The following is a 72,089-nucleotide window of genomic DNA, read 5'->3' on the forward strand; positions in this document are numbered from 1 at the left end:
CTATGTGTACTAACTATTCTTTATAGCAGTTGGCAGAGAATCATATCCGAGAGGTTGTTCGGTTGCATGGTGTCCCAATCTCTATCATTTCAGATAGAGGTACTCAATTTACTTCACAGTTTTGGAGAGCCGTGCAGAGGGAGTTGGGTACTCAGGTAGAGTTGAGCACAACTTTTCACCCTCAGACGGACAAGCAGTCCGAGTGCACTATTCAGATATTGGAGGACATGTTGCGCGCTTGTGTCACTGATTTTGGAGAGTCATGGGATTAGTTTCTACCGCTTGCAGAGTTTTCTTATAACAACAGTTACTAGTCGAGTATTCAGATGGCTCCATATGAGGCTTTGTATGGGAGACAGTGTAGATCTCTAGTCGGTTGGCTTGAGCCGGGTGAGGATAGGCTTTTGGGTACAAACTTAGTGCAGGATGCTTTAGATAAAGTGAAGGTGATTCAGGAGAGGTTTCGTACAGCACAGTCGAGACAAAAGAGCTATGTTGACAGGAAGGTTCGTGATGTGTCCTACATGGTTGGGGAGAAGGTTCTGTTGAAGGTTTTACTCATGAAGGGTGTTATGAGATTTGGGAAGAAGGGCAAATTGAGTCCTCGGTTCATTGGGCTTTTGAGGTTCTTCGGAAGATTGGGGAGGTAGCTTATGAACTTGCTTTGCCACCCAGCTTATCGAGTGTGCATTTGGTATTTCATGTTTCTATGCTCCAAAAGTATATTGACGATCTGTTTCATGTTTTTGATATCAACACGGTTCAGTTGGATGGTGATTTGACTTATGATGTGGAGCCAATGGCTATTTTTGAGCATCAGGTTCGCAAGTTGAGGTCAAAGGATATAGCTTCAGTGAAAGTACAGTGGAGAGGTCGGCCCATGGAGGAGGCTACCTAGGAGACCGAGCGGGAGATGCGGAGCAAATATCCTCACCTATTTGAGGCTTCAGGTATGTTTCTTAACCCGTTCGAGGATGAACATTTGTTTAAGAGGGGGAGAATGTAACAACTCGGCCGGTCGTTTCATGAGTTACCACTCCGTTTCCTCCATTTTTTCTTCTTATTGTCTTGTTCAGCTGTATTATATATTATCGGATAGATTGGTTCGAGCTCGGAAAGGTTTTGGTAAGGTTTGAGATACTTAGTCTCTTTTGAGTAAGCTTAAGTTGAAAAGGTCAACCGGATGTTGACTTATGTGAAAAAGGGCTCGGATGAGAATTCTGATGGTTCGGATAGCTTCATGAGATGATTTGGGACTTAGGGGCGTGATCGGAATGGGGTTTTGAGGTCCAGAGTAGATTTAGGCTTGAATTGACGAAATTGGAATTTTGGCACTTTCCGGTTGATAGGTGAGATTTGATATAGGGGTCAGAATGGAATTCCAGAAGTTGTAGTAGGTCCATTGTATCATTTGGGATGTGTATGCAAAATTTCAGGTCATTCGGACGTGGTTTGACAGACTTTTTGATTAAAAGTGGAATACGGAAGATTTTTGGAACTTTAGGCTTGAATCCGATGTTATTTGGTTGATTTGATGTTGTTGGAGGTGTTTTAAAGTTTGGTATAAGTTTGGATAGTGGTATATGACTTGTTCATTCTTTTGGTTGAGGTCCCGGGGGCCTCAGGGTGATTTCGGGAGGTTAACGGGTGAATTTGACTGGGGTTTGGCAGCTGAAGTTTTCTATAGCTATCATAACCGCACCTGCAGCTTGGGGACTGCAGGTGCGGGACCATAGAAGCGCAAGGCTACCCACAGATGCGGAAATTGGCATGAGGGGCTGAAGCGCAGGTGCGGATGGGTGGTCGCACCTGCGAGACAGCAGGTGCAGAATGTGAGGCGTAGATGTGAAAGGTAGGTTTTAAGTGAAAGTCGCAGATGTGGTACCGCAGTTCGGTGTAGGGACCGCAGGTGCGAAAATCCTGGGTCAGAAAGTATAAAAATATTTTCCTTTTAGGGCTTGGTTAATTGGAGAGCTTTGAGTGGTGATTTGAGGGTCCATTTGAGGTCCGATTTAGGTACTTTTGGTGTGAATGAACTCGTGGCGGAATTAGGATTCTATTGATGTAAAATTTGTCAAATTCCGAGACATGGGCTCAGGGGTCGGGTTTGGTCAATTTCCGATTTTGTGTTGTAATTTGGTATGGGTTTCACTTCTTTAGCGTACATTGATGGTTATGAATTCATTTTGGTTAGATTTGAGGCATTCGAGGGCCAATTCGAGAGGAAAAGGCATCGCAGGCTAGAGTTTTGGCTTAGCTTGAGGTAATTAACACTTCCAACCTTGGTTCTGCGGGTTTGAAACCCCGAACGATGTGTTCTATGATTATTATGAAGGTGATGCTATGTCAAGTGACGGGCGTGTGGGCATGCACCATGAGAAATGCGACTTGGATCATTCCATGGCACCGCTTAGCTACTCTTTTATGCTGATATTTGTGTTGTAGTCATGTGATTAAGTTGATAAGCTGCAAATCATGTTAATTATCATGTTAAGGCTTCACACCAACACTATTGAGACCCGAGAGGTCATTTCTTGCTATCATGTCATTAGATTCATGTATATTCTATACCCAGTCATGTTCATGCACATTATATCATGCCTCAATCTCGATTATTTCTATTGGACATATCATATCATTGTTCGGGCTTGTATTATGACATCTTAGCCCATGGGTGTGAGACTGGAGAGTATTGACTGAGTGACACCGAGAGCCGAATATTGATTGACAGTATGGGATTGAGCTGCATGCCACAGCAATGATATTGATCATGCCTTTGCTGGCATTGATATAGCGCTTGGGCTCAGCGAAGTCCCTCCGGAGTCTTTACACCCCCAGTGAGCACAGTAAATGATTATATTGAGGGATGGATCTTCCCTGGACATGGATCTTGTCCGAAGTGCTATACCTGGAGATGGATCTTCTCCGAGAGGCTGGATCGGACTGTGTCCTCGGTACTGAATGACTATGGTCAGTGATATATATTCCGGGATGGATCTTCCCTGGGTCGGATGACCATATACAGTACCGAGAGGTTGAGCACTTATGAGTGGAGGTTGTGGAACATTGATCATGCTAGTTGTGCATTGGAACATATATGAAATCTCTGAGTGCTGAACTCTTTACTGATCAGTTGCATCTATTACTGTTGAGCTTTACTTGAACTGTAAGCATGTCTACATTTATGTTCTGTTAATTGTTAATTGCATGTTGAGGTTTGGTCTGTCATTACCTGTCAGTCCACAGGTTGGATTTGTTACTTACTAAGTTGGTGTACTCACGTTACCCCCTGCACCTTGTGTGCAGATCCAGGTGTATCTGGTCATGGTAGCTGTTGTTGATCTTCCTTGCGCGGACTTCCACCGGAGATTTCGAGGCAGCTGTTTGGCGACCACAGTTCTGCCTTGTCCTTCCCTATCTTCCTCTAGCTTTACTTGTTGAATGTATTCACACTATTCTAGATTTGTATTTCAGACAGTTGTATTAGTTTGCTCATGACTAGTGACACCCGAGGTCAGGGTTGTATTTCTTTCTCCTGTTTTAATACTTCTATCTTTTACTATTGGATTTCTGTTTAAAAATTGATGTTTTTTTCTAAGTTAATAATTTGGGTAAATGGAAAATTGGAATAAGTGGCTAGCCTAGTTCTACGATAGGCGCCATCACGACCGGGTCAGATTTTTGGTCGTGACAAGTGCCCTGTTGTGGCTTAATCCTTCTGGCTGCAGTTCGTCTTCGTGAAAGGTGATCTTATGGCTTTCCAGTACTTTCCCTACCATGTTAGACATCTTATGTTGTTAGGAACATAAGCTTCATTCAGCACCTTCATTTGAGCATTCCTATGTGCCTCAGAATTTTGCAGCAGCGATAGGATGGATATCTGGGCGGGGGTCTCGTTCAGATGATCAACAACAGAGTATTCTCTTGCCTATACTTTCCTCTAGAGATTATCTGGACCAGTTTCAATGACGGGTTGTTTGGTAGAAGCTTCCTTGCTTGTTCCTTCTAAATTTTCGAGTGTATAGATCCTTCCAGCTCTGGTCATCCCTTGTGCAGCACCAGATTCTTCCATCTTTGACTTTTCTTTTCTCTCAGCTTCGGCAACATAATCTCAAGGTATGGCATTGGAATTGAAAGGTGGTGTGGGTTCCACCGTCACAATGAAAGGGTGGATATTTTTACTTCAAATGGAGTTGGTGTAGTCGCAGGTGCTGTTACTTCAATTTTAAATGGGACTACTGTGGCTACTTCAACTTACACCGGCAATTGTATTTGTACCACAATAGGAGTGAGTGTGATTGCAGGTTTAGGGTCATCACCTTCCCGAATTATCCCAATCAACCCTTCAGGATCCCATTCTTCATCAGTTTCTATCACATTTACTCATTTACCCTTATGATCTGGGAGGGGATTGTTGCGTACATTTGGCTCGGCTTCCTTTGCTTGTATGACTTTGGTATCAATCAGGGTTTGAATCTTGTCTTTCAGAGTGCGGCACTCATCAATAGTAAGCCCCTTCATACCAGAATGGTACGCATAGGTTTTGCTTGGGTTGACCCACTGGGAGGAGTTTTCCATTGCAACAGCACGAATGGGGGTGACATATCTGGCAGACTTCAATCTTTCATATAGTTGGTCAATGGGTTCAGCAATAGGGGTGTATTATCTGGGCGGCCTGCGATCGAAATTGGGTCTGGGTTTTTGATAGTTTTGACGGGTTGGAAGTGAATGGTAATAGGCTGGCTGGGTGTTATAAGTGTGTTAGGCGGTAGTGGGTTGAGAATATCTGGGAGGTGAGGGTTGATATGTAGGCGGAGGTGTTTGGTATGTGAGTGGAGATTTTTAACCTTGGGCTACCATTATTGCCACTACTTCTTTCTTCTTTGGTATACCCCCTTACTGCAATGCATTATTCGTGGCCTGCAATGCCTCAAAATTGGTCACTATCCTACTCTTGATCTCTTCTTCAATCCTTTCTCAGAGTTAGATTATGTCGGAGAACTTTTGATTTTCGATGACCATTAACCTTTCATAGTATTGGGGATCCTGGGCCCTATCGAAGAATTTGTGCATCTGCGCTTCTTCTAGTGTCGGCCTGACTTTTGCAGCTTCTGACCTCCATCGATTAGCATACTCGTGGAAGGTCTCCATTGGTTTCTTCTTTAGATTCTGTATGTAGACGACATCCGGTGCATTCTCTTTGTTAAACCTGAATCGATCCATGAAGTTTGATGCCATGCTTACCTAATTAACCCACTTCTTGGGATTCTGACTGATATACCAAGATAGGGAATCTCCAGTGAGACTCCTCATGAATAGCTTCATGTGAATTCTTTCATCTTTCCTGACTCCTACGAGCTTATCACAATATGTCCTCAAATGTACCTTTGGGTCACCCGCTCCGTCAAACATCTCGAACTTAGGAGGTTTGTAACCCTCCGGCAGTTCCACATCTGGCTGAATGCATAGATCCTCGTAATTCAAACCTTTAATTCCTTTGCCTCCTTCAATACCCAGAACTCGGCTTGTGAGCTTCTTGAGCTCTTCGGCCATTCTTAATGAGCAGGTCCTACTCGGTAAATTTTGGAGCGTATGAGGTTGGTTGAGTAGAGTGAGGTGAGGTTTCCATGTATATAGGATTATTTTGGTGGGTTCCAGGGGTTGGAGTGTATTGGTGATCGTTAGTTGAGTTTTGCAAATCAGGGATAGGTTGCGGGATATTCTGAGGAGTATGGTAAGTGGTTTATGGGTATTGAGTAGGAAGATTTTGGTGCTGAGGGGGAGTGGGTATTGGTGGAGGATTAGGATTTTGGGGAGGAATTGCGTATTGATAGGGTATGGGAGGATTTTGTGGATGTTAGCTTGGTGTGTTTTGAGGAGGTGCCGGGTTTTTAGCATTTTGTTGGTTAACGTCTGGGACGTTTAGGGTGAGGGAGAGGCTTGCCAATTTGGGGACCTGCTCAAGTTCCCCTTGCAACTCTAGTATTTTTTGTTCCAACCATAGGACAAAATCATTCTGGGCCAGAGTATTCCGACCATATGAAGTTTCAACATTTTCCATGTGCGCAACATTTTCTTTCCGGATACCACTCATATCATCAATCTTAGTTTTTCCTTTGCTTTTCAGATTACTTGGAGGTGGAGGTGGTGGAGGGCCTCTAGATCTGGTGTTATATGCTAACGATGCCAGTATGTGCGAACCAACCTTAAGGGATGGGAATAATCAAAATAAAGAAAAAAACAAAAGGTAGACAAGTCAGTAAGGATTCTAAAAAACATTTACAAGATTTAAACACATACTGCGGAAACATAAATTCGTGTCCTAATTTGGGAAACCTCGTCGTGCCCGAGGTAGGCCTAGATTCAAGTAGATTTAGAGAGATTTAATGTTGATAAATGCCTCATTTCATTAATGTAATAAATAAGACGAACCTAAAAACGATGATAAATAAATGAGTTACTAATGGCATCTTCCTTATTACATTTGAATTCCAAAATGACTCAAAACAGATAAACCTAATTTACTTGGTCCCGGAGGGACCTTGCCCATATTTGGCCCTCTTGGCTCCATCAATCAGATTCCCCAGGTAGTGCATGTCCAGCAGCAGGTATGCCCTTGCTAGATGTCCTCCTTCGTTGCCTTCTGCATTCTGACAATCTACGGCCCTTTTCCTCATCTTTCCTTCTAGTTCCATCAGACCGTGCTCTAAGTACTCCAACCTTTCTGCCGACCTTGTAGCCATTTCTTTCCACTCGTTGATTGATTCCATGAAGAACTTTTGTTGCTCCAGATGTTTGGCTTCAGATTCAAGGACCCTCTTGTGTAGCCTCTCGTACTTCACTTATGCTTCAGCAACTTCATCTATGACCCTATTTCCTTGACCAACCCTTGGCTCGAATATTCCTGCTATGTTATATTCTAACCATGATGAGTAGAAGTACACATGACCGGCGTGATATCGATCTGGTTCGATGATATCATTTTCCACGATAATCTTCAAGTTTCATGTGTTGGGCCTCACATTTGTATGGAATGGCATCACCCTGAAAATCGGATCTGTAATGACTCATTTTGGAGACTCGTGGTATGACTTGTTTTCTACTGACTTGTCTTATGACATTGATAGGAACATAAGGATATATCCCCCTTAACCCAATCAACACCAAATGCGGAACATCCCTGGATCTGATGATGAATTCATCAGTAGGGAACCACTCGAACATCTAGTGAACCTGGTCCTCAGTCAAATTGTTGAAAAACTATGCCCATTCTGTAGCGTTCTCCGGCTGTGCAAATCTGTCTGGGATAAAGGTCATTCTTTTAGGATGGTGAAAAGCGATGTGATCGATCCATGGTCTTCGTGGAAACTCTTGACTGACCCCTCTGAAGATGTTCTAACAACCAAATATGTAGTAGCAAGTTACAACCCTCAAAGTGTTTGAACCCCTTTTTGCAACGATCTAGAGCTCGGTATATGTCTGCTACAATCATCGGGACAATAGTATAGGTTTGTCCCTCAATTCCCTCCATTAAAGCGCTGGTTACCATGGCCAACCTAGTGTGAATTCTGTCCCCTTGGCTTGGGAACACTATCATACCCAGAAAGCAGACGATGAATACAAAAACCCTGCGATGAGTCCAACCTAGGAAAGTGATAGAGAATTCGTCATGAAATATACGGTAAGATTTGTTGTGTCTGTATCGTTCATAGAGGAAGTCAAAGGGTATGTAAGACTTCTTCAAGCACTCATAGTCCTCATTCTTTATCAGGCCCCTCATTTTCAGAAACCCCCTAGTATTGCGATTTTCTGGTACTAGTAAACTGGGACTATCCAACGGTAATCTAGCGAATCCTCCTATTTCCTCCAAGAGGGGAGTCATTTCTATGTCACCAAAATGGAATACAGCTCTTTCTTCATCCCAGAATATAGTAGCAGCTTCGATCCGTATGTTGTTTGGTTGGATGTCCAACAAGGAAGGCAGATTTCCAATAACCCTTTTCACGTGATTTCTATCGCTTGGCAGAAGCCTATCCCACTAGTCTAATGCCAAACCTAGGGACTTCGTGCCTCATTTTCTGCAAAATAAACAGAGTTAGACCCTTGCCCCCTTTGGATTCGACTACTTACACATTAACAATTAACATGTCGGCATTTGTCTCTCTAAAAATGCACATATCGTGATTGCGTCCATTGGGATTATGGAAATCCTGGTGGACTTTGGACAAGGCTTTCTTAGAGGGTTATTATACGGACAACATATTAACTCCATCTAGGTTTGACCGTGATGCATGTACAGTTCTTTATCAGAGCAAGGTTTCTATAGAAGTCTAGACTGGTACTCAAGCGGACAACTTGAGGGAAAAAGGCACGGAACCATCGACTGCACCATTAATCAACTAGTTTTACCTCAAATAAGCCTTTCCAAATTCAAAGGGTAATTTTAGGAAGAGCGCGAACACTCATCAAGTGTCGTTATGATATTAGTACGCACGAATGGAGTATGATGTTGAGCATGGAGTTATGAAAAAAAAGAAAATAACACATTGTCAAATATTTGCATAATGATAAAATGCGGTATTTAATAATTGTAAAAACATTTAAGAAAAGAAAAACAAGGAGACAAGTCAGTTTCCATAGTAAAAGTGATAAAGCAGGGGAGGGAAATCATAAATGAATAAGGATAGGCAAATAAATCCACATAGAATTGGAAGGGCGTGTGCAAGTATTAACGAAATAATAAAGACATGCTTAAGGACTAATTCACATACAAGTTCGTTATGGTAAGAGCCTAAAGGTATCCCCAGCAGAGTCGTCATGCTGTTGCGCCCCCTTTTTCTCGCGAAATCGGGTTTCGACATTGTTTGGGACAAATCCTTTCTGTCAGGGTAAGGAATTGGATTTGAAATAATCCCACCTAACAGATTAAGGTGCGTTAGGGCACCTAGAGCAATTAACTCATATAACCAGTTTACATCACCAAAAATTGGGTAAGGGCTCGAAATTACCTTGAGGGGACGGTGTTAGGCACCTCTCGAGGTCCACAACGGTGGGTCCCGGCCGAACTTAAATTAAGCGAATTAGTCTTAAAAGGGAAGAAAACAATTACAACATTCAACTTGTTTTTACGCAGGAGTATAGGGGGACGTCCTATATTTTTTAGCCTATAGGATCCTTCCATGCAATGCTTTGCAACTCCTTCAAGTCGGGGTTTTACTCATAGTATTATTGCATGGGCTATCATTTCTTTTACTACCCATTTACTATCTTCAATTTGTTACTTAAGCACACTAATTGATTCTAAATCGTACTCTATGCGTGTACTACTCGTCCCTTATTTATGGTCCTGGAGGTATTTATGACTTCTATTTAGGGTGGTTCTAGACTGACCTACGTTGCTTAAAATGAGAAAAGCTAGGCGACAAACAAAATTCAGATAGGACTTCATATAAAGAACAAATAGGGGCTCACATTGACCTCCCCAAGTAGACAACAAATGCACGCAATTAAATCAGCAAACATTGTGAATTTAGGATCCTATAGGCAGGATATCTAGATGAGCAGAAACAGAATGTAAGACATCAGTTTTATTAAGGCGGGCATCGGAACCTATCAATTTGCCTACTGATTTTATTAAGCCTTGAATTTGGGCACTTTCAAGTAGTAAGATATCATAGTTTTAGACCCAAGAATCATTTATAACCCTACAGATTTGCCTAAGTGATTAACAGAATCTTATAGGCATGATATCTACAACTGTTAATTATAGACCTATAACATGGTTTCTAAGCGAATTACTGATCTTAACTCGTAAAGACAGGTTTTATCTCTTTAGATCCTATAGGCATGCTTTCTAAGTTGTAGAATTAATTTAACTCCAATATACATGATTTCTATGTGTTGACTTGATTTAAACTCCTATAAACATGATCTCTAAGTTTACAAATTGATTTCACCCTACAGACATGATATCTAATAGTTTGAATCCTATAGACATGATTTCTAGGTTTTGAAATTGATTCATTTTATTCTTATAGGCATGGTATCTAAGTTGAAACTGATTTTTTATTTCCTATAGGCATGGTATCTATTAATCATACGTGGGCAGAATTGTAAAACAATTGCCTGGAAAGTTTATTAATCATACAAATAAGATCCTATGTACATGATTACTAATGCAAGTAGAGATTGGAAATATATGTAGATCCTATGAACATGGATTTCTAATGCAGAATTAACAAAAGACATACACGCAATGTCTCTAGTATGCCAAAAATGTGAAAATGCCGAGTCACAAACAGTCAGAAAATATCCTATAGGCAGGATCTCTAAACAAGTAGTAACATTCACATAATCAACCCAATAAACCTATAGGCAGGATTTCTACCCGAGTTTTAAACAAAGATATAGCAAAACCCCCCAGCTTTTACTAATAAACCCCAAATATGTTCATTACAAAGATTATTATATTATTACAGCCCATAATGAATAAATTACATAACAGTATCCATTACACTATAGGGAGCCTTAGCAGGCCCAATATAAACCTAGGAACTAGGCCTTCAAACATAGAAATTTTGAAGCATAAAGAAGGATCAATCCATGGCACATAGGTTTAGGTTCCTAGTGTGTCAAAGTTCCCAAGGGCCTTAAGGACCCCAGGCAATGCTCACACCAGGGCCACACTTTAAAAAAACAATTCATAAAACATTGGAAGACTAGCCCCAATGTGTTAGAGTTCAGAGGAGTCTCAAGGACCCTAGGTAGTGCTCACACTGGGGTGGTAGGAACCTAAACAACTAAGAGTAGAAGTTTGAAAACCAACATATAAAGGGTAAAGGGACAGTTTTGGAAAATAGCTAATTTTCAGAAGGGTAAAGGTAAGGGGAACAGATTTAGAAACTAGTGCATACAGAATAGTAACGGAACTGCACTAAAGAATAAACAAAACTCATGTTCAGCATATAATTCAAACAAGTTGATATTTGTTCAGACTAGATATTAATGCCAGCATTTAAGGTAATCACAAAAAGCAAGGACACTTGAACTAACAGGCAGAATTAGCCATATATTAATTACATACTTGCAGTATCCAGCCATGTTCAGAACAAGAACATACAACTAATCTAGACAGGGCTTCACATTATTGGAGATAACTTAGTTTAGCATTATCATTAAGGAATCATATAGTCATATAGCAAACAGAATCATATTGAGGTTTTGAAATAAAGTAGCCAAGTAAGCACATAGAATAGAATAGGATAACAGGAGTTAAAGCATGCTAGTTGAGAAGAAAGCAAACAGGAATGTAATAGCAATTTGAATCCACAGAATCTAGCCTTGGCTTTCAGCCGGCCAAATAGTGCAGAAATCAGAACAATAGAAAGAGAGCTTAAGTTTTTGAGAACAGAGAGTTTGAATGTTATAAGGTGATTCAGTGAAGAAGTTGTAAAGCGGGTAAGTGTCTCAATGTCTGAGTGTCTAAAATCAGGACAAGGGAAGGGCTTTTATAGCATACAATAGAGTAAAACAAATAAGGTGTAAAATCAATTACACACAAATAAGGTATGCAAATCAGTTAATCTATCAATTATGGTCAGCATGAATCAATTAAGAGGACAAAATCAAATAAGTACCACTTAATTTAAGAAAGTCTCACACGGAATCAATCAATGTCTAAGAATGAGGTTAAATAAAGTAATAACTAATTCTGAAATCAATTAGGAGTCAGTAATACAAAATCAGCCAGTAGTATGGGTACACAAATAAGGTAAGAACAAGTAAGAATTTAATAAGGAAATACGAGTACTAAATTCAAACCCTAATTTAGATAAATAAATCAATTAATACTTAATTGACAGAGTTGAAGGTAAACGGGCAAAATAGTATAATAAATAGTCGAATAATTGAAACCCTAAGACATATCAAAGACAAAGAGATGAAACTCAAGTACAAATCAGTTGAAAAAGTAGAGAAGAAAACCAAAGTTGAAAACATTTAAACGTTTAAACATTTTTTTGCAAAAAAGCCCATTAGAAATCAAAACCCTAGCTTTTTAGGGCAAAATAAAATCGGTTAACAATAATAGTAAAATAGAAAATCTTAAGGAAAAAATACCAAACAAACTCAAAATCACTTTAGATCTAAAGAGATCTAAACAGATTCAACCAGAAATAACTCGGTTCATGAAAATAGATAGAAGCGAATCAAATCTGATTTGAACCAGAGATTTGGAACCATAAAAATACCAAAACATTCGTGCTTACATATTTTGGATTGAACATAGACGGAATAGTCTAGAAAAGAGAGAGCCGAACCGATGTAGTTCGATTTTGGCAAGATTTGCTTGCCATGTTAGGCAAGCAACTAAATAGGGTCATAGATGAGTAGCCAATGATGAAGAGAGACCAATAAGGTAAGAGAGTCAATGGTTGATTCCATATCTGGTTGGAATCGAAGGGTTTTGAGAGGGTGAGGAGAGGAGATGAGAGAATGCAAAGGCGGCGGGTTTTGGGCGAATGAATTAGGGTTAGGGGCGTTTGGTATATTAAAAAGGATTGGGCGATTGTGGACCATTGATTTCGGAGATCAACGGTCTTGATTCAAGGGTTCTGGGTCGGGTTTTAAATGGAATAGGTCTAGGTTAGTGGGTATTTGGGCTGGTGTATATAATTGGGCTAGGTCCAAAAATTAATTAAGAAGGGCTAGATTTTAAATACTCAATTAAATCAGTAAAAATAATTATTAAAATAAAAAAAATATCATTTATGAATGAAAATAATTTAAAACAATTACTTAACAATATAAAAATATAAAAAGTTATTTTATGTATATATAATATAATTATGCATATATATGGGCTACTATAGCAAAATGTGCAATTCTAGCCTTAAAATACAAATATAATTATAAAAAATGCAATAAAAATATTTAAGCACTATATGGGCTTAAATAATAAATTTAGATGATTAAATCATCATAAAATGATATGAGGGATAATTATTGGATATTTGTATAATAAAAATGCAGAAATAACTTGATATAAAGCTTTAAAAATTATAGAAAATTTATAAAAATACTTGTGCATGTTTGTAAATGCATGTGTACTATTTTTTAAATATATATATATACATATTAAAAATATATGAGAGAAAAATTGGGTATCAACAGCTATCGCACATTGTGGCATAATGGTAGGATACTTGTCTATGCGTCGAAGCAGTGAATAACTCGGAAGGATGTTTACTCAGTGAAAGATTCAAAGATTCAATATTTTATTTCCGACGGAGGAAAGCAACCGGGACTATGAGGTTTAAGGTTGGGTTGATGGAGTAACGATACTTGGTATTTTTGAGCGTGGTGGATTCTTCATTTGTGATATGGCGTCATCGTCCTTGATTGATATATAATGTGTTAAGTTCGCTGGTGTTATGGTTTTCTTCAATTTGCCATTGGGGCAGAGTATTATGAATAGTGCCGGAGAAGCGACTATCAGAGATCGCGATGTGCGGTGGTTCCGGTGTGAATCAGTGTTTCTGGTGTTGATGACTCGAGAAAGATAACCTTTGAAGGGGTTTAAAGTTAGTAGCGATCTATTGGTTCAAGTGATACAGAAATAGATTTTCCCTTAAGGAAACAACTAGGCATTGAAGGATGAGGAAGTACATGTGGGGGGTGCCTTGCGGTGGTTAAATTTTCTATAAAGTCAAGAGTGAGTTTGACCAAAGTGAGAGAGTGGTAGAGTAGCATATGGGTTTGTGGCAGGATAACTACACCCCTTTGAGGAAAGTTTGGAGTGATTTGGGAATTTTAGTGGACGATGATAGGGTCTACAGGCTTAATTTGAATTATTGGCTACTATACGGCGGGAGATTGGATGCAACGAAAATGATTTGCTTGATATGAGGAAGGATGCCATATAACTTTGAATTTGAAGATATTGTCGTGTATTTAGTTGATGTCCATGAGGAATGAACGGACTTGTGCAGCTAGCGAATGAGCATGGGCTCAGGATGGGTTACTGATTTCGTAGTAATTATGCATTGCAGCGTTGTTAGGAGCTGTCGGCATGTAATTTCCACATGTGGGCTATCTCCTGTGAGAAGGTCAGCGGTCGCATGGTTGGCAAAACTTCTACGAAGAATTCTATTGATTATCCAGTAAGAGGTTGAAAATGTGAATATTGCTAGAGATACAGAGTGTTCAAGAAATGCTAACGGAAGGATTTCGAAGAATTTGGCGATTTGATTGCGCAAGGTTATGTCAATAGATAAAGAATTTAGGTGGATTCCAGAGTTATGTAATAGGTGGCTCCCAGCTAAGTGGGAGAATCCCACCGCCTGCGATTGGGTTGCATGGTCACCTACTTGTGAGGTTTCTGGCTATCGGCATAATGACAAGTTATTTCAGCTAAGGGAAAAGAATATAGGTGGTAATTCAAGCAAATGATTTGAGAGATATGTGCCATAAATGGCTTTATCGATTCTTGTTCAGGCTTTGGGAAGACTCAGGATTTGTGTTTCGTACAGAGGTGGTTTACAAGGGAGTGATTCAATCGGGTGCTCCATGGATATGGGTGTTCATGTGCCAGCGGAGCCTTGGAGTTGATTATATTCGGGACCAAGCCTGAGTGCGTGACTCTCAACAACGGTCTTAGTGAATTCAAAGATTAAAATGTGGTGCTTAAGGATTTCAAGCCCACGGTGTGGTTAAGAACCAAGCTTTTGCAGTAGATCATGCTTGGAGGCTCCGAATGTTCTATGATATTTTTGGCTTGCAGTGTAGCAATTGGGTGAATGAGAGAAACAGACTTCGGATTCGTAGAGGAAGTTATCAAAATAGACATACCAGCTGAGGATGCAAATATGCGCACAATGAAGGTATGAGATGATTCATAGGGTTTTAGACAGCATGGTCTCGTGATACAAGGCCACTCGGGATAAGTGCGGATTGAGTTCGTTATGGGTTGAATGGAGTCATTATTATCTCTAAGGCAAGATGAGGATGGATTAGAAGAAGTTAGATTGGTTAGCCATAATGGAATTGGCATATTGGTGGTAGTGATTAGCTTCTTCAGCGTGAATAAGTTATGCATGTGATTGGTGACGGTACGTGCAAGGTTTGACGGCTGCTGTAATTGATTTTATTTGGGAGTATTCGAGTATTATAGCTTGTTATGTGTGGATGGATCTCGGAAGGTTTATGGTGGCTTAGACCACTACTTGAGGATTTGCATGATCTACGGTTATGAGAATTCACTCGCGTGTTACCTATGGTTCTCCTGGAATGAGTTAAGTAAAAGGTTTCTGTATGATGAAGTATTTACCTTATTAGTGGTTTCGGAGTTATGATGAAATTTTTGTACACTTGCGCATTGGCATGATTAAGTGTAGTGAGTAGAATGGGATTTGGAAGTTGAGGATCAAGGTTACGGTTTGGTGTTGATAAGAACATTGAGCTTGGATGAGCGAGAAAGGACTCAGATGGTTAGAGTCAGCTGGCATTGTTTTGGCATCACCTGAGATTAGTGTCTGGTGTGAAAGAGGCTTTGCAACCTGGTTATAGATTCTTGATTTGCTTTACAGCATTAGTGCGGCCGGTGGTATGGATGTGCAGACTTGTTATCTGGTACGGAGGGTCGTATGAGCGCACCTTACGGGAAGATCGTATAAGTTTGACATGTAGTCACTTGATTGATTGAAGATTTAAACCAAGTGTGAAGGTTGTGGTAATATCACTAATGTGATAATTTATGTGTGTAGGGCACTCAGTTTATTGGGTTGTAGACTGTGGAGGTTACTCCGGTTATGATGGTTATTCTTGTGAGTTATAGGAAAAAGGGGTTATTTTCCTAGTGCGGTGCGATCAGAATTGGCTTGAGGTCTGTGGATGGATTTAAATATGAAGGTGGGCTCTATATCAGGCCGGATGTGTTCATTTCAGCATAGCGCTCCTTTTGAAGGAGTATTCGGATGTTGGATGTTATTTCGCCATCGGCTATTTCATGTAATGCTATATTCTGTCGTGTGCGTTGTGAAACAACTTGATAAATTTCTTATGTGTTGAGGTTCTGCATAGCGATGGTGTTATGTGAGAAGGATGGCTCTTGTGATTCAGATTATATATCGTACCTCAGTTGTGCTTGAGTTTTTTTAGCTTATGACGCTATCTGTCTCCCCAGGGATAGTATTATGCACTTAGCGTGCTTGCAACCGATATTCAGTATGTAGTAGTAATGAGCAATTTAGCTCGGTGTGTATCTCCTTATGTGAGCTCTATGTATGGATCGGGTGGCAGCTGCCACGGGTATGTTGTTTGGATTGGGTTGCACGCCACAACAGTATGATGATGAGTACAGTTTTATATATTCTAATTTTTGTGTGTTTTGTTTACCATTTTATGAGGAAAGTTCATATTAGTTGCGTGAGTTGAGTAGTCCCTTCCAGAGTTCGTTTCCCTTATGTATCATGTTCGAGTTTGTAGCCTATTGGCGCATTGTGGCATCATATGAGACTTTTGGTCATGTCTGGAGTGGCTTATTGCCTGAGCAATTCGTACTAGGTGAGACAAGATTATTGGATCTAGGATCAGTGCGATCGGATTATATGAAGTATATCAAAGAGCAAATACCATTATTTGGTTCAGAATGAGGTGATGGTTCTTGTCAGGAGTATAGACTCAATGATATGTTGACTCGGCAGTTGGTAATGAATTTCTACACATCTCTTCCATCGTGGAGGTATTGCAAAAGTTGGGACAAGATTTATATATGTCATGATGTGCATTGTGAGCATCAGATTGGGGAAATGTCGGTTATTATGGTCCGTGAATGATGTGGTTCATGGTGAGAATTCAGCAAAGGTATGCAAACACATTTTGGTATATCGTGTAGTGATTGATACAGTATTCGTAGGTTGGAAGTAGGCCTGGCAGAGAATTTTGGGTGTTGGAACTAGGTTCTAAGCTTATTTGTTTGAATACAAGAGAATATCTTCAGATTTGATCGAGTTAATGTGCTCAACTGAGCTGTGGTAGCACAGGTAGGTGCTCAAGGTGTTAAACAGTGATTTCGGACAACTCCAGTGCAGTTCTCAGCACGTTCGAGGACGAACGTATGTTTAAGTGGGAGAGAATGTAATGACCCGATAGGTCATTTTGAGCTCTAGCACGTCGTTCGGCAGTTTAAGGCCATGAGTAGCCTCACTTCAAGTATTATGACTTGTACGCGTGGTCGAAATTGAATTCCGGGAAGTTCGGAGTTGATTTGGAAAGAAAATTCTCATTTCGGAAGCTTTAAGTTGGAAGAATTGACTAAGGTTTGATTTTTGATTAAACGACCTCAGAATCGGGACTTGAAGATTTCAACAGGTTCGTATGATGATTTTGGACTTGGACGTATGTCCGAATTGGGTTTTGGATGACCCGGAAGCGTTTCAGCACCTATTGTGGAAGTTAATATTTTGGAAGAATATAAGTTTAGCTTGAAGTACATTTCGGTATTATCGATGTCCATTTGGGATTCCGAGTCTGGGAATAGCTCCGTATGGTGATTCCGGTATTGGGAGCGCGATCGGATGTGGAATTGGAGGTTCGTAGGTCAGTTTGGAATCATTTGGCGGAAGTTAGAAATTTGAAGGGTTTTGAGGAATTTGATCGGAAGTGGACTTTTTGATATCGGGGTCGAATTTTGATGAAGTTGGAGTAGGTCCATAATGTCAAATATTATTTGTGTGCAAAATTTGAGGGCAATCGGATATGATTTGATAGGTTTCGGCATCGAATGAAGAAGTTCGAAGTTCTAAAGTTCATCAAGTTTGAAATAGAGTGTGATTCGTGATTTTAGCATTGTTTGATATGATTTGAGGACTCGAGTAGGTCTGCATTATGGTTTGCGACTGGCTGGTATGATTGGTCGGGGTCCCGGGGGCCTCGGGTGGATTCCGGATAGTTAACAGATCAATTTTGGAATTTAAAGAAGAAATGAAGCAACTGCCTTCTGGTGTAACTGCACCTGCGAGGCTTGGGCCGTAGGTGCAGAGCCGCAGAAGCGGAAATACACTGGGCTAGGCTGGGACTGCATGCAGTCATTTTGCCGCAGAAGCGGGACCGCACCTGCGGAAGGAGAAGCGCAGAAGCAGAGTGAGGGACTGGTGAAAGACCACAGAAGCGATATAGGGGCCCGCACTTGCGGGACTGCAGAAGCGGTCAAATGACCGCACGTGCGAAAAGGCTGGAGGCAGTGTGTTCTTTTAAAAACGAGGGTTTGGCTCATTTTCACCATATTTCCTCCATGGGAGCTGATTTGGAGCAACTTGGGAGTACCATTTTCATCACCAAGCATGGGGTAGGTGATTCATACTAGTTTTGAGTTAAATACATTAATATATACGGATTTGAGCATGAAAATTAGTGGAAAATTGTGGGGTTTGGTAGGAAACCTAAGATTTGGTATTTTTGGATTTTTACCATGAATTTGGGCATGAAATTGAGAATAAATGATATATTTGAGTTCGTGAGGTTATGGGTAAACTTTATCTTCGAAAAATTTCAGAATCCGGGCACATGGGCCTGAGGGCGATTTTGTTAACTTTTCGATCGGGGTTATAAATTGTTATAAATTGGATTAATATGAGTAATTGAGCATATATTAATAGGTTTGCGTAATTATTGGCTAGCTTTGAAGCGTTATGCATCGATTTGAGTCTTCGGAAGGGTGTGGAATGCCAGTTATGGAACTTCAAAGCGAGGTGAATCTCTTTTCTAACCTTGTAAGAGGGAATTAACTCCATAGGTGAAATAATTAAATATTTGCTCCTATTTGTGAGGGCTACGTACGCACGAGGTGACGAGAGTCCGTGCGCAACTACTATTATGCTTAAGTTCGGGTAGTCTAGGACCCAAAAGCATGCTTTACTTGTAATATTTAAAATCTTATTGTCAATTTAAAATATTTAAAACATATCGAACTTTGTAAATAAATTTCTAAGAGGCTAGACATTGTTTTCTTGACTTTTAAAAGAGAAATTATTTTTTCTTGGATAATTGCTCCTTGATGAATTCTTGATTGACTATTTGAATATGTTTATCTTTTGAGGAACGGGTCGAACACCTCGGTAAATTAAATAGATGCACCTATGGTTCGTGCCATTCGACCCTCTAGCAATCCACAGTTTAAATCTTTGTTGGATCGGGTCATACGACCTCGGCATGATTTGCGCATGCTTGTATTGCTTGACTTGCAAATTTATAAATGATGATATTGCCTCCCTGGCTTGAGATAAATGAATAAATGATGAAAATAAATTTGGAAACTCCCTATTAATAAAAGAATTGTTTACTTGCTTCATGCTATTGAGTTACAACCATTTATATAAAATCCTCGATTTACTATATTATTGGTATATTATTATTGGATCACTTCTTCGAGATTAGATGGGATACTTACTGGGTACACGTTGTTTCGTACTCATGCTACACTTGCTATGTAGTTTTTTTTTTTGCACAGGCACATGTATGTCTAGTGGCCTAGTTTGGCGCATCGGCATGGTTGATACGGGGACTTAGGTGAGCTGCACTTCTCGAGATGACCCGCAGCCAGCAGAGTCTCCTTTAGAGTATTGTATTGTATTTTCTCTACTGTCCAACTTATATTCCGGACGGTTATTGTATTACATAGTTTCCTAGAAATTGCTCATGCACTTGTGACACCGGGTTCTGGGATGATTATGGGATTATTCAATACTAAGTTTGTTAAAGATATCATTATTTATTCAGTGAATTTCATTATTTATTGTTTAACGTATAAAAGAAATAATTTCAATAAATACTAAAATGAGAATTTAATTAACTTTTTGGTGTTGGCTTGCCTGACAGTGATGTCCGGCGCCATCACAACCCTTAGTGGATTTTGGATCGTGACAATATTAGGCACAAATTTCTGAACTTGATCTTTATATGTCAAGTCTATTGGAAATTAAAAAGAAAGAAGAAAGAAGATCATATCATTTTGGTTTAATATGCATATGCCGATGATATATTGTTCTTCCGCAACGATATAGGCTTTTGCACGAAACAAAAGATTTCTATTAATGAATTATGAGATGAAAGATAATATGGGGACGTGACTTTTGTATTAGGAATTCAAGTACATTATAGTTAATGTATTCTAGAGTATATCACAAAAGACTCGATAAAAAATGTACTGAAGATATTTGCCATGTGCATGACTAAAAATCGGGTGATAACCTTATTGCTAAAGCAAATAAGCTCATTCAAAAAAAGAGCTCAAGAATGATTTTGAGACTAAGAAAATGTACAAGTCTCCCTATGCTTCGCCGCTAGGAAGTCTATGTATGCTTGGATAGGGCGGCTCCACAAAATTGGTGGCCTCAAACAAAACTTATTAAGGGGCTTTTTTGCAATAAAAAAAAAAAAGAAAGAGGCATCCTTTCACATATGTAATTTTATTTAAAGTAAATTTTCTAGATTTTTGAAGGTGCAAAGTTGTTAATAAGTTTTTACAATCGATTCTCTTCATATATTTTTTTCACTTGACAATTTATTTAATTCACCTAATTTTGCTTAAGGCATCTTTTAAATCGCTCCTTTTTGAGATTGTATTGAAGTTCAGTTTTTCTCCTCTCTTTTGTGTGTGTGTGTTTTGAGTAATTTGCTTTATAGTTTTTAGTTGACATGTTTGAATTCTAATATTTGATAAAAAGTAATATACGCCTATAAATTTACCAGACGTAAAATTTAATTACAAGATAATAGAAAATTTAGAATAATATAACTTGATTCTAAAAGTTGATAACTTGATATCTCTACAGAGATTTCACTGCTGCTTCAATTTGCTTGTTGCAATGCTTGAAAACTTTAAGAAAAAGAAAAAAAATGCACAATTTAATTTATCCAATGCCCTCACCTTATTTTTGAGAGAATAAATAGTTTAAAGGAATGCAAAAAGAAAAGTAGACAGTATAAGTTTTATTACTTATGAGAAAGGAGAAGAAAAAGAATATTGATTATTAGAATGAAAATTTTTTACGGTCACCATCAATCACATGGCTAAACGGTTCTCTTTCATTTTTTAATAAAAAATTTATACTGTACTATACAATAGTCAATAGTAATATTTTGTTAAGAAAAATTAACTATAAAAACTATATTATTAATTTAAAAAAATGGGGCCTCAAAAGATTGGGGCCTAAAGCCTTTGCTTTAGTGGCTTGACCCTCCAGCCGGCCTGGCTTGGATTCGTACGTATCAAGATATTGCATACATTATTGGGGATTGTTAGGATGATAGGTAGATAATTGAGCAACCGTAGTCAAGAAGAAAGGTTAAGCCGATCAATAATGTCAATTGAAAGGCACAAAATAAGTGTTTTGGAAATACAATATAAGAACCATTGTTATTACAGAGTGATTATTTTACTCCAAATCTTAATAGACTTGTACATATACCAAAGTGCAGCTTCACAGGACTATCCAGCTCAAATGGTCAATCAAGTGATCAAGTCTTGAATTATAGTTGTAGTAGCAAATCCTACAGAAAAGGAAATCCTCTCATTTATCAACCACCAGCCATAATTCTAAATTCAAAAATGAAATAATTTATTCAATTTACAGTATGCATTTTTCCAAACCTGTTTTGTTAGTGTGGTGGACAGTCCCTGCCAATTGATTGTTGGACACATTCCTGTTCAATGAATGACATTGAAAAACTTATGTTACAGATTGACTTCCTTTTCTCCAATTTGGAAACTACTAATAAAGAAAAATCAATGAATATATATAACAATTATGCAACTTACAGTAGCTGCAAATTTCCCCAGTAGACGAGCTTCAAGACTGCAATTGGAATGATCCCTGATAATTTATTACCGTCCAATCTCCTGCAAAGGAAAAAGAGTCATTTTTACAGCAAATTACGGTCATTTTATTAGTTAAGCCTTACTCCCCCTGTTTCATTTTTTATGATGCTATTTTTTTCTCTTAAAAAATAAAAAACATATTTTTATATTTCGAAATAATATACATTTAAACTTTACATTTGACCACTTTCAATGACAAGATTCTATAAACACACAAATCCAATGTAATTACATACTTAAGACCACTTATTAAGATCGCATTTCTCTCTTACTTAAACTCTATATCTACTCAAACAGATTCACGTACAAAAAATGTAGGGCTTATATAAAAAAGGAAAATAAATATTACGTAGCAATGAATGGTCGAATGGCTTACATCCACTGTAGGGATTTTAAATTGCCAAGAGATGATGGAATATGGCCACTCAGCTGATTATTTTCCAGCCCCAAGCTCACTAGCTTTGTCAAGTTGCCTAATTGGCTTGGGATTTCTCCGCTAATTGAGTTATTTTGAAGTTGCCTGTCAATGTATTAAACAAGAAAAGATTTACATCTGAAATTGCATATATTCTTGGTTTCATCAAAAAAGCTTAAAAGACAAATTATTGATCTTACAAGTATTGAAGATTGCTTAGCGTTCCCAATTGAGGTACCAGAATCCCAGAGAGGTTAGCAGCACCTAGGTCCCTTCATTGGTATATATATCATCATTGTCAATAATCTCAACATGCTTAAGTAACATCAACATATAAATCATTCTACATAGTCAAATATGAGTAACTTTTCTGAATTTGTATATTTATGGTTCGAATCAAATTCAACAGAACTCGTTGCTCTTAAGTCTGTCTCTATATATATTCATCTAATAAAGAGATTTTAGAAGGTCAAATGGTGACTTACACTCTTACAACGCTATTCTGGCCGTTGCAGGTGACATGAAACCATGTGCAAGGATTGACTAACGTCGGATCCCAGGTTTGAAGCACATTGTTTGGATCTATCAGGTTAGTTTTCCATGCGTAAAGAGTGTCCCCTGCTCATTCATTCAAGTTTAATATTATATATTAGTTTAATTAAAAATCAAAAGGATTCTTTTCCAATAAATATGTACGAGGGTAAAGGAAATTAAATAAAAGATGGCTTCTCTGATTAGACACTTAACCTTCAGAGTTGCATTCTGCAGATATAAAGGCAATTGCACCAACCAAGAAAACAAGAGCGACGGACCTCATCTTCCGTAAATTTTATCGTGGTTGCTGCCCTAATTCTTCATATTTAAGCGTGCTGCACTAGCTGTACATATTTATACATACTGGAACTATGTACAGTTTCATCACGTAGAGGTTTTAATTATCTAGATAGCTAGATAAAGACTGATTCAAGCATAGCGCATTAGCTATTTCTTTTATTACTCCTAATAAATATTTGGTGGTTTGACCAGAAATTGTAAACAATACTCCAATATGTTGTTTTACGACTACAAAATAATGTTTCGTAAAAGAACTGTCTTTTTTCTTTGGTTCAGAAATGGACGTTTACTAAGTCAATTATCTTAGTGTTTGTAAGAACTTAATTATTAATCCAATTATATCAACTTAAAGGTGAAGGTAGGAATTTTCATCCCGTGTAGCAACCGGCATTGAAATTTCTACATAGTGCCTTTTTTAAATACTTGATAACGAGAAGAAGAAAGCCAAACGTTAATGTTATAGATGAACTGCCTCTAGAAGATTTCTCAACTTGCTTAAGTATTTAATTAATCTTAATTTGAAATTATGCTGCACATGCCGGTGTTTTACTATAATTGATCAAAAATCTTAAAAAACTGACATCTTTTTTTCCAAATCTTTAGATCTTTTTACTCAACATTTTATCAATCTTTTTTTTTTAATTGAAGCCATCACCTTCAGGCTATAATAGCCTTTGGTGTGGGGGTTAGGCAAGACCCCTATCATGTCTATATATAAACAAAAAGATACAAAATAGAGGGGACATGGACCTTACCTCTATAACTAATGAAAGAAAGGAAAGCCTAAATTCCTTTCATTAATACAAGCTATACAATCAGCTTTAAAAAAAATTACATTTATCATATCTTCTTTTCATTGAAGGAAGTTGTTATCTATCTAGTTGAAATAGTCCCTTGGCCTCTCTTGGCAACTGCTGGAGAGAGTGATAGAAGGTGATAGTTCTACTAGAAGATGCTAACTTAGCGAAGAAATCCGCCACTTGATTTGCTTCTCTGAAGCAATGAGAAATCTGTACAGTAGCGTCTTTGAGAGCATGAGTAGTATCCATGATAATGTTCTTTAAATTAAGGTTGTTGGTTCCCCTATTGAGAAGCATATTGGCAATCACCATGGAGTCCAGTTCAATATGAATTATGCCTAGCCCATGTTGAATGCACCATTTAGTGCCAAAGTTGGCCGCCATTGCTTCAACCTGATTGTTGCTGCTATTGTGCACAGGGAGAGAAAAAGCCATCAAGAAATCTCCTTCACTGTCCCTGATAATACCTCTGATGCCAGCATTTCCATTTTCTCTGATGGAGCCTCCATCTATATTGAGTTTGATCATCCCGCCATAGGTTTATTCCAAGTGACTTGCTTGATATTCACTATGTGTTGAAGTCTTTCAATCATATTGCAAATGTTGGGCCATGTACCTGTTAAGTTATAAGTGGGATAGGTGATTTGGAGGGCTGCTTGAATGTGCCAGATGGTTTGAAATTCTATCTTGATTTTGTAGAATTCTTTTTGCTCGCCATATTTACATGCCGTCCAACTTTTCCAAAGTTCCCAACATATTACCACTGAAGCTATCTGTAATGGCTTCATATTAGAGAAAAGTATCAATCTCATTTCACAATCAAACAATTATCTCCAATATATTCAGTGATCCAAAATATAGTCCTACCGTACTCTTTTCCAATTCAACAAAGTTACTTTTCTCTCATATGAAGCCATTATGTTGAGATTTTGAAAAACTAGAGATAATACATGTGGTAAGCGGTAATTGATGTTCTCTTTGTTATCACTAACTGGACCACATCCATAGCATTTCTGCAAGCTGTTGATCCTTCTGTATAAAGTATAATTTAAAGAAATATGGATATAGGGTATAATTCACTCACAAAAATTAGTTCATAAAATGTAGATGATCTAATTATATAGACGGAGACAAGACAACAACACATTTCTTAATCAATATGGGCGAACAGATAACATGCTCATTGTTTAACATAAAATTGTTTTGTGGTCAAAGCAATTAGAAAAATATTTTGAATTACTAACAACCGATTTAATTCACTTTTCCAAATATGAACGATAAGAAAAAGTAACAAAAATAAAATAAGAAACAAATTGAAAGATGAAAAGTAATAGAAATCTTATTGATGAAAGTAGCTTTTCTTCTGTATGAATGCAATAATACTTTTCTCACAAAAGAGAGCTTAAATTGAGCAATATATTTGAGAGAGAATATTTGAATATTTTTTGAGAGGGATACAAGATATGGAAAGGTGGTTTAAATAGTATTTTCATTCGTAATTATTTGCCTTGTTTAAATCATGTCTGTTACTGTTATTTATAGCACTAATTGTTCGTTACATGACTGATTTGTATTAGTTGAGGTACTGATGGCAAATCCCGTGCAATCGGGGATTAACTGATTCTTTCCTTATTCGCAGCTATTAATGACCCCTATTTATCAGACATGTGGCCATGGTCTTGCGTTTAACTCCGAGGCTAATAGATATGGTAAATTTGTGTATGACCCCGAAGATGTTGCACATATCTTCTATACACGTCATTCTTCTTTATAGTAATTGTTTATCCTTAAAATGGATAACAATTGAATTTATATGCACTTTTAAAGATATGTGGATTGATTCAATACAAACAATCAAGAATGTTAGAAAAATGAGTTAAAGACACAATGAATAATCAAACAAGTCGTAACGTTATGGCCTAGCTTGAACTTGGACCGAGAATTAAATTCTGCCCTCGATTGGGTCGTAAGCTCGAAGCCAGACAAGAACAAAGACAAAAATAAAGTCAAGATTTTGCAGTAGCTAGAAAGCAGAGAAATAAGTTTGTATTGGCTTGATATGCGTGTTACAATGTGTCCATTGAATAAAAAGCTTCCCTTTTATGTAGTAGAAGAGTTTCATCCCTAATAAAATTCTAAAAAAAAGGTAAAAATCCTCATTTCTCGTCAATTACCGATACACAACCGACATCGGGCGAGATTTGTGCCGTGATATCCGGTTGGGTGTGGATATCACGGCGCTCTATTAGTCATGTGTAACTGTTTATAGTGTTTTATGAGGTCTTGGAGGTCGTTCTGGGTTCGGGGAGTGTTTTCTCGTCGGTCCTGGTGGCGAGTACACCATTTCGGCCTCGATCCAAAGAGTTCCCAACTTCGGTCTCGATCTCATACATTCATACTCTTTCTTAGTTTGAACTATCGGGAAGCCGATGTGTGCGCTAACCTTGAGTTCACCCATATACAAATAGTCCTCTTGTTTCTCAGAGAGTAGGTTCGTCGAAACGAGGGGAAACGATAGATGAACCCCGGTTGCTTCCTTCGTACGTTACAATTGAGAGGACGAATGTAAAGCCCCGTAACATTTAAATGTTTATTTGGGCTAACTATGTGCCTAATGACGTTGAGGTACTCTCTTGGTGTAAATAAGACCCAATTAAAACTATCATGGGCATCAACTCTAAGGGATAATTATATTGAAGCTTTTGTGTATTATAGAAAGGGCAAGTCAACAAAGTATTGCTTACCCTACCATGTAAGAGAATACTGCAGCATCTACTTTCTACAAAAAAAAAAAAAAAAAAAAAATCAATTATATGAGGAGAATGATAGTCCAAAAGCATCTTATAAAGTGGCTTTACACGTGAGGATGAGAAACAAGTTCAATGTTTTAATAAATGAGATAGAGACATAAGGGTCTTTTTAAAAGACAATAAGTATAATATTTGAATCACTTGAATTATTGGGGATTCTTGGCTGAATAAAGGGCAACAAACAGAGTCTTCTTCTGTGTTTGAAAACGCTAGTGACATTAAAGGGGGCTGGTGAACTTGAATCCCACAAGTTTTTTTTTTATCAGCAAATAAACAATAACAACAGTAGCAAGAATATGGTTCCAATTTTATTTCAAGGATTCCTCCCAAGAACTTTAATAGGAGGATTTCTAGGATTTCTTCAAGAGGTAATTTCTTGTCTTTTCTTTCAACTATGATGAACATAGAGGTTAATGAAGGTATTTAGGTGTTGAAAATATCTTTTAAATTGTGGATTAAGTGAATTTTCGAAATGGTTATTCTTGAAATTTAAGAAATAGGTGCAAAAGGTCATGACTAGTACTTTGGGGTTGTGAAATAGTTGAATATTGTCCTTCATGATTTTTAATAATTTAATTATTATTGGGTATTGAATTATTAAGGTCATTAGATGGAAGAAAGGTGGGTTTGAATTGAGGATGGTCCAGTAGTTATGTCCTGAACTCTATATGAGTTGGATTCCGTTGAATTCAATTGGATTTAAAACAAAATGGTTATTATCACGTAGATTGAATCAAGATGAGCGCGTACAAGGTTCTTGCATGTTATGGATGTTGAAGTTTGGCAAAATGCCAAAGTCCCACATTGGTTGGGAGTTAAGTTTGGGGGGGATTTTTCCCCTATAAAAGAAGGCCTAATGTTTAGGATTGAAACACACCTCTCATTTGCCTTCTCATCTGTTTAAGGCATTTGTATCTTCTCTCTTTAGTATTATTTCACTTGTATTTTTGGAGTGGAATAAAATATTGGTTGTGTCCGAGGAGTAGGCAAAATTAGCCGAACCTCGTAAATTCTGGTGTTCCCTTTATTATTGCTTTATTGTCTTATTTATTATTTGGTGGCTGTCATAATTTTTGGTATAGTAGTTGTGACTTATTCACACTCTATACATTTGGCTTCCGCAACAATTGGTATCAGAGCCAAGGTACTGTCTAAGTATGCTCTGTGGTTGCAGCATAGTCTGATCTTCCACATCAGAAAAGATTTATCTTGGTAACTGAGTCAAGGTTCTGTCTGAGTATGCTCTGTAGTTGCAGCTTAGTCTGATCTTCTACATCAGAAAGGAAATAATCTTGATTTGTGTCGTCAGCTATTAAATAATATTTGTGTCAAATATGGGAGACAATAAACAAGAAGAATCTACATCAAGTGTCAACAATACGTCATCATTGGCATCTTCGCTTATGACAAGAATTGTGTCAAATGCGAAATTTGCGGTAGAAATTTTTGACGGGTCCGGACATTTTGGGATGTGGCAAGGCGAGGTTCTAGATGTCCTTTTTCAACAAGGGCTAGATCTGGCCATTGAAGAAAAGAAACCAGATGTTATTGGAGAAGAAGATTGGAGAATTATCAACCGTGTTGCTTGCGGTACCATTCGATCCTACCTTGCTAGAGAGCAGAAATATCCATACACAAAGGAAACTTCTGCAAGTAAATTATGGAAAGCACTGGAGGATAAATTTTTGAAGAAAAATAGTCAAAATAAATTGTACATGAAGAAGAGACTGTTTCACTTCACCTATGTTCCTGGTACCACGATGAATGAACATATCACCAGTTTCAATAAGTTGGTCACAGATTTGCAAAATATGGATACAACTTATGATGATGGTGACTTGGCCTTAATGTTGTTGGCGTCACTTCCTGATGAGTACGAGCACCTTGAAACTACTCTACTCCATGGAAATGACGAAATTTCTCTCAGAGAAGTTTGTTCGGCTTTGTACAGCTATGAACAAAGAAAGCGAGAAAAACAGAAGGGCGGAGAAGGAGAAGCACTGTTTGTGAGGGGTCGTCCTCAAAATCAAACGAGGACAAAGAAGGGAAGATCCAAGTCAAGATCCAGACCCAGCAAAGATGAATGTGCCTTTTGTCGAGAAAAAGGGCACTGGAAGAAAGACTGTCCGAAGTTGAAGAATAAGGCCAAACATAACAATGGAAAGGCTATTATGGATTCAAATGTAGCTGATTGTGATGATTCAGACTTCTCATTAGTTACAACAGAGTCATCAACATCATCAGACATATGGTTGATGGACTCGGCTTGTAGCTATCATATGTGTCCCAACAGGGACTGGTTCGTGGAATTTCAAGAAGGAGAATATGGAGTCGTCCACACAGCGGATAACAGCCCTCTTACCTCATATGGCATTGGTTCAATACGATTAAGGAACCATGATGGAATGATCAGAACATTAACAGATGTTCGATATGTACCGGATTTGAAGAAGAATCTCATCTCTGTGGGAGCCCTGGAATCAAAAGGGTTTAAAATCATTGCAGAAAATGGAGTGATGAGAGTATGTTCCGGTGCACTAGTGGTAATGAAGGCTAATCGGAAGAATAATAATATGTACCGCTATTGTGGCAGTACAGTTATTGGGACAGCGACAGTGACATCCAGTGACGACAAAGAGGCAGAAGCAACCAAGCTATGGCACATGCGCTTGGGACATGCTGGAGGAAAATCCTTGAAAACTCTATCAGATCAAGGATTGTTAAAAGGAGTCAAGGCTTGCAACTTGGAGTTTTGTGAGCATTGTGTTAAAGGGAAACAGACAAGGGTTAAATTTGGTACAGCGATCCATAATACTAAAGGCATTTTGGATTATGTACACTCTGATGTTTGGGGTCCTTCCAAAACACCTTCATTGGGTGGGAAGCACTATTTTGTAACCTTTGTTGATGATTTTTCCCGAAGAGTATGGGTGTATACAATGAAAAACAAAGATGAAGTGCTGGGAATTTTTCTCAAATGGAAGACGATGGTGGAGAATCAAACAGGCAGGAGGATCAAGTGTATTCGCACAGACAATGGAGGTGAATACAAAAATGATCATTTCAATAAGGTCTGTGAAAATGATGGCATCGTCCGACACTTCACTGTTAGACATACACCACAACAGAATGGAGTGGCAGAACGTATGAACCGGACCTTGCTGGAGAAGGTACGGTGTATGTTGTCCAATGCTGGCTTGGGCAAAGAATTTTGGGCTGAGGCAATTACATATGCATGTCACCTCATTAATCGTCTACCATCTGCTGCTATTGATGGCAAAACACCATTTGAAAAATGGTACGGAAAACCTGCTGTAGATTATAACTCTTTGCACGTGTTTGGCTCAACTGCATATTATCATGTGACGGAGTCAAAATTGGATCCAAGGGCAAAGAAGGCTATTTTTATGGGAATTACTTCTGGAGTCAAAGGATATCGCTTATGGTGTCCTATGACAAAGAAAGTAATATTCAGCAGAGATGTTACCTTTGATGAATTTGCTATGGTAAATAAGGTAACAGAAGATACCAAACAAAATGAAGGTGCTTCTAAGCAGGTGGAGTTTGAGGGAAAATTTATTTTTCCTACACAAGAAGCAGAGGAGGAAACAAATGAAGATTACCCTCTGGAAGGAGAGCCAGTAGAGGAGATTCCAACTCAGGAATCTCAACAACAACTTGAATCAATAGCAACCAGCAGGCCAAAAAGAACAATAACGAAACCTGTTCGTCTCATAGAGACGGTTGCTTGTGCAACCTCAATTGTAGCTGATGATGTTCCTACTACTTATAAAGACGCTGTTCAAAGTTCAGAAGAAGATAAGTGGAGGATTGCCATGAATGATGAGATACAGTCCCTTCATCAGAATCATACATGGAGATTGGCCAATCTCCCGAAGGGAAAGAAAGCAATTGGGTGCAAATGGGTATTTGCAAAGAAGGAAGGATTTCCTAACCAAGTAGATGTTCGCTACAAAGCAAGATTGGTGGCCAAAGGATATGCTCAAAAGGAGGGAATTGATTACAATGAAGTGTTTTCTCCAGTTGTAAAACATTCCTCCATTAGAATTATGTTGGCTTTGGTAGCACAATTGGATTTGGAACTAGTTCAGATGGATGTAAAAACTGCATTTTTACATGGAAACTTGGAGGAGGAAATCTACATGACTCAGCCAGAAGGATTCAAAGTTGCTGGAAAAGAAAATATGGTGTGCAAACTTGAAAAATCGTTGTACGGATTGAAACAATCTTCTAGACAATGGTACAAGCGATTTGACGAGTTTATGTTGCGGCAAGGGTACAAGAGAAGCAAATACGATCATTGTGTGTATTTGCACAAGCTTAAAGATGGTTCCTTTGTATATCTTCTCCTATATGTTGATGATATGTTGATAGCTTCCAAGAATTCGGAAGAAATTGATAAGTTGAAGATTCAACTGAAGAAGGAGTTCGAGATGAAGGATTTGGGTGAGGCAAAGAAAATTCTTGGCATGGAGATAATTAGAGATAGACGTTCAAAGAAACTCTGTTTATCTCAAAAGGAATATTTGAAGAGAGTACTTCAACGTTTTGGCATAGATGACAAGACTAAGCCAGTTAGTACTCCACTTGCTTCCCATTTTAAGCTAAGTACTACTATGTCGCCAATGGATGAAGCTGAACGAGAGTATATGTCAAAGGTACCATACGCAAATGTTGTTGGTAGCTTGATGTATGCAATGGTTTGCACAAGGCCTGACATTTCACAAGCTGTTGGAGTTATTAGCAGATATATGCACAATCCAGGGAAGGAGCATTGGCAAGCTGTGAAGTGGATTCTACGGTATATTCATAATACTGTAGATGTCGGGTTAGTTTTTGAGCAGGAAGACAATCAGTTTGTAGTTGGATATTGTGACTCAGATTTTGCGGGTGATATGGACAAACGAAGATCAACTACTGGTTATGTGTTTACTTTTGCAAAGGCACCAGTTAGTTGGAAGTCTACTTTGCAGTCAACAGTTGCTTTGTCTACAACAGAGGCAGAGTACATGGCTATTACAGATGCTGTGAAAGAGGCAATTTGGCTTCAAGGATTGCTAAAGGAGCTTGGTGTTGAACAAAAAGGTATCACAATTTTTTGTGATAGTCAAAGTGCTATTCAATTAGCGAAGAACCAAGTTTATCATGCAAGGACGAAGCACATTGATGTTCGGTATCATTTCGTACGAGAAATCATAGAAGAAGGTGGAGTCACGGTGAAGAAAATTCATACTACAGAGAATCCTGCTGATATGCTGACAAAGGTGGTGACTGCGGTCAAGTTTCAACATTGTTTGGATTTGATCAACATTGTTGAACACTGAAGATTGAAGATGAAGACACAACCAAAATTTGTTATTGAGAGAGAATTGAAAATGTGGAATTTTGCCAAGGTGGAGATTTGTTGAAGTTTGGCAAAATGCCAAAGTCCCACATTGGTTGGGAGTTAAGTTTGGGGGGATTTTTCCCCTATAAAAGAAGGCCTAATGTTTAGGATTGAAACACACCTCTCATTTGCCTTCTCATCTGTTTAAGGCATTTGTATCTTCTCTCTTTAGTATTATTTCACTTGTATTTTTGGAGTGGAATAAAATATTGGTTGTGTCCGAGGAGTAGGCAAAATTAGCCGAACCTCGTAAATTCTGGTGTTCCCTTTATTATTGCTTTATTGTCTTATTTATTATTTGGTGGCTGTCATAATTTTTGGTATAGTAGTTGTGACTTATTCACACTCTATACATTTGGCTTCCGCAACAATGGAAGACTAGAATAAGGTAAGTTAAGATTACCTTCTCTTAAGGATTATTTTGCAAATTTCATAAATTCCAAAGAGTTACTAAAATTCTTTCAATGTTGGATTGACTTCGTTAGAGCGAGCAAAATCTACCAACCATGGTTTAACATTTTATAGTGTATAGTGTTATTATGTAGTACTGTTTACGTATAAGTTGTGGCGCTGGATATTTTCAAGCTTTCATTCTTTGGTAACACTTTATATTGCATTTTACCAACTTGATTTGAGTTGATAATATTGTAAAATGTAAAAGTTTATTTGTGAATGCACTTCCAAGTTATTAAATTATCTTCAAAGGAAATATTGCTCACTGAAGATATTAAAAAAAATGTACAAGACCTATGGGTCAAAATGCTTTAAAGTTATAGTTTGAGGAGAATTATATATATTGAATATGGATCACACTTGCCATGTGTGTATCACTTGATGTCCATAGAGACAGTTCACCATGCTAGCACTATCGTCAAAATCCCACGACTTTGGGGGAGACGGGCTCGTGACCAGGCGATGGTCACTACAGTTATCGAATATTGTTGCTTATGGCAACTATGGAACTCCCCACAAAAAGGTTTAAAGTTTATTGAAGGTCCATAATCATAGAAAGAGTTACAGTTTTATAAAAATGATTTAAATCCTTGAAATGCTTAAATGTTCATCATTTATCACCACTATTTTTGCAAAGTGTTTGACTTATTACATATCATGTGTATTTTTTTTATGTATCCCGAAAGTATCGCTTCAATCTTAAGAGAAGGAGTCAATGATACTTACGGGGTACAATTTCTATAGAAATTGTACTCAGCCTCCTTTGTGAGGCATCTTACCTTATTGTTTCAGATCCTACTCACTTTGGAGCTGACAGTGTGTGCTAGGTGTCTTCTCCATCTTCCAGTTGCTTTTGGTGAGCCCACTACTACTTCTGTGGGTTCATTGTTATTATAGTACTTCTTTTGGATGAGCCGGGGATTTATGTCTCGTACCATCATTCTCGTGTACTTCCTTAGAGGTTCCAGGCACAGTTGTGGGAGGTCTATGGGTTTATGAGAACTATCATTTTATCTTCATGTTATGCTGTTATTTTTATTTCTGCTACTTATGTATTTTGGCCATTGGCTCAACTTATATTTCGAAACTAGAAGGATGTTTTATCATCGATACTTATTATTTTCGGAAAAGTCTTATTTTGATTTATTGATATGATAATTGGTAGTAAAAACAGGCGGTTCTCCCGATGAAAGTTAAAGGCACCAGGTGCCGGTTGCGCTAGCATTATGGGGCGTAACAACGAATAATCCGAAACGTCTCATAATTCGCATCGTTATGACTTCGGACATGTGTCGATCATCGGTAAGTCATCTCCGAATATGAATCGCCGTGTATTGATTACATTTCCTCCTATAAAAGCTCGACCTTTTGTACTTCTTCTACTTTCTGATCCTAGATTTTACCTTCGAATTCTCTAGCGGCTTTCAACTCTTTCAAATCTTCTTATCTTCATCTTTGGCCTTCAAATCTTCATAATTGTTCTTAGGTTTCTACCCAGATCTCCATTCTACTTTCAGATCTTCATACTCTTTTCTTCAACCTTCATACTTGTTCCTTCAAACCTTTATACTTTTTCTTTAAATCTTCATATTCTCCAATATTGCAATGGCTAAAATTTCCAAATCAGTTCCTTAGTAGGTTGCCCCTTCATCTTCCCACCCGGCCACTGATGCCGAGGCGGCTGCTCCCGAGAAGGCCCCAGAGCCTCCCATGAAAAGCTTTATACTCGGGGGTTGTTCATTCGGGAATGACTTCAAAGTCGGGAAGGCCTCCTCCAAACAGGACCGGGGTGAAGGAGCATGGAGATACATATGCTCAATTACTGAAGATACCCTTCACATAGTCCGAGAGGACTGTAGATGGGAAGGTAAATACGTGGTTGTTCCCGGGCTTGAGGACGACATTACCACCCATGTGGAAGGGTATTTAAGTGTTTACACTTACCCCTTTACGTTAGACCCGACTGACCCCGGTGATCCTGGCCTTTTCCAAGAGGTACGAAGTATACCTCGGGCTAATCCATCCGACTTTCTGGAGGATTGTGATTCTCTAATGCCACTTTGTGAAAAACATTGAATCTTCTCGGTTCACCCTCAACTACCCACTTCGTCTATACAGTCCTCGAATTTTTTGAGAGAGACTATTCAAGCTCGCTCGCCGAGCCAGCAAGGCCCCCTTTTCGAGCATCAATGAGGATCAAGATCGAGACTGGCAAGGGCATTTTTTTCGGGTGAAAACCTAAGACTTGGTCCCTCTCGAGTTCCTGCCATTCCCCGAGAAATGGAACGCATCTCATAAGTATAGTCTTTCCCTAAGTTTCAATTTCTCTTCATTTCATCTCTCACCGGCAATATTTGTGGTCGTGCAGCTGTTGCTCGGGTTCCTAATACGGTCCCTCAGCTCAAGGAGTGGATCGAAGGGATCTGCCAGCAGAAGTCATATTACGAGCGCACGTGGCACAAACTTTTGAATGGCAGATGGGAGGCCCGTTCTCATGGTAAGGCTTTCTCCTGGATAGTTATTACTATGCCCCAAGCTTACATGATGTTGATATTCTCTTTTCCCTTGTAGGTTTGCCTAAGATGTCACGACCCAAACTGAAGGGCCATGACTAGCACCCGACCACACTTGCCGAGCACCAACGTACATTTCATCTAACCTTCATTATTATCTTTTAGGGCTGACAATATCAATATAAATGGTAGACCTAGATCATGGACAACCAGCAATAAAATATGACGGCATGAACATACATAGCAGGGGATGACCAGACAATCAAGAAACTACATATAAGGTATGAGCTACCACGCTACTATGAAAGACTATACAACAAAAACTAGCCGACAAGGCATACCAAACTATACATGAGCCGACACCTGTCTATGAGCCTCTAAAAGAACATAAGTGTTGCAACATAGCCGGAACAGGGCCCCGACATACCCATAATGTCTATAACAAAAATTGCATACCAAGACCAAGGCAAGTCCGGAGAAGGGATCTCGCCAATCACCGCTGAACTGGACAGTCTACTGTGGTGGGGGAGCTGCACCTGCCTATCTATCAGGACCTGCAGCACGACATGCAGTGTCCACAAATAAAAGGACGTCAGTACGAATAAAGTACTGAGTATGTAAGGCAAGGAACCATAAATACGATCAGTAATGTAAGCAAGGATAGAGAATATACAACCTGTAACATCTTAGTACCTCTGAGGGCTACTTACATGAAATGCATGATACATATGTATAAATACATAAACCTTTAAAGCATTCGCCTCTGTGGGCATCATCATCATCATATCGTACCCGGCCATAATAGGCTCGGTAAAAAAACGTACCCGGCCATCATAAGGCTCGGTAGAATCGTACCCGGCCACGTGGAGCTCGGTAAAACCCAACTGATCAGTGGTTGCACAATAGGTGCCGTACCCGGCCAACTATAGCGTGGCTCGGTAGAGTAAAATAGATACATATATATAATGCATGCTCGACTCATGGAATCACATTCTAAACCTTTCGGAGTGACGTAAGGTCGGTATCCTCTATACACGTTATTAGGACTAACTCTTCACTATGAACCTTATAAGAATCAGGAAGTACCAACAACATTGATAACATAAGACTAAGAGAAGCAACATTAACATCAATCGTTCCATAAGAGGGAAAACAATGTAAGTACTGCTAGCTTCTAAGAGTAGAGTATCTTGGAAGATCGTTCATTACATTATGTACAATCGGAGTCGTGCAAAAGAAGGAAAGGGATAGCCTCACATACCTTGTATATACTGCCCCAATCTCAAGCTATGCAATTGTCAAAACTCCTTAGTCTACAATAAGAGAAACGATACTATCGTTATCATTTAAGCGTCATAACTATTATGTATCGACCACAACCTATTTTACGATGAAACGGACAGCACCTCCCCTATATATATGACCTCACACCATTCAAAACAGTCACCAAACAGCCCAAACAACATCAATAATAAACATATTGAGCCTCCCAAAATAGTCCACACACAGCCTAATCACTCCATACATACGACGACCACCGTAGTCGTGTCAAACAACCTGGAAATGTTACGAATAACTATCAGCCCATAACCCTACATATATATGGTGTTTCTACACACCCTTCCTCCTCCAAAACTCCACAAGATAGTAGTAAAATACGCAGCCCAACAACAACGCAAAACAGTCCACAAAACAATAACATTACTACCAAGCCTTTCGATATATATCTCACAAGTTCTAGCTTCAATGGCTTAGCCGCAACTTGGATAATCTTAAATACATATAGAGTAAGAGGTTCCTTACCTTTATACAGAAAGAACAACTCCAATTTGACCTTAAATTTCCATGAAATATCCCTCCAATGCTGCCACAACAACAAAAAAGCGAAACTAGCGATCAATTAGTGTTTTTCGGCACTAGAATCACTTTAGAAGGCTTGAAATCACCTAGGATTGATATTAAGAACATGAGGGAGTATTTACAGAACATAAACCCTTTAAAACAACCTCCCACACGAGCTGGAACGACACAAAAATGAGCAACAACAAGAAGAACAAGAGACTTACTAGCGCCACGGAATTCCCGACACTTGATTTGTGTTGTTTGCCCTTTTTTTGGGTCTTGAATCTTGAGAGAACCTTGAGAGGATGTTCCTAGGGTTCTAAGGTCTGAAAATAGTGAGAAGAAATGACTTAAAACGGGTTGGAGGCATCCTATATAGGTCCAAATATCTTAAACCGCCTTAGTGGGCCCCATAGAGAGGTGCTTGGCGCAGTCTCGCAAAAACGCGAATATCTCTCTACTCTGAGATTGTATTGATGAACGGTTTAATGCATTGGAAACTAGACTCATAGATCTTTAATTTGGTTGGTAGATCACCCCATAATTCCTTGTAAATTATGAGAAAAGATTAGAAACATTTGACCTAATGTTTAAGTAAAATTATGAACCTAAGTTGCGACAACTTTTGTCGACTTTTGTTTCATAACTCGTTTGACTTCAAGACTTATGATACGGATATTATATGATTAAAATACCTTAATAAATGACCTCTTGAGTGTATTAAGCACCGCTAGATTACCTGAAAATACGAGTTACAACATCCTTGATTCGTTTAACTTCTAATACTGGTTAATCACCCTTATACACTCTTGTATCACTTAAGACCAATAGGATTGACTTCTTATCATCTAAAAGATAATTCCTTCTTGGATTTATGTTAACTAATATATGGCATGAACTAACACATGTGGATATGGGTTGTAACACCCTCCCCCCCTTAGGAACATTCGTCCTCGAATGTAAGGGTTTATGGGGAGTTTAAATCATCGTGGATTCCAATGGAAATTTCCGATCAATTTTCCCCTATAAAATGGTCACTAGCAAAACTTGCAAGTAATTAAGCCCAACATATGGCTTCACAAGGTTACACAAAGCATTATGCGTATTTACATTATCTACATATCACCATTTTGTATTAAGGAGGAGTATTCTCAAATTATTGCTTACCTCATAGAGCCGTTTCACCTTCCAATGTATCCTGTCTTCCACCAGCATCCTTGTTATCTTCATTCTGGAATAAGTAAGGGTATTTAGACTTCATCTCCTCTTCTGCTTCCCATGTCATTTCTTCCATATTTTTGTTCCTCCACAATACTTTGACGGAAGCTACATCTTTTGTTCTCAGCTTGCGGACTTGCCGATCTAATATCGCCACTGGCACTTCTTCATATGATAGGTCCTCTGTAACTTGTACATCTTTGATAGGGACGACTCGAGAAGGGTCTCCAATACATTTTCTCAACATAGATACATGGAATACCGGGTGGACAAATTCCAATTCGGATGGCAATTCTAACTCATAAGCAACCTGTCCAATCCGTCGAAGAATTTTATACGGCCCGATATACCTTGGACTCAGCTTACCTTTCTTCCCAAAACGCATAATACCCTTCATTGGTGAGATCCTCAGGAAAACCCAATCACCAACCTCAAACTCTAGATCACGACGTCGGACATCAGAATAAGATTTTTGCCTGCTTTGTGCCGTCCTCAATCGCTCCTGTATCACTTTCACCTTCTCAATAGCTTGGTGAATCAAATCTGGCCCATATAATTCTGTTTCACCGACTTCGAACCATCCAACTGGTGATCTACATCTCCTCCCGTATAGTGCCTCGTATGGGGCCATTTTAATACTGGAATGGTAGCTATTGTTATAGGCGAATTCTATGAGTGGAAGATGATCATCCCAATTCCCCTTAAAATCTAGAACACATGCTCGTAGCATATCTTCCAGTGTCTGAATGGTACGTTCAGCCTGTCCGTCAGTCTGCGGATGAAATGCAGTGCTGAGATTTACCTGTGTGCCTAAACCCTTCTGGAAAGACCTCCAAAAGTTAGCCGTAAATTGAGCTCCTCGGTCTGATATAATAGATATGGGCACACCATGAAGCCTAACAATCTCCTTGATATACAACTTTGCATAATCTTCAGCCGTGTAAGTTGTCTTCACTGGCAGAAAATGGGCACATTTTGTAAGTCGATCAATTATCACCCAGATGGAGTCAAACTTATGATAAGAGCGAGGTAATCTAATAATGAAGTCCATATTAATCACCTCCCACTTCCAGGTCGGAATCTCTATATTTTGAAGCAATCCACCGGGTTTCTGATGTTCTATCTTTACTTGTTGACAATTGGGACACTGGGCTACAAATTCTGCAATAGACTTCTTCATATTATCCCACCAATACTGCTCCTTGACATCATGATACATCTTTGTCGAGCCGGGATGGATGGAATATCGGGATTGATGAATCTCATTCATAATCTTCTCTCGCAACCCTGCCACATTAGGCACACACAATCGGCTCTGGTATCTCAGTGCCCCGTCTTTTCCGATCCCAAAAGCCATACTTTTACACTGTTGAATGCTTTCTCTTAATCATACTAAGATAGGATCTTCATATTGTCGTGCTTTTACCTCGGCTACCAAAGATGATTCTGATGTATTCTGTACAGTAACACCTCCGTCATCAGAGTCTAACAATCTGATTCTCATATTGGCTAGCTGATGAAGCTCTTTAATCAACCCCCATCTACCTGCCTCAATATGTACTAAGCTTCCCATTGATTTACGGCTGAGAGCGTCTGCCACAACATTGGCTTTACCGGGATGATACAATATCTCGACGTCGTAGTCTTTCAATAATTCAAGCCACCTACGCTGCCTCAAATTCAACTCTTTCTGCTTGAAGATGTATTGTAAACTCTTGTGATCTGTGTAGATGTCAACATGGACGCCGTATAAGTAGTGCCGCCATATCTTCAAAGCATATATTACTGCAGCCAATTCCAAATCATGGGTTGGATAATTCTTTTCATGCTTCTTCAATTGTCTTGATGCATAAGCAATCACATTCCCACGCTGCATCAATACGCACCCCAAACCTATACCTGAGGCATCACAATATACCACATAACCTTCTGTTCCTTCAGGAAGAGTGAGCACTGGTGCAGATGTCAATCGATTCTTCAGCTCCTGAAAACTACGTTCACAAGTGTCAGACCACTGGAATTTGGTAGCTTTTTGTGTTAACTTAGTCAATGGTGATGATATAGAGGAAAATCCTTCTACAAACCGCCTATAATATCCTGCTAGCCCTAGGAAGCTGCGGACTTCTGATGGTGTTGTAGGTCTCGGCCAATTCTTTACTGCATCGATCTTCTGAGTGTCGACACTAATACCCTCATCAGATATCACATGGCCAAGGAATGCTACTGAGTTCAGCCAGAATTCACATTTGGAGAGCTTAGCATATAACTTACGATCCTGAAGCGTCTGTAATACTATCCGCAAGTGGCCCGCATGTTCCACCTCCGAACGAGAATACACTAGAATGTCATCAATGAATACAATCACGAACACATCAAGATAGGGCCTGAATATAGTATTCATGAGATCCATAAAAGCTGTTGGGGCATTTGTTAGCCCGAACGACATCACCAAGAACTCAAAGTGCCCATATCTTGTCCGGAAGGCCGTCTTTGGAATATCCTTCTCCCTAACCCTCACCTGATGATACCCTGAACGTAAATCAATCTTAGAGAAATACTTGGCACCCTGGAGTTGGTCAAACAGGTCATCAATTCTTGGAAGTGGATACTTGTTCTTTATAGTAGACTTATTCAACTGTCGATAGTCGATACACATCCGTAACGACCCGTCTTTCTTCCGCACGAATAGGACTGGTGCACCCCAAGGTGAAGTGCTAGGCCTAATAAAGCCCTTATCCAGCAAGTCCTTCAACTGCACCTTCAACTCTCGCAACTCTGCCGGGGCCATTCTGTATGGAGGAATAGAGATCGGTTGAGTGTCAGGCAACACATCAATGCTAAACTCAATCTCCCTTTCAGGAGGAAGGCCTGGGAGTTCATCTGGGAAAACATCTGGGAATTCGTTGACCACAGGGATTGATTGTAAAGTAGGCGGTTTTGCCTCCGCATCCCTAACGCGAACGAGATGATAAATGTAACCTTTTGAGATCATTTTCCTTGCCTTAAGATAGGAAATAAACCTACCTTTCGGTGTAGCAATGTTCCCTTTCCATTCAATGACGGGTTCACCCGGAAATTGGAACCTAACCATCTTCGTACGACAGTCAACATTTGCATAGCATGAGGCCAACCAGTCCATTCCCATTATCACATCAAAATCAACCATTTCTAACTCAAATAAATTTGCCGAGGTTTGACGACTACAAATCATCACAGTGCAACCTCTATATACCCTTCTAGCAATCACAGAATCTCCTATCGGAGTAGATACCGCGAGGGGTTTACTTATCAATTCAGGTTCAATGCCAAACTTATTAGCCACAAAGGGTGTAACATATGATAATGTAGATCCCGGATCAATCAGCGCATATACATCATAAGAAAACACAGATATAATACCTGTAACAACATCTGGAGACGACTCGAGATCCTGTCGACCTACTAGAGCATAGGTTCGATTTTGAGCACCACTCGAACTCGGCACTGCACCTCTACCCCTACCACGACCTGTCGACTGCTGAAAACCCCGTGCTGGAGGTCGAACTGATGAGGAAGAACCAGACACAGATCCAGTCGGCTGAGCCATACCATCACCTCCTCTATTAGGACAATCCCGCATCATATGGCCAGGCTGCCCGCACGAATAGCATGCATCAGAACCTCGACGACACAGTCCAAAGTGGGCCTTGCCGCACTGATCACAATGTGGTGTTGGGGGTCTCATCTGACTAGTATCCCTGTGATGTTGCGAGCCAGATGCCCGCGAACTCTGACCTGGACCAGAATAGGATCGATCATATCGAGGCCTCTGAAACTGTGGAGGAGCACTAGCTACAGGTGGCGCCGAACTCCTCGAAAACTGTGGCCTGATGCGGCCTCTGAAGTCATCAGAATACCCTGCAAATCTCGCCCTCTTATGCTGGCCTCTATCCTGCTCCCTAACTGCCCTCTGCTGGCGCTTACGATCCTCTAGGGTCTGGGCATAAGCTTGAATACGGGAAATATCCATGCCCTCCACCAAGGAGGCTGTCGTACACTCATTTATCAGATGTGGTCCCAACCCATTCACGAACATATGCACCCTATCACTCATCTCGGCCACCATATGGGGAGCATACCTTGCCAAAGAATCAAACTGCATACTGTACTCTCGCACACTCATATTACCTTGTCTAAGGTTCAAGAACTTATCAGCTCTAGCTCGTCGTATCTCAACTGGCAAGTAGTGACGAAGAAAGGCCTCAGAAAATTCCTTCCACACAGCTGGAGGAGGGTTCGGACCCCTGGATCTCTCCCAACTATCATACCAGAGAACCGCTAAATCCCGTAGCCGATAAGAAGCCAACTCTACTGCCTCTGTATCACTAACATGCATAACCCGAAGTGTACGATGAACCTGGTCAATAAAAGTCTGTGGGTCCTCCTTGGGGTCTGATCCGGTAAACACTGGAGGGTCTAAATTAATAAAATCACGAACTCTTGTACTAACTGGTTTCTCAGCAGCACCTGTATTCTGCCTCTGAGCCTGAGCAGCTACCAAGCTAGTCAATAACTGCAAAGCACTCCGCATATCCTGGTCTGGAGTGCCAGATGGGGGAACTGGAGGCGCTGGGTGCCTTCTAATATCATCTGAAGGAGATGGAGTAGATGAGGTATGAGAGGGCATCTCACTTTGAGCCTCACTTTGTCCTGCTCTGACTTGGGGCACCTGACTGGTACCCTCTTCCGCTGCTGTATCAAGCCGTCTACTAATCGTTTGCTTCCTAGTCGAAGGCATCACTGGAAAAAAACAAGGTGAATATTAGAGACGAACACTTACGACTCAACTCTACGCACGATCTAGATTCAGGAAGAAGGTAACAACCCTAGATGTCATGTAGCCTCCTGATTATAAATGTGGCGCGCTACACATCCATAATCAAGACTCTACTAGACACGGCTCATAGACAACCCCTAGGACAGACTTGCTCTGATACCAAGTTTGTCACGACCCAAACTGAAGGGCCATGACTAGCACCCGACCACACTTGCCGAGCACCAACGTACATTTCATCTAACCTTCATTATTATCTTTTAGGGCTGACGAGATCAATATAAATGGTAGACCTAGATCATGGACAACCAGCAATAAAATATGACGGCATGAACATACATAGCAGGGGATGACCAGACAATCAAGAAACTACATATAAGGTATGAGCTACCACGCTACTATGAAAGACTATACAACAAAAACTAGCCGACAAGGCATACCAAACTATACATGAGCCGACACCTGTCTATGAGCCTCTAAAAGAACATAAGTGTTGCAACATAGCCGGAACAGGGCCCCGACATACCCATAATGTCTATAACAAAAATTGCATACCAAGACCAAGGCAAGTCCGGAGAAGGGATCTCGCCAATCACCGCTGAACTGGACAGTCTACTGTGGTGGGGGAGCTGCACCTGCCTGTCTATCAGGACCTGCAGCACGACATGCAGCGTCCACAAATAAAAGGACGTCAGTACGAATAAAGTACTGAGTATGTAAGGCAAGGAACCATAAATACGATCAGTAATGTAAGCAAGGATAGAGAATATACAACCTGTAACATCTTAGTACCTCTGAGGGCTACTTACATGAAATGCATGATACATATGTATAAATACATAAACCTTTAAAGCATTCGCCTCTGTGGGCATCATCATCATCATATCGTACCCGGCCATAATAGGCTCGGTAAAAAAAACGTACCCGGCCATCATATAGGCTCGGTAGAATCGTACCCGGCCACGTGGAGCTCGGTAAAACCCAACTGATCAGTGGTTGCACAATAGGTGTCGTACCCGGCCAACTATAGCGTGGCTCGGTAGAGTAAAATAGATACATATATATAATGCATGCTCGACTCATGGAATCACATTCTAAACCTTTCGGAGTGACGTAAGGTCGGTATCCTCTATACACGTTATTAGGACTAACTCTTCACTATGAACCTTATAAGAATCAGGAAGTACCAACAACATTGATAACATAAGACTAAGAGAAGCAACATTAACATCAATCGTTCCATAAGAGGGAAAACAATGTAAGTACTGCTAGCTTCTAAGAGTAGAGTATCTTGGAAGATCGTTCATTACATTATGTACAATCGGAGTCGTGCAAAAGAAGGAAAGGGATAGCCTCACATACCTTGTATATACTGCCCCAATCTCAAGCTATGCAATTGTCAAAACTCCTTAGTCTACAATAAGAGAAACGATACTATCGTTATCATTTAAGCGTCATAACTATTATGTATCAACCACAACCTATTTTACGATGAAACGGACAGCACCTCCCCTATATATATGACCTCACACCATTCAAAACAGTCACCAAACAGCCCAAACAACATCAATAATAAACATATTGAGCCTCCCAAAATAGTCCACACACAGCCTAATCACTTCATACATACGACGACCACCGTAGTCGTGTCAAACAACCTGGAAATATTACGGATAACTATCAGCCCATAACCCTACATATATATGGTGTTTATCCACACCCTTCCTCCTCCAAAACTCCACAAGATAGTAGTAAAATACGCAGCCCAACAACAACGCAAAACAGTCCACAAAACAATAACATTACTACCAAGCCTTTCGATATATATCTCACAAGTTCTAGCTTCAATGGCTTAGCCGCAACTTGGATAATCTTAAATACATATAGAGTAAGAGGTTCCTTACCTTTATACAGAAAGAACAACTCCAATTTGACCTTAAATTTCCATGAAATATCCCTCCAATGCTGCCACAACAACAAAAAAGCAAAACTAGCGATCAATTAGTGTTTTTCGGCACTAGAATCACTTTAGAAGGCTTGAAATCACCTAGGATTGATATTAAGAACATGAGGGAGTATTTACAGAACATAAACCCTTTAAAACAACCTCCCACACGAGCTGGAACGACACAAAAATGAGCAACAACAAGAAGAACAAGAGACTTACTAGCGCCACGGAATTCCCGACACTTGATTTGTGTTGTTTGCCCTTTTTTTGGGTCTTGAATCTTGAGAGAACCTTGAGAGGATGTTCCTAGGGTTCTAAAGTCTGAAAATAGTGAGACGAAATGACTTAAAACGGGTTGGAGGCATCCTATATAGGTCCAAATATCTTAAACCGACTTAGTGGGCCCCATAGAGAGGTGCTTGGCGCAGTCTCGCGAAAACGCGAATATCTCTCTACTCCGAGATCGTATCGATGAACGGTTTAATGCGTTGGAAACTAGACTCATAGATATTTAATTTGGTGGGTAGATCACCCCGTAATTCCTTGTAAATTATGAGAAAAGATTAGAAACATTTGACCTAATGTTTAAGTAAAATTATGAACCTAAGTTGCGACAACTTTTGTCGACTTTTGTTTCATAACTCGTTTGACTTCAAGACTTATGATACGGATATTATATGATTAAAATACCTTAATAAATGACCTCTTGAGTGTATTAAGCACCGCTAGATTACCTGAAAATACGAGTTACAACATCCTTGATTCATTTAACTTCTAATACTGGTTAATCACCCTTATACACTCTTGTATCACTTAAGACCAATAGGATTGACTTCTTATCATCTAAAAGATAATTCCTTCTTGGATTTATGTTAACTAATATATGGCATGAACTAACACATGTGGATATGGGTTGTAACATAAGACCACCGAGCTAAGGCCGCTGGATGGTGATAAGGACCCGTCCTTACCCAACGAACCCTCTGTCTCGGGACAACCCCGGGTTGTTGTAGAGGAGAAGAAGAGGATACAAAATCCTCGGGCCTAGAGGGACCGAAGTGAAGATAAAAAAGAGGCGGCCACCCGGGCTTGCAAGCCCAAGAAGAGTATTGAGTCCAGGGTACCAGAATCTGACTTGCTTTACCAGCTCAAGGATGAGCCTGAAGAAGATGGCATTTTTGTTGCTCACGGATCGACCCCTGCCAGGGAACAGGCGGCGATCGAGGAAGGGACCACGAGGCTGATCCCCTTCCGACCCGAGAGGCCGAGATGGAGACGGGGGTTGTGACCTCTCGAGAAGCCATTCCTATTCCGAAGGAGGCAACTAGTGTGATAGACATTGTCAAGATGCCCTCCTATATCGTGTCCATGCGCGAAGAGGCCCAAGAGGGCAAGGAAAAATCAAGTGAAAAAGCTTAGGGTATGGAGGATCCTCTCCACTCCTTCTTCGATGGCATGGACATGTCTACATTAGAAAATTTCTCCAGGCTAAGCCACCTGGAGATACAGAAGAAGGACGTGCCTTCGGGAGCTGACGGGCTGAGCACGAGCCCGAGATTGGTGAAGCAATTTCCGGTGCCGAATGTGGGCCCCGAGCCCAAGAGGACGATTGTCCTCACAGTCCAGAAGGATGCCCAGGTCCTATCTGCACCGGTAGGCATAGCCAACTACCTCTAATTCATGGTGACCGAGGAAGACCAGACGAAGATGAATGAGGTAGGCACGCTGAGTTTCTTCAATGAGGCACAGCAGGCGCTGAACCGGGTAAGGTTCTAACACCATCAAACTCCCTTTATGAATCACTTAAATTTTCCTTTGATGCCTCTTACTTAATTCCATCGCTTTATAGGCTTCAATGCTTGACCACAAGAGTTTACTTTGGTACCGCTTGGAAACCAGCCAGCTCGAGTTTGAGCTTAAGGATCAGGTCTGAAAAATGGACATGTACTGGCTTCTGAGTAAGCATCAGCACGAGGCCCTTAAGGACCTACTGATTCTCCAAGCCAAAAACACGCCGACCTGGTTGAAAAGGTAAAGGTCTTTGAAGAAAAGAACGAGTAGCTAGTCGCAATGACTAACAACATAACTTCGCAAGTCCAGCAGAAGATGGATCTAAGTGTCCAGTTGTGGGTTGAGATGGACGAGGTCAAGGCCCAGACCAAAGTGTGGAAGGGCAGGATGGACCGACTGGCCTCGGAGAATGAGGCTGCAAAGGAGAAGCTGGCATCGATGGAGAACCAACCCTGGGTGGCAAAAGACAAAGCTGACAAATGGTCCCAGCTGAATGACGATCTTCGAGCACAAATGAGCTCGGCTGTCGCATAGCGGATGCCCTCGATACGGAATATGAGGCACTAAAGTCCAAGTTGAACATAACTTCCGTTGATGCCGAATAAATGGTGGCCCAATACAAGGCCGATCTGGAAGCAGTCAAGGTGCACCTAAAGACAAAGGTTGAATACATGAAGTGGTTGTCCCGAAGGGAGACCCTCGAGGAGATATATGCCCAAGGCTTCGATTTATTGGCCGAGATCGAGGAAGCGAAGAAACTCGAAGTCGAAGCAAAGGAGCTTTTCAAGCCTGAAGGTGTTGAGGGCTTCGAGGGTTCTGAGGGAACCGATGGTTCTGGCGATGAGTCGGGCCCCGACGAAGACCAGGCGTAGATGCCTTAGTGCTTTTTTAGTTTTTGTCCCATGTATATTTTTTTTGTTTTGAGGCTGCTATGTCGAACCTTTGTAAGTAAATATATATATATATATATAATTTTCCCTTTTTGGCAACATCTTGTCTTTACTTTTCTAGCATCTTTTAATAATTTATATTCATGTAATATTTTTGATGCCTTAGCATAGAATCAAATGTAGTTATAGGTCATTTTTTTTTCGGTGGTCCGAACAGAACCCGATTTCGATACAACTTTGTTTGAATTTTTGAGACCTTAGTGTGACCGGTTTCAATATGCTTAAGTGATTTTAGATGATACTTTTGCTGAGGGTAACCTTTTTTCAGGTTTCAAATTTTTATAAAGGTCTTACTTTCTTATTACGATCTTCGGACGTCTCCGAACCATTTTTAGGATAGTCGTAGCATTTTGTATTTGGGCACCACCTAATAGGTTTGATGCCTCCGGGATTTGGTAGCCTGGGTTGTCCAAACTTTTTTCGGATGATAGTCCACGAGTAGTGGTAGCCCTTGGGCTCGATAGTCCCCGAGTAGGGATTGCCCATGGGCTCTTAGGATCCAGATTTTAAGAGGCAAGAAAATGTGTAATAGCAAAGCGGAACCTTCTTTCATTTCAATATGTAAAGTACATGATTGAAAGCGCGTAAAAACTTGTATCATGGCTGAAGTGGTCTATACGGGCACGGTTCACACGACCATTTGGCCCTTACAGTGAATCCTAACCACCGAGCCTTACCTTCTAAAGTACAAAGTTTTTCCTCTTTCCTTGCTAAAAACCTTAATCCGAGGGTAATGACCTCCAATATTCGAGGTCGAGCTTGAGTAGGCTCGGATATTGTTGACACGAAGTGAACAATCATTGAATCCGATTTGAGACTAGTCTTCAATATAAGTTAGCACGTTTTACTTTTTCCTCGTTAAAAACCTTGCCGAAAAATCCTTTTTGGGACAAAATCGATTTAAGGGAAAAAAAGTGCAACGCATGCTTTCAAACCTAATAGTCGCATTCATCCTTGGTCGTTGCATGCAAGTATTAGTACGATTCATAATATTATTAAAGAGTAATTAAGATCGTACCTTAGCAATAATACCTCTTTAAGTGTGTCACGTTCTAGATGTTCGGTAGTTGCACATTGTTTCCTGCTTCGAATTTGTATGAGCCTTTTCCGGTAATTCTGACGACTCGATATGGTCTTTCTCAATTCGGTCCGAGCTTCCCCCCCTTTGGGTTCCAAGCGTGTAATGTTACTTTCCTTAAGGCCAAGTCCCTAATCTTGAAGTGTTGAAGGTTGGCTCTTCCGTTGTAGTATCTTTCTATCCGCTGTTTCTGGGTGGCCAACTGGACTAGGGCGTCCTCACGCCTGTCATCCAATAGTTCCAGGCTTGTGATCATGACCTCACCATTTGACTCTGCGGTCGCATATTGGAACCTGAGGCTCGGTTCTCCCACTTCGACTAGTATTAAGGCTTCGGCCCTGTAGACCAACGAAAACGGAGTGGCCCCGGTACTAGACTTCAATGTCGTACGATATGCCCACAGGACTTCAAGAAGGATTTCCTTCTATTTCCCTTTGGCATCGGTCAACCTTTTTTTTAAGTTTTGAAGTATAGTCTTGTTTGTTGATCCGTCTGCCTGTTCCCACTAGGGTGGTAAGGTGTTGATAGTATCTTCTTAATCTTGTGATCTCCAAAAAATTTATTTACCTTGCTGCCGGTGAATTGTTTCCCATTATCGCACACGGCTTCGACCAGTATCCCAAATCGACATATTATGTGGTCCAAAATGAAGTTAATGACTTATTTCTCCCGGACCTTTTTGAATGCTTGAGCCTCGACCCATTTGGAGAAATAATCGGTCATGAATAGTATGAATTGAGCTTTATCATGTGCCCATGGTAGGGTACCGACGATGTCCATTCCCCATTTCATAAACGGCTACAGAGACAGGATCGAGTAGAGTAGCTCTCCCGGTTGATGGATGATGGTGCATATCTCTAGCAGTCATTGCATTTTGTATGAAGTCCTTCGCATACTTCTCCATTTTGGTCCAGTAATAGCCGGCTCTGATTAATTTTTTAACTAAAGATTCCGCCCTTGAGTGGTTCCAGCAGGTGCCTTCGTGAACTTCCCTCAATGTATATTTGGTATCTATTGGCTCCAAACACCTGGCTAGTGGACCATTGAATGTTCTCCTGAACAATGTCCTTTTGACCAAGCAAAATCTGGCAGCCTTGGTACGTATAGCTCTCAATTCTTTGGGATCCGAGGGCAATTTTCCAGTCTTCAAGTAATCTATGTACTTGTTCCTCCAATCCCAAGTTAAACTCGTGGAATTTACTTCGGCTTGGCCTTCTTCTATCACAGATTTCATGAGTTGTACTACTGTCCCTGAGCTGAACTCATCGACATCGACCGACGAACCTAGGTTAGCCAGAGCATCAATCTCACTATTCTGATCTCGAGGCACGTGATGTAGAGTCCATTCCCTAAATTGATACATTGTTACCTTTCATTTGTCTAAGTACCTTCGCATCCATTCCTCTTTCACTTCGAACGTTCCATTGACTTGATTTACCACGAGAAGAGAGTCACACTTGGCTTCGATTACCTCAGCCCCAAGGCTTTTAGCCAATTCAAGACATGCAATCATGGTCTTATACTCAGCATCATTCTTAGTCAATTTCACAGTTCTAATAGATTGCCTAATTATACTCCTCGTAAGTGGTTTCAACAAGATGCCGAGTTCGGACCCCTTTGCATTTGAGGCACCATCCATAAAAGAATCCAGATTCCTGAGGCAGTCCCCGAGGTTAACAATAATTCCATTTCGACTTCAAGAATTAAGGCCGGCATAAAGTCGGCCACGAAGTCTGCCAAAATTTGAGATTTCATGGTGGTTCGAGGTCGATATTTGATATTATACCCGCTAATTTTGATGGCCCATTTGGCCAACCGGCTCAAGAGTTCGGGTTTGTGCATGATGTTCCTTAGTGGGTAAGAGGTTTAGACATATATGGGGTTGCATTGAAAGTATGGTTTTAACTTTCTGGAGGCTCTTAGCAAAGCGAGTACCAATTTTTCCAGGTGAGGATACCTCTTTTCGGCCTCACCTAGAAATCTACTGACATAGTAAATAGGAAATTGCGTACCTTCCTCTTCCCAAACTAATAGTCCACTTATCGCCACCTTGGAAACCACCAAGTAAAGGTACAGTTGTTCGTCCTCTTTCAGAGTGTGCAGCATTGGCGGGCTTGATAGGTACTATTTGAGCTCTTCCAAAGCCTGTTGGCATTCTGAGGTCCAGGAAAAATTATTCTTCTTCTTTAGTAGTGAGAAGAACCGTTAGATTTTGTCCGAGGATCTCGATATGAACCATCCTAGAGCGGCTATATGTCTGATCAGCCTCTAAACGGCCTTGACGTTGTCCAACATGGTGATGTCTTCTATGGCTTTAATTTTGTTGGGATTGATCTCGATTCCCCGATTGGATACTATGAACCTGAGTAATTTTCCCGATCCGACCCGAATGCGCGTTTCTCCGAGTTTAGATTCATATTGTATTTATTCAATATGTCGAAGTTTTCCTACAAATGTTTCAAATTGTACTCTGCTTGCACAGACTTAACTAACATGTCGTCAATATAAACTTCCCATGATTTTCCTATATGTTCTTCGAATATCTGGTTTATTAGGCGTTGATAGGTGGCACCAGCGTTCTTTAATCTTAATGGCATCTCTTTATAGCAATAAGTACCGAATTTAGTAATAAAAGATGTCTTTTCTTGATTCCATCCGAATTTGGTTGTGCCCGGAATAGGAATCGAGAAAGCTGAGTATCTCGTGCTCGGTCATTGCATCGATCATCTGATCGATGTTAGGCAAAGAAAAAGAATCCTTAGGGCACGCCTTGTTCAAGTCTTTATAATCTACACACATTCTTAGCTTATTTCCTTTTTTAGGCACTACCACTATGTTAGCTAACCAGTCCGGGTACTTAAATTCCCGAATGGACCCTGTTTTTAGGATTTTAGATACCTAACCTTGATGAATGCATGCTTGACCTCGGATTGGGGTCTCCTCTTTTTTCTTAACCAGGTGGAACTTCGGGTCCAACCTCATCTTATGAGTGGTTACCTCCGGCGGGATCACTATCATGTCAAGATGTGACCAAGCAAAAAAGGTTACGTTAACTCTAAGAAAATTAATGAGTTTTTTCTTGATCTCGAGGGTTAACCCCGTGCCTAGGTATACCTTTCGATCCGGCAGGTGTTCGATAAATAAGACTTGCTCCAAATCTTCGACCGTTGATTTTGTGGTGTCGGTATTATCAGGAGCTATGAATGATCTCGGAACTTCGTAATCATCCTCCTCGTTGACTCCTCATTCCTCTAGTCTGTCCAGGACCGTGGTCGGTGGTTACTATTTAACTTCGGCCTTTCTAGTTGGCTCCGTGTTCAGTAATGTCGAGACGGCGGATACCAGGAGTACTTCATCGATTGCAAACATCTCCTTTGTAGCCAGATATTCTTCGTTACCATCTTGATTTCTCCCGGTGTAAGGAACTTTAACGCTTAGTGTAAGGTCGAAGGTATCGCCCTCATGTTGTGAACCCATGGTCTTTCGAATAGAGCGTTATATCTCATGTCTCCTTCGATCACATAGAACTTTGTTTTCTGGATGGTCCTGACGATACTTACTGGTAGGGTTATCTCCCTTTTGGTGGTTTTGCATGCCATGTTGAATCCGTTCAAAACTCGGACTGCTGACACTATTTAGTCCTGTAGCCTCAACTGCTCTACGACCCTCGATCTAATGATATTGGCCGAGCTACCTGGATCAATCAACACATGTTTAACTCGAAATTTATTGATAAGTACAGATATTACCAGTGCATTATTATGAGGTTGTATGATACATTCGGCATCCTCGTCGCTAAACGAAATGGTCCCTTCTGGGACGTAATCTCGGGTGTACTTTTCCTCGTGATGCATCTTTTAGTGTGTTTTATCATTAGCCCTTGAGGGAGGTCGACCCCTCTAATGATCATGTGATGATGTGCTGAGGTTCTTCTTGTTCGGTCTGTTTGTTGGCGTCCCTATTTTTGAAGTGTTTTTTGGCTCGATCGCTTAGAAATTCTCGTAGGTACCCGTTATTAAATAATCGGGCAACTTCTTCTCTTAATTGCCGGCAATCCTTGGTCTTGTGGCCATGAGTGCCATGATACTTACACATCAAGTTAGGATCTCTCTGAATAGGGTGGGATTGCAATGGTCAAGGCCATTTGGTGTCCTTGATTCGCCTGATAGTTGATACGATACTGGCAGCATCGACGTTGAAGTTATATTCTAACAATCTCGATGCCTCCCTGGCCCCGAGTGGCCTGTCGAAACCATTTTTGCTCATCAGACCTTGTCTATTGGGCCATAGATCGGTTCTCTTTTCATTCCTCGTAGGGTGACACCCGAGCCCATTTCCCCTTTGATCTTCATTGTATGGTTGATACCGATCTCGGATCGATCTAAGTTCATGATTGGCGGTCCTCTTAGACCTGTCATCGGTTCTAATGGGATAGACAGACCTAGAAGGTGCTCCGAGTTCGTCGCCCTCGACTCTGATTTTTGATTGTATCTATTGTGGACGTCGGCCCAGGTTACCGTCGGATACTCTACCAAATTTTGTTTCAGCTACTGCGAAGCCAAGGAGCTTCGAGGGTAAAGTCCTTGAGTGAATGCCCGAACGACCCAATCATCTTCAACCGGAGGCATGTCTATCTGTTCCATTTGAAACCTTGACACGAACACCCTAAGCATCTCGTTGTCTCTTTACTTAACCTTGAAAAGGTCTGATTTTCTTGTCTCGACCTTGATGGCCCCAGCATGTGCCTTCACAAAAGCATCTGAAAACATAGCAAACGAATCAATAGAACTTGGGGGTGAGTTGTGATACCATATCATTGCTCCCTTTGACACGGTTTCCCTGAACTTCTTTAGAAAAACTGACTCGATTTCGTCATCTTCCAATTTGTTTCCCTTGATGGATCATGTATAGGAGGTCACATGCTCGTTTGGATCTGTGGTTCCGTTGTACTTTGGAATATTAGGCATACGAAACCTCTTTGGGATCGGCTTCGGTGCAACGCTCGGAGGAAAAAGCTTTTGGATAGACTTCGTAGAATCCAGTCCTTTTAATATCCGGGGTGCTCCTGGGATTTGACCGACCCTGGAGTTATATGTTTCCACCTTTTTGTCATTGGCCTCAATTTTCTTCTCACCTGATTCAACCTGCTTCGTCAGTGCTTCAAGCATTTTTATTATCTCAGGGTTGGCCCGGGGCTCAACTTCACCCGACCTCTTGGTGGTTTGCTCGTTTCTTCGGGTGTTCTTCCGGGATTATTCGGGCTCGACCGTACTAGGGGTGGCCTTGATTCTTTAGTTGTGTTATTGCCGCCTATTGAACCTACAATATTTCAAAGATTAGTTGCAGGCTTATCCCATCGCCTTCGGGTGTTTCTCGAACTACTAGTCGAGGGCCTCAACAAACAGTGTTTTCGGGGTCAGTCGGCAGGTGGGCGTCGATAGCAATTTGTGAATTGGTGTCGATTGGATCGGCAACTGGGACTCCGTTGGGATCAGCAGGGCGCACCTCATTGCTAGGCACTAGGTTATTGTTTCGCCATGATGGCCAGACTCAGCCTCAATGTTCAAGTGAATATACTGAGAATTTGATATTTTTAAGCACCTAAAATTGAAACCTTAACGAACAAGTGTCAAATAGAGTGTGTTATGAAAATTTGTATCAAACCACCACTATTATCCTTAGCCCAACGGTGAGCGCCAAATTATTTACCCTTAAAATAGATAACAATTGAATGTATATGCGAATTCAAAGATATGTAGATTGATCAACACAAATAATCAAAAATGCTAGATAAATGATTTAAAGACATAATGAATAATCAAATCAGTTGTAACGTTATGGCCTAGATTGAACTTGGACTGAGCAATAATTTCTGCCCTCGATTGAGTCCTAGGCTCGAAGCCAGACAAGAGCAAAGAACAAAAATAAAGTCAAGACCTTGCAGTAGCTAGAAAGTAGAGAAATAAGTTTGTATTGCATTGATATGCGTGTTACAATGTGCCCATTGAATAAAAAGTTTCCCGTTTATATAGTAGGGGAGTTTCATCCCTAGTACAATCCTAAAAAGGTAAAAATCCTCTTTTCTCGTCAATTACCGATACACTACCGACATCGGACGAAATCTACGCCATGATATCCAGTTGGGTGTGGATATTACGGCCCTCTGTTAGTCATGTGCAACCGTTTACAGTGCTTTCCGAGGTCTTGGAGCTCGTTCTGGGTTCGGGGAGCATTATCTCGTCGGGCCCGGTGGCGAGTACCTCGTTCCAGTCTCGATCCAACGAGTTCCCAACTTCGGTCTCGATCTCATACATTCATACTCTTTCTTAGTTTGACCTACCGGGAAGTCAGTGTGTGCGCTAAGCCCATGTTCACCCATATACAGTAATAACTCCATCGACGCCTCTATCGACGCCTGTCATCACAAAATAGGTCCACGTGGCGAGTCTGTTTTCCAGTGATACATCATATGTTTAAACTTGATCTTTATACATAAAGTTTATTTAGGGAAAAAACAAAGAAAAAGTATTTACACATCAATTATTGGATTCCAAATTTGACGACTCACATACAAAAGGGTGTAAGAAAGCAGCATATATATGAGAAACAGTACAATTGCATCAATTAACCAAAAATTGGTGGTAGCATTTGGAACCAAAGAAACTACTCAATAAAACTCACACAACATTACGATTTCTGTACAAAACGTTACTTCGCATTGGCCAACCTACTTCTTGGTAATCCTTTGAATCCTCCATTGCTACAGGCTTCATAACACAGCACCCATTTCTTGAACATGAACTCATCACATTGTTCACCCTTTCTCTTCTCTTCTCCATCTCGTATCTTTCAGCTCTTCTCCTCAAGTTTTGTTTTTTAACCATTGCACTAAATCTTTCCTTACTATACTTATAGCAGTTTACTGGAATTGGCAGCGCCTCTAATCCCATTAGCTTAGCCACTACACCTGGTTTACACCAAATCACCTTTTCTCCTGCTATAGTCGGGGGCAGGTTATTTTGAACTGATTTTCTTGGAGCAGTAAATGTGTTTTGTATAGGAGATGTGTCGCGAAAGGAAGAACGATACATGGCATCTTTGCCATCCAGAGAAAAACGGGGATATTGGTTTAATGCATTTCTTGCTGTTCGTAAAATATCAGAACTGTTTACACACGACATTCTATGATTGACTTGCCCATAATCCTTCAACTTTGCCCTACTAATTGCCATCTTCTCTTCCAAGTCTAACTTCAGCAACATTTCCTCCAAGGTCGTCTGGCTTTTTTCGCTTTCTTTTTGCCTATGATTAACAGGACTAGTTGTTTGCATTGTGTAGGGAGAGGAGACGAGATGTTCAACTGATGATATTGTATTTGGTTGCTGGTTGAGAGTGGAAGTAGAGTAATCATCATTGCAGAAGTTTTTAAAGCCTTTCTTCATCTTAGCTGCCATGCCATTCTTCAAGAGAAAGAAAGACAAGTCCTTCATAGTATATAGGATCTTGTTTAATGATCAAACAAAGAACCCAAAACAGGAAAATTGGAGTTTTTTCAGTTTCAAGATTAATTCAAGTAGTGGAGATCACATTGAACATAAAGGAAAGGAAAGCCGTGAATGAAGTAAATTTTGAACGGTGTGATGTTCTTTACTTGAGCCTTTAAAGCATTCACATGATAAGACAGGGAGTCTTCACAAGTTTTTCCCCGCCAGACCCTTTAGATATCTGCAACAATGACTAGTACACAACTGGCGTATTGGCTAATTGTCTTAATTAACATTCACGTTCATTTGTTAGTTGATTGGTTTTATGAATAAATTCCAGATTTTGATATCAGTAAGCACTGCCCAGCTGCAAATATGATTATCTTTTGATTCTTGAATTTAATGACAACGCATAGCGGCAGTAGTTCTTTCTAAAATATATTCCATCATCATTTGATGAGATACACAAAAGAGCAACTTGAGGATAACTCAACTCCAAAAGCTAGCTCGTGAGGACCTAAGACAGGTGACCCATTTGTTAACTCCCGCCCGATGTGGGACTCAACAGCAATCGACTCTAGTCTAGAGTATAACAACTTTAACAACCAGCACCACAAAAGGAGTAACGTTTAGTGAACTGATATTCCTCCATTATTAATCAATTGCCATAATTCTATAATTCTAAAGTCTGGTTCGCACAGTACTACAGAAGCATTCTACAAATGATCATCTTCTAGTTACTGATGTACAAGATAAGACAAACGACAAACTGCATTTTAGGTCATCCATTCTCTCGACCAAACAAGAAATGCGTACATATACACAACAACACAACGAAAACAAAGAGTTGTGAGAAAGTCCAGGATTGTGCTTTCATGCAGGTAAGGCAAAACTTGGCTGTTCCCAGTTTGGAGGGTCCACCACTGCACAAATATCGGATTTCTCATAATCGGCAACCTACAAAACGGAGGAAACTTACTTAAGTAACCATCGAATTCAGAATTGATAAAAGTTCCATAAACTAGGCGAGGAATAGAGTTGGATTAGTAAAAGACGGTTACCTTCTGATTACAGCTTGGACAATAATGATACTTATGCCAGAGGCAATCCATTGATGGACAGAGAAAGCATACTCCAAGCATAAATGGCATCATGCAGCCAACAAAAGCTGCAGGACTAGGTTTTGATCTAAACGGAATACGAATTGGAGGAATCAGAAATTCACAAGAAATAGATTACCAACAAACAAGTAGCTGACATATATTCAAAAGTAGCTGACGTGCATACTTTGGATGGACCTCTACAAGAGAAGTTGGAAGCAAAGTTGTTGTAAAACACATCGGTTATGTGATGAAGGCAAATTAAGAACATAGTTTGGATCTAGAAGGCGCATATTCAAAAAACTGACTAAGCGATATTGCCTCAAACATTCACAAAAAAGAAAAGTAGGAAATTGCATCATACAATGTTCACATGCTGCACAAGTGCTAACAAAATCAACATTAGATTTCTAAGTATCCTTTGTGTCCTTGAGCCAAAAAACCAAACAGGAAATGCTCCTTTCTTGGGTAAGCGATATCACCTACCCTCCTCAATGAGAGGCACGATCAATTTTCTAGGCCCGCCAAAATATTCTAGATTATAACATGTTATAGTCCCCAAAGATGGACTGAAGTTCTAATTAGTCTCTAAAAGTTCCTTCTCGTGTACTTAATCCCGTCTTTAACACTTGAATCAGAATTTGGTCCTCCACTAATTGATTGAAGCAGTATTTGACCTTGACTTATGTTGTATGCAAGGTTGCACGTTATTGATTAGCAACCACTGCACTATGGGGAAGGAATTTAGAACTTTGGAATATACTTAGGCTGCCATGTTTTCTGTGCAAGGATCATTGCATATGTTACGTTTTCTAGTAAAGAGATAAGATAGCCAAGGCCTATAAAGGAGGAAGATAGAGAGGCACCACAGTGAGCTCCTTTGAGCTTAACAGTATCCCTTATTGCTGCATGTGATATGCAACTGCGATACAAATTTAGCTGAATCGCCTATGAGCTAGAACACAATATGCATACACATGCAGAACATATATACACCGGTACATGTGGGTGTACAAGTATGTAGGTGTGTGTATTAATTATCTTCCCGTGTCTGCTCCTTATATGACCATCTATCTCTGCTCCTTGTACATTAAACTTGGCCAGTTACACAGTCCACGAAATAAATCATGCTAAAGCATGTGTTGGTTTGTCGTATAGGTCCTTTTGTTTTGGGCTTCTAACTATAGGAGCTGGTGGACTCTAGCCATGCAATTTTTTATATGGGGCTAGCCAGTGAGATAGGAAAATTGAAGTCAGTTCTCTTTTCCCCCAAGGGGCACTTCTCTACTCTTAGAAGTGCGACTGCAGTAGACAACTAGCAGAGGAAAACATCATAATGTCTGTCTAGGGTGCAAATATCACAAGTCTCGGTAAGTATTGCAACAGTTCGTTTCTTTAGCATCTTTAAGACCACAAGAAACCCTTTTATTTCAGGTAAGGGTAACGGCCTGCCAGTGAAGAGATCTGGAGAAGAATGTTTGTGGGATGAAGCTTGATTAAGTACCTATCAAAAGGATCACCGATACACTTAACTCAAAAATAAACTATAATGTATACCAAGTTCAGAAATGGGTTCTGATGCTCAAACTTTGAAAGCATGAAAACTATTTACTCAAATATTGGTATATACCATTTGAAAGGGCTTGGTAAATCCATATCACCAACAATATCTACATAAACATGGTCTAACTCTAGCAACAGTAAAACTAATGATTATCTGCAATACATAGTTACAAGGGAATGAAGATAGGCCATTTAGGTATACTAAAGCTTCACTCCTGTTACTTCTTTTGATATCAATGAAAGTGGGTTAGGGACTGTGTTTGCCAAAATAAGATATAGAGCACAGTCATCAGCTTTTTAGCCAAGATCCAAAGATAAAGGGAAGGGAAGAAAGAATTTCACTCTGTTACAAACTACAATCCAGATTAAGCTATCGAATGAAAAAGTGATTGTTCGCTTTACACCAAGATTTATCTACAGATAGAAAAAGTAACACTGTGTTTGCATGCCCCATGTCCCAATATGCATAAAACTACTGCACCCTGCCTTAGTTAAAGCTACCGGATACGCAGAGGTATGCTCTTATAAACTCTGTTCCAACTTCCTGATTTTTCCTCATCCATCTAAACTGATGATGCAGTTAGCGGACAAGAGAGACAGAGACATGTTTATTTATTTATCGGTTCTTCTACAGGAAAAATGCCAAACTAGTCCATAAATACGCTGTACACTACTTTGGTGTTTCATTAATGCAGGAACCTGATTCTCATTGGAAGTGCTAGAAATATATTAGGATATTAGACTTCCACAAAAGTCCACTCCAATTTTTAGAGGGTTTGTTGAATAAACGATACGTAATAACTATCACTACTACTACTTCCGTGAATCCCACCGGAGGTTTAAAAGAGCCATGTGATTCTTTCATTAGCCTAAATCTTGGTGGGAGTTATCCATACATATATTGGAGGGAAAAATACAGGTTTTATAGTTCAGGTCCATGCAAGTTGTTCCGAACACCACCTTTATCCACCAAAAAAAGAAAGAAAGAAACTACCACTAATATTACTAAAACTAGTTAGACTCAACTACATTTTATGTTTTATTAGTTTAGGCAGCTACAGAAATCAACTAATATCCATTCCACTCCATTTGGGATATCAATTGATTCCTTAATAAAGGTAAGCTAAATTAATATCCAGTGAGAACTGTTAGGAATAAACCCCCTACAAAAATAATATTCATGGTAATAAAAGCGGAATAATAATGTAGCACCGAGATACGGTAATTAACAAGAATAAAAGAGTAACAATGATACCAAGATTTTTACGTGGAAAACCCTTTTGAATAAGGGAAAAAACTACGGCTCTGAGAAGAGCAACTGATATCACTATACCAAGAAATTTTACACTTTGTAGGTCCGAGTAAAATACTCAAAAGACCACTACAACACTCAAAAGAAATAACCCTCTTTTGATATTCTCACCTCACTACAATATCACTCACTCTCTATTTTTCTCACAGACTATTTTCTTATGCCCTGTCTGTGAAACCTCACTCTTTCTTCCTAACTCTTAGATATATTTTTCCTCTGAGATTGGTGTGTCAAAAATGAGAGCCGAAGCTCTCCTTTTATAGGCAGAGCCTCGCCTACTACATTTGACATTTCCTTCTACACGCCTACCGATTTTGACACAAAAAAGAAAGAAACGTGGGCTGCTAATCTAGAAAAAGAAGACAAAAGGAAGAAAGTTGTCTTCCTTAATTTATGGGTTGGACCCCACAAATCTCCCCCTCCAGTCTCATTCACCTGAAGGAGGTAACACCGAAGGTTCTAGTTTGAGTGTATGCCGACAAGTTCTTTGCATAGCTCAAACTTATCTCTTGGTACCACTTTGGTCAGCATATCTGAAGGATTCTCACTTGTATGGATTTTTTTTACCTGCATAGACCCATTCTCTATCCTTTCTCAAATCCAATGATATCTCACGTCGATATGCTTCGTCCTTGCATGATACATGGTGTTTTTGCTCAGGTCTATTGCACTTTGACTGTCACAATAGACGACATAATCCTTCTGATGCAATCCAAGCTCTTGAAGGAACCGTTTGAGCCATACCATATCTTTGCCAGCTTCAGTAGTGGCAATATACTCCGCTTCAGTTGTAGAGAGTGCGACACACTTCTGCAACCTCGACTGTCATGATATAGCTCCCCCTGAAAATTTAAGCAAATATCCAGTAGTGGATTTTCTGTTATCAATATCACCTGCCATATCAGCATCTGTATAGCCCTTCAAGATTGGATCTGATACTCCAAAGCAGAAACAATCTCCTGTGGTACCTCTTAGGTACCTGAGTATCCACTTGACTGCTTCCCAATGTTCTTTTCCATGATTTTCAAGAAACCTGCTGACAACACCAACTGCGTAAGCAATATCAGGTCTAGTGCATACCATTGCATACATCAAGCTTCCGACTGCTGAAGAATAAGGAACTCTAGCCATGTTCCATTTCTCCTCCTCTGTTGTAGGACACATCTTTTTGCTCAACTTTAGATAACTAGCAAGAGGTGTGCTGACTGGCTTAGCATTCTTCATGTTGAAGCGTTCTAGTACACGTTCAATATACTTCTCCTGAGATAGCCACAACTTTCTACTCGTTCTCTCGAGAACTATCTTCATCCCTAGAATTTGTTGTGTTGGGCCCAAGTCCTTCATATCAAATGACTTGGACAAATCTCTCTTCAACTTTGCGTTCAGCCCCTTGTCTTTTCCTACAATTAACATGTCATCCACATACAACAACAATATAATAAAGTTATTCTCGAAAAATCTTTTGAAGTATACACATGGATCAGAATAGGTCTTTAGGTATGTTTGACTTTTCATGAATGAGTCAAACTTCATGTACCAAAAGAGCAGAGAACAAAGCTGGATGATAAATCTGTTCCCTGCATATTTATCGGATATGGAGATGAAGAGTTCGGGTACAGATTGTGGGATCCTGTAAAGAAGAAGGTCATCAGAAGCAGAGATGTAGTCTTCCGAGAAAGTGAAGTTGGAATTGCTGCTGATATGTCAGAAAAGGCGAAGAATGGTATAATTCCTAACCTTGTTACTATTCCTTCTACTTCTAACAATCCCACAAGTGCAGAAAGTACAACCGATGAGGTTGCCGAGCAGGGGGAGCAACTTGATGAAGGTATCGAGGAAGTGGAGCACCCCACTCAAGAAGAAGAACAACCTCAACCTCTGAGGAGATCAGAGAGGCCAAGGATAGAGGATGGGTCTATGCAGGTAAAGAACATCCATACAAGTGAGAATCCTTCGGATATGCTGACCAAAGTGGTACCAAGAGACTAGTTTGAGCTATGCAAAGAATTTGTCGGCATACACTCAAACTAGAACCTCTGGTGTTACCTCCTTCAGGTGAATGAGACTGGAGGGGGAGATTTGTGGGGTCCAACCCATAAATTAAGGAAGACAACTTTCTTCCTTTGTCTTCTTTTTCTAGATTAGTAGCCCACATTTCTTTCTTTTTTGTGTCAAATTCGGTAGGCGTGCAGAAGGAAATGTCAAATATAGTAGGCGAGGCTCTGCCTATAAAAGGAGAGCTTCGGCTCTCATTTTTGACACACCAATCTCAGAGGAAAAATATATCTGAGAGTTAGAAAGAAAGAGTGAGGTTTCACAGACAGGGTATAAGAAAATAGTATGTGAGAAAAATAGAGAGTGAGTGATATTGTAGTAAGGTGAGAATATCAAAAGAGGGTTATTTCTTTTGAGTGTTATAGTGGTCTTTTACCCTTGAAAGATGGAAATGGCAAGCTGGTCAGATACAAAGCTCGATGGGTGGTTCAAGGCTTCGAACAGAAGAAAGGTATTGATTTTGACGAAATTTTCTCACCTGTGGTCAAAATGACTTCTATTCAAACAATTTTGAGCTTAGCAGCTAGCCTAGATCTTGAAGTGGAGCAGTTGGATGTGAAAACTACATTTCTTCATGGAGATTTGGAAGAGGAGACTTAATAAGGGATCATTGGTGATTGCAAAGGGAGTTGCTTGTGGCACGTTGTACAGGACAAATGCAGAAATATGCCAAGGTGAATTGAACGCGGCACAAGATGAGATTTCTGCAGATTTGTGGCACAAAAGAATGGGTCATATGAGCGAGAAGGGATTGCAGATTCTTGCCAAGAAATCACTCATTTCTTATGCCAAAGGTACAACGGTAAAACCTTGTGACTACTGTTTATTTGGTAAGCAGCATAGAGTCTCATTTCAGACGATCTGAAAGAAAATTGAATATACCTAATTTAGTATATTCTGATGTTTGTGGCCCAATGGAAATTGAATCAATGGGCGATAACAAATATTTTGTTACTTTTATTGATGATGCTTCCACAGAATATTATTCCCAACAAGAACTCATCACCAAAAGATCATACAATAAATCTATCAACACGATTTCATACAAGCAGAAGACAAACAAAAAACAAATAGATTGCACTTTTACTCCCTCAGTTACTGCCAAATTGTGATGTTAGTCCTTGTGATATAAGTTAAGCAAATTTATCCTTCCATAAACTGAAACGTGCAAATTCAGTCCAATGTGAAAGTACAGGTTCTAATTATTCAAAGGTTAATTGTTTGGTCAAGTATCACGAGGATTAAATTTAAAATTTTACCAACAGATGAGGACCAAAGTTGCAATTATCTAACAAAAAAGTAAAAAAGAAGGAAGAGAAGAATTACTTGACGAGGGTGAGACCAGTATTACCACAGTGAAGGCAATTAAAAGGAGCAGGCGTATCTCTGTATATAGTTTGCTGAATTGGAATACCTTTGGGATCTCCATATATGACGTTTGATGGAATCATACCTGCTTGATAAGGGTTTTCAGCCACGTAATATTGTTGGTGGTGGATTTGCTGAGGCATCGGAGCCTGGTTATAAGCCGGGTTGTAGGGGATTCCTACCGCTGGTTCCTCGTAATTCGACATCTCCGATGATCGATGATCTGATTATTATGCGAATGACGATTTAGAATTTAGACTTTGTGTTTGGTAATTTGGTTTATCTCGGGTACTACGCGTTTGCAGAATTGTATTCTTATAGGGCCAACTTTGGTTTTCTAGAAAAAATTTGACTTTGAATTGTAGGGCATTTATCGTTGACCATATCTACGTGTTTTTTATTATTGGTTGATTCGGGTTCTGTGACTCTTTGACATTACTATTTTCCAATGAAGGAACCTAGGCGGCAAAAACTTATTCACTTTTGATGTTTACTCAAAGCCAACTAATGTAACACATATTCCTTGTATATATACTTTGGGAAATTTTTAATTTATTTGTTAATTTTTAAGATTAATTATCTAGTTAATCGCACTTTCTCCCTTTCAATTAGTACCTTTTTTTACCCTTTCAATTAGCACCTTTTTTTTCATAGATAAAAGCGAGGGGCGAGAACAATGAGTCGTGTACCTTATTGATGCAGCAGAAACCGTTGAACTCACCACCAAAAGAATTGCCCCAAATCAACCTTTGAATCACTAGGAAACAAAGTGTATTTCCACAAACTAAATACATCTTTATCTTTGTGCGTATTGGAGATGAAAGAAGGAGAAGAAGTACGTTACTTCTTGGACAGATTGAGAGAACTATTTTTTTCAGATTTTTCTCACACCTTTATATATTAATTCCCCACTATTAATAGTGGTTGTATTGGTTTAAACTGCCAGGGTAACTTCCTTGTAACCTTCCAATCCTATCCTCTTTCTAAACGGATCGGGTCAGTCCACATGGGCGAACCGTAACTTAAAACCCAATATCCTACATCTGCCACTTTGCACATGGTGGACTAGATCCAAGCTAGTACCATGACAATAACACACGTAATTCATACTAGCAAATAGTTCGTGCGACTTGCGAGCATTAAGAGCTATAATATTCTTACACCCTTTAAGGTTGTTTAATAGCTCTACGTAGAATTCCAATCACATACAGAAAGGATTCACTACTATCATGAGGATCTTATTATTATTAGCAATATTACAGACATTGTTGGCTACTCTAGTAGCTAGTTATCCGATCCCTCATCCTCGATAAGAGATGAACTCGAGTTCATATTTAACTTTGTATCCACAATTACACCAAATACCCTCATGGTAAGTGTAATGATCGACCTATGAATACAAGTTAAATTATTAAATTTTAGTCGTCTTCCATTTCTACTCGAATCTTTCCATTCCAAATCAACTGCTTTCCTAGACATGCACTGCATTATTGAATCACTCGTAGCTATTAGTGGCATGCTAAAGTAGAAACACTGATTGGCACCTTAAGAGACAGTAAAAGGTCAAAAGGTATTCTAATAAAAGTTGATATAACTTATTTGGGATCTCACACAATGAAGAAGCAGGGATTCATTCTTCCATTATCCCGTGGTCGATAGCACACGTGGTATGAAACATATGTTACAGTGTTCTCACCTTATATTGGCGTGTGTGCCTTATTCCTTTAATCATTCAACACCGTACAGATTTGGTCTAGACACCTCCAAATGTCTAACCCGAGTTTTCCACTTCAATAATCCTCAAACCATCTTCTTAGAGAAACTCGTATCTGGCTTACAAAACATATCATAATCGAATAGTAAAATTCGTAAGTCTGATTAGTTGTTAAGACCGACTTTTACAAGTAAATATAACCTCGCATTATCCAAGGTTGTATAAGGTCTCATCTCTTCACGATTCTTAACGTAAGAGGCGATCGTTCGTGTGAGAAAGCCAAAATCGCGACTTGTTTGACACACTTTATCAACAAAACATTCATCACATGCATACGAGATATAAGCATAAATTCAAGAGTCAAATATTGATGAGTATATTATAATACTAAAGTCATTTTACCATACATAAATATGTTCATATCCTTCACAAACCTAGGTCTCTAGATATCGCCTTTGTAAAAGGATCAGCTATCATACTTTGCATAGGAATGTATTGTAACTTTATCTTTGCACTTGTTACCATGTGTCTCATAAAGTTATACTTGATGTCAATGTATTTGGCCTTAGTGTAATACTTGAGATCTTTTGTATATGCAATAGCCGCTTGACTATCACAATATAGAGCCATGGGACCCTAAGAGTTCTTTGTAATATCCAAATGCTCAAAGAATCTCTTCAACCAAACAACTTCTTGTACTGCAGACGCACAAGCCACGAACTCAGATTCCTTCATTGAAAGGGTTGTACAGGTTTGTTTCTTACTTTTCCATGATATAGCACCACCATTAAGTAAGAAGGCATAACCGAATGCTAATTTTCTATCATTCCAGTCACCAGCCCAATCAGCATCTGTATATCCTTTCACGGATAAATTGTTTCCATTATAACATAGTGAATAATTTGCAGTTCCCTTAAGGTATCTAAAAATTCTCTTTACAGCTTTCCAATGATCTCTTCCAGGATTGGATTGGATTGATACCTGCTAACTAGACCTACGGCATAACAAAAGTCTGGGCGAGTACACATCATAGCGTACATCAAGCTCCCGACAGCACTTGAATATGGAAATCGAGACAAGTCTTCCTTTTCATTTTCAGTCTTGGGACACATTTCAAGGCTTAAAGTTTCACCTCTCGATGTAGGAGCATCAATGAATTTGCAACTATTCATGCGAAAACGCTCCAAAATTTTCTTTATATAAGTTTTTTGAGATAGACTCAATAACTTTTTGGAACGGTCTCTTTGGATCTTAACTCCAAGGATATAGTCTGCCTCACCCATATCTTTCATGTCAAATGACTTTGAAAGCCATGACTTGATAGTTTTCAAATACTCCATATTATTTTCGGCTAATAAAATATCGACTACATAAAGAGAAAGAATTACAAACATCCCATTGGACTTCTTCACATAAATGCAATGGTCTTCATTGATCATGGTGAAATCATACGAGATCACCTTCTTGTGAAATCTCAAATACCATTGCCTTGAAGATTGCCTCAGGTCATAAATAGATCTTTTATGTGGTCATCCCATTGGTCATAAATAAAGCCTCAGTCACAGATTTTGGCTCATCCATTTCTATGGGAGATACCAAGAAAGTATAATCTTCTATTTCATAAGTATGTTTGGGTATATTTTCCTGGCACTCTTTCGTAATTGAAATTCAGGTTCGTTAGAAGGATTTTGGGATCAAGAATAAGATCTTGATCAATTTGATTATCAACTGTGTCAGAAGACACTTGCTGACTGTCTCAGTTCAACATTTCATAAAAAGGCTCTCCATTCGTTACCTCGCCCTTCTTTGGAAAATTATTTTCCAAAAATATGACATCTCGCTATTCAATCTTAGTAACTCCTCCATCGTCTAATTCACCAATGAACACATACATTTTGGAGTGTTTTGAATATCTTATAAAGATACATTTCTTGCCTTTTGGATCTAATTTACCAAACTTGCAAAAAGAATCTTTTATATATGCAGCACAACCTCAAGGTCGTAAATCCTTTAAGTTTGGTTTATGATCAATCCATAGCTCATAAGGAGTGGAAGAAACTGATTCAGAAGGAACTTTGTTCAATATGTAAGTTGCAGTCAATAACGCATCTCCCCAAAAGGAGATAGGTAAATTTGCCTACGCCATCATGGACCTTATCATGTCCAGTAGTATTCTATTCCTCCTTTCTACTATACCATTTTGTTGAGGTGTGTACAGAATAGTTAACTGTCTGGTGATGCCCTTTTCATTATACAATTCTTCAAATTCTTTTGATAGATATTCACGCCCTCTATCGGTTCTTAAGGTTTTAATTCTTTTGTCTAATTGATTCTCAACTTCATTCAAATATTTCTTAAAGTATTCTAATGCTTCAGATTTATGAGAAATCAAATAGACATAAGCAAAGAGTGTGAAATCATCAATGAACGTAATGAAATATAAAGCACCAGGCCTAGCCCTCACATTCATTAGACCACAAATATCAGAATGGATTAATTGCAATGAAAAATCGGCTCTCTTAGCCTTTCCAAATGGTTTACGTGTAATCTTTTTGGCGAGACAATTTTGCAAGTTGGCATTTCAATTTTAGAGAAAGAAACTAAATGTCCTTTCTTAGCCAATCTATTCATTCGATCCTGCCCTATGTGACCTAATCTTGCATGTCATGTAATAACATCAACATCATTGTTACTAGAATAATATGCCATAACACAACGGTCAACATAATAGTTGTACGTAGAAGGATTACAATCTAAGACAATTAAACCATCATAACGATGTCCAAAACCATAAAAAATATTGTCTTGAGTAATTCTAAGACCATTGCATCTAAAGTTCAAATTGAAATCTAAATCTAGAAGAACAGACACAGAGACTAAGTTTCGTCGAATCTCTGGAACATATAGGACGTCATGAAACATCAAAGATCGGCCACCACGCATGTCCATTCTGCAAGTGCCTATCCTTTTGACTTCAAGCTTTGCATTATTTTTCACATATACATGCTTTGATCCAGGTGGAACTCGACGAAACTCTATAAATACTTCTCTATCGCGGCTCACATGGCCGACTGGCCCCTGAATCTACAATCCACACAGGATAAGATTCAGTTTGTAAAACAATGCTAGAAATATATATAGCACTAAGAGACATTTTGAAATGCTGCCTTTTTTTGCTCAGTGCACTCACGAGCAAAATGCCCTGGGACTTGGCAATTGTAGCACTTCATATTGCTCTTGTCTTTCTTCTTGTAGAACCATTTTCCTTTCTTGGAATTTAGCTTGTTTCTTTTTTTTAAGGGTCCTTCTCCGGTCTCCTTACCCTTTCCGTCATTTTTTCAATTTCTCTTGCGTTTGAAGCTTGATCTCTTTGTACCACTTAATTTTGCCACAAAGGCATTAGGTACAGCTTTAGCAACACCAAGCCGCTCGTCTTCAAGCTCCACATGACGGGCAACATTAGCAAAAGTTTTGATGCTATCATTGTGGGTCAAGTTAACCTTCAAATGTTCCCAATTATTGGGAAGAGACCTAATCACTGCTTGAACCTGCTGCTCATTAGAGAGAACATGGCCAACACTTTTGAGTTGAACAATCATATTTGACATCACCCTTAGATGTTGCTTGACATCGTGATCATGACGTTTTTTGTACGTGTCAAACTTGATTGTCAGCTGTCGAAGGCGAGTCACAGTTGTACCCCCATATGCCTCTCTTAAATGTGCCCACATGGCTTGAGCATGCTCACATTCGTGGATGAGATCATCAGCAACTGAACTTACAATAATTTTACGTGCAGTGGATTCTTTCTTTTTTCAAACATTGAATGTTTCCAGATCCCTCCTGTGTTGGACAGTGTTACCCTCCTCTGGGTGACTTGTAGAATGGTTAATACTTTCAAGAGCATCGTGCTCTTCGAGTACATACCACATCTTACGACTCCAGATGTCGTAATTTTCACCATTCAGTTTGTCACCCTTGTTCAAGTCAGCAATGATACTTTTTGATACCATGTCTGTTATTAGAGATAATATTACAAGTTTAACTCATCAATATATACTTCAGTCAATTTATGCATATGATTACACACTCAAGTAAATTAATTATAATATTAATTCTGCATTTAGTATAGAATCGAAAGGTCATTACGTTTCCATTCATCATCTATATCTAAATATTTTAATTAATATTAAAATCACTTCTTAGTGTGTACTGTGTACTTTATCTCAAGTCTCAATCCATTAAAAAATAAAAGAATACAATAAACAATGTATGTAACTGGTGAAACAAATAACATAATTTAAATTTCATTAAGATAAAAAAACATAATAACAATCTACATGTTTGCTAGGATATACATGTACCAATCGAACACTAACTCTTGCACATATACGCTAAAAGGTACACTAGGCCAAATATCATGATAAATCTCAATTAAAATTTCACCCCAAGGCTCTCAAAAAGAGAGTCTGCTAAAATAGCTAATGCTTCTCAATTAGTAATTTCTATGTAATTAGCCAATTCAGCTCTTTTAACCTAAAAAGGTGTACATATTCAGGAATGGAAGTATCAGGACCCATTTTAAATTCCTTAAACTCCCTAAATTTCTTTTCTCATTCCCCTCATTCAGCCCTTCGATCCCTTAACTCATTTTGCCTCGCTCTTGGGATATTCCCGATGACTTCAGGTTCCGAGTCTGAATCATTATAGAAATAAGTCCTGCGACGGCGTATTCTTCTATGTTGTCTCATTCCTTAACTTCAAGAACTCCCACTTGGAGTAATTCGAACTTGTCCCCGTTCAGCCATATCTGAAATAGGACCAAGGAAATACTTAGAACGGCTACAATCATTCATTGTGACAATATATGTCACAATAACTCGTAGAAGTATATCAATTTAAGGATTAGGGCTAAAATAATTAATTTCAAGGATAAGAAAGACTTGACTTAGTTTCTTTTCGTAAGTTACAACGTGTTGATTGAAGACCAATTCTTTGTAACAAATCCAACACGCAGATGTAAAAATTCTTACAAAGCATTTGTGCCTTACTGCCTTAACTTCAAAATTGGAACAAATATAGCGGCAATCTCATGACCAAAGTCACAAACAAATAGATAGTTCCAATTTAATACATAGTTACGCATAAAAGTGTATCACAATTTCACAAAATGACAAAAAAATAATTTATACGTAAATATATATACTGCAGCAATGAACTTTTGTTCATATGATTTTGAAGATAGGTTATATTGCGGATGTCTAAAATCCCACTCCAAACACTTTTTGACAAAAAAAAATATTTTCAAATAATAGACTAATCTTGGTTTCTTTAATTAGATGTGTTTAGTAATTAAGAAATGTCTCTAAAGAGATAAGAATCTGGAGCCAACGTGAGTTAATTAGAAGTCAATTTCTCCAGGGACTTTATTAGATATTTGTCCAATATCTATCTCAAAGACTTTATTCCAATTAAGAACGGAGCAATTAACTTTGGGAAAACCAAAGATTTCAGAGAGCAGCAAAAGGAATACTTTAAGTTGCTCTATTCCTTTTCGATTTCAGATTGGCTTTTACGCAAAAAAATAATGTCAACAATCAAAGAAAAACACTTTCAACGATAGTGTCTTTTTAAACAGTGTAATGAGAATAACACACATTCTATTTCAACTGTGCATTCAAACAACAGAACACACAACCTGGCTCTGATGCCATTGATAAATAAAATCGAGGGGCGAGAACAACGAGTCGTGTACCTTATTGACGCAGCGGAAACCGTTGAACTCACCATCAAAACAATTGCCCAAATCAACCTTTGAATCACTAGGAAACAAAGTGTATTCCCACAAACTAAATGCCTCTTTATCTGTGTGTGTATTTTTATTTGGAGAAGAAAGAAGAAGAGAAGTTCCTTCAAGAAGGAGAAGAAGTACGTTACTTCTTGGGCAGATTGAGAGAATTATTTTTTTCAGATTTTTCTCACACCTCTATACATTAATTCCCCACCGCTAATAGTGGTTGTATTGGTTTAAACTGCCAGGGTAACTTCCCTGTAACCTTCCAGTCTTATCCTCTTTCTAAACGGATTGGGTCAGTCCACATGGACGACCCGTAACTTAAAACCTAATATCCTATATTTTTAAATTCCGGTCCTCTTTGATTCCTCTTTGAACCCCTTTTTTTGGAGCTATTGCTCATTTGGTGACTCGAACCCACGACTCTAAAGTTGTAGGTGGGGCTGCTGACTATCTGACCCTTTCAATTAGTACTTCGTTTGTGTGTTTTTCTGTTTTTTTCTTTTTTTACTTTCCGTTATTGTTCTTGTCCCAAACTCCCAAGAGGGGTTGCTCTGATGGTAAGCAACCTCCACTTCCAACCAAGAGGTTGTGAGTTCGAGTCTCCCCACTTCCAACCGGGGATCTATTTGGAAACAACCTCTCTACCCCAGGGTAGGGGTAAGGTCTGCGTACATACTACCTTCCCCAGACTCCACTAAGTGGGATTATATTGGGTTGTTGTTGTTGTTATTGTTATTGTTGTTGTATGATTATTTCAAAATTTCAAAGCATTTTAAACAAGTCATAAAAAAATGAATAGAAAATATTTTGGAAAAATACATACCAATAGCTAAGTAATACAGAAATATATTGTTGCTAGTCTTTAGATTATTACGAGTCAAACTTTGCTAAGAGACATTTAATCATAATTCGAACTATAATGCATGTCACAAGGTTAGCAACTAGTTTGT

General features: G+C 39.5%; 2 protein-coding genes and 1 long non-coding RNA gene across 3 annotated transcripts; 1 reads left to right on the forward strand and 2 right to left on the reverse strand.

Moving 5' to 3' along the window:
• Window positions 1–21,325: 21,325 nt before the first annotated feature.
• Window positions 21,326–23,190, reverse strand: LOC104233047 (leucine-rich repeat protein 1-like). The gene is made up of 7 exons (XM_009786356.2): window positions 23,037–23,190; window positions 22,775–22,907; window positions 22,490–22,561; window positions 22,251–22,394; window positions 21,815–21,895; window positions 21,647–21,699; window positions 21,326–21,546 (listed from the first exon to the last, which is right to left on the reverse strand). The coding sequence occupies exons 1-7, from the start codon at window positions 23,104–23,106 to the stop codon at window positions 21,506–21,508; spliced, it is 594 nt and encodes a 197-aa protein (XP_009784658.1). The 5' UTR covers window positions 23,107–23,190; the 3' UTR covers window positions 21,326–21,505.
• Window positions 23,191–26,874: 3,684 nt separating this feature from the next.
• LOC104233040 (uncharacterized) lies at window positions 26,875–33,703 on the forward strand. Its single transcript, XR_712511.2, has 2 exons — window positions 26,875–27,101; window positions 33,386–33,703. It is a non-coding gene; the product is annotated as an uncharacterized lncRNA (long non-coding RNA).
• A 23,155-nt stretch (window positions 33,704–56,858) lies between these two features.
• Window positions 56,859–63,990, reverse strand: LOC104242953 (GSH-induced LITAF domain protein). Its single transcript, XM_009798063.2, has 3 exons — window positions 63,587–63,990; window positions 57,292–57,418; window positions 56,859–57,187 (listed from the first exon to the last, which is right to left on the reverse strand). The coding sequence occupies exons 1-3, from the start codon at window positions 63,832–63,834 to the stop codon at window positions 57,104–57,106; spliced, it is 459 nt and encodes a 152-aa protein (XP_009796365.1). The 5' UTR covers window positions 63,835–63,990; the 3' UTR covers window positions 56,859–57,103.
• Between the last annotated feature and the right edge of the window lie 8,099 nt (window positions 63,991–72,089).

The sequence above is a fragment of the Nicotiana sylvestris genome, chromosome 11 (assembly GCF_000393655.2).
Source record: "Nicotiana sylvestris chromosome 11, ASM39365v2, whole genome shotgun sequence".
In the NCBI taxonomy this organism is placed as follows: Eukaryota; Viridiplantae; Streptophyta; class Magnoliopsida; order Solanales; family Solanaceae; genus Nicotiana; species Nicotiana sylvestris.

Bases quoted from the DNA above. Each gene is read 5' to 3' on its own strand.
- LOC104233047 (XM_009786356.2), bottom strand. From the start codon at position 23,106: ATGAGGTCCGTCGCTCTTGTTTTCTTGGTTGGTGCAATTGCCTTTATA. The intron at 22,908-23,036 runs GTTAAGTGTCTA...ATGAATGAGCAG, and splicing joins TGCAGAATGCAACTCTGAAG to GGGACACTCTTTACGCATGG. The intron at 21,547-21,646 runs GTTTGGAAAAAT...CCTTTTCTGTAG, and splicing joins CCACCACACTAACAAAACAG to GATTTGCTACTACAACTATA.
- LOC104242953 (XM_009798063.2), bottom strand. From the start codon at position 63,834: ATGTCGAATTACGAGGAACCAGCGGTAGGAATCCCCTACAACCCGGCT. The intron at 57,419-63,586 runs GTAATTCTTCTC...TATTCCGTTTAG, and splicing joins ACTGGTCTCACCCTCGTCAA to ATCAAAACCTAGTCCTGCAG. The intron at 57,188-57,291 runs GTAACCGTCTTT...TCCGTTTTGTAG, and splicing joins GTCCAAGCTGTAATCAGAAG to GTTGCCGATTATGAGAAATC.